At 43.1% G+C, this 71,723-nt stretch overlaps 5 protein-coding genes and 1 long non-coding RNA gene across 8 annotated transcripts; 2 read left to right on the top strand and 4 right to left on the bottom strand.

Moving 5' to 3' along the window:
• Window positions 1–8,753: 8,753 nt before the first annotated feature.
• blvrb (biliverdin reductase B) lies at window positions 8,754–12,363 on the top strand. Its single transcript, XM_083680923.1, has 5 exons — window positions 8,754–8,959; window positions 10,085–10,246; window positions 10,558–10,647; window positions 10,747–10,878; window positions 11,768–12,363. The coding sequence occupies exons 1-5, from the start codon at window positions 8,875–8,877 to the stop codon at window positions 11,920–11,922; spliced, it is 624 nt and encodes a 207-aa protein (XP_083537049.1). The 5' UTR covers window positions 8,754–8,874; the 3' UTR covers window positions 11,923–12,363.
• Window positions 12,364–14,243: 1,880 nt separating this feature from the next.
• sertad3 (SERTA domain containing 3) lies at window positions 14,244–16,819 on the top strand (the record flags this gene model as incomplete). The annotated part of the gene is made up of 1 exon (XM_083681192.1): window positions 14,244–16,819. The coding sequence occupies one exon, from the start codon at window positions 14,244–14,246 to the stop codon at window positions 15,054–15,056; it is 813 nt and encodes a 270-aa protein (XP_083537318.1). The 3' UTR covers window positions 15,057–16,819.
• A 414-nt stretch (window positions 16,820–17,233) lies between these two features.
• kcnk6 (potassium channel, subfamily K, member 6) lies at window positions 17,234–25,231 on the bottom strand. Its single transcript, XM_083680744.1, has 3 exons — window positions 24,832–25,231; window positions 21,109–21,504; window positions 17,234–18,539 (listed from the first exon to the last, which is right to left on the bottom strand). Exons 1-3 carry the CDS (start codon window positions 25,142–25,144, stop codon window positions 18,307–18,309), a joined length of 942 nt encoding a protein of 313 aa, XP_083536870.1. The 5' UTR covers window positions 25,145–25,231; the 3' UTR covers window positions 17,234–18,306.
• A 1,589-nt stretch (window positions 25,232–26,820) lies between these two features.
• On the bottom strand, window positions 26,821–30,643 carry LOC310811897 (uncharacterized protein). The gene is made up of 5 exons (XM_083680239.1): window positions 30,361–30,643; window positions 29,245–29,429; window positions 28,841–28,965; window positions 28,055–28,169; window positions 26,821–27,733 (listed from the first exon to the last, which is right to left on the bottom strand). Exons 1-5 carry the CDS (start codon window positions 30,635–30,637, stop codon window positions 27,602–27,604), a joined length of 834 nt encoding a protein of 277 aa, XP_083536365.1. The 5' UTR covers window positions 30,638–30,643; the 3' UTR covers window positions 26,821–27,601.
• A 4,176-nt stretch (window positions 30,644–34,819) lies between these two features.
• Window positions 34,820–49,731, bottom strand: prx (periaxin; the record flags this gene model as incomplete). Its single annotated transcript, XM_083681191.1, has 6 exons — window positions 34,820–46,379; window positions 46,764–46,957; window positions 47,777–47,936; window positions 48,145–48,267; window positions 49,453–49,560; window positions 49,663–49,731. 6 exons carry the CDS (start codon window positions 49,729–49,731, stop codon window positions 35,979–35,981), a joined length of 11,055 nt encoding a protein of 3,684 aa, XP_083537317.1. The 3' UTR covers window positions 34,820–35,978.
• A 10,990-nt stretch (window positions 49,732–60,721) lies between these two features.
• On the bottom strand, window positions 60,722–65,992 carry LOC310811677. Of its 3 annotated transcripts, none has more exons than XR_014554480.1 (5): window positions 65,797–65,992; window positions 65,139–65,220; window positions 63,871–63,980; window positions 63,326–63,439; window positions 60,722–62,618 (listed from the first exon to the last, which is right to left on the bottom strand). It is a non-coding gene; the product is annotated as an uncharacterized lncRNA (long non-coding RNA). The 3 variants fall into 3 exon arrangements; XR_014554481.1 differs by having other exon boundaries at window positions 63,894–63,980; XR_014554479.1 differs by having other exon boundaries at window positions 63,326–63,980.
• Between the last annotated feature and the right edge of the window lie 5,731 nt (window positions 65,993–71,723).

Raw genomic sequence — 71,723 nt, 5'->3', positions numbered from 1 at the left:
GGCCCTTCCTTTCCTCAACCCACCACCTGGTCTCTTTTCACAAGACAGTCTTCTAGCTTAAGGAAGCGACTGACATGTGATGTGGCTCTCTTCCTGGTAAACAAATAAACACAGCTGTCAGCAGGCTCAATGTGCCAGAGGGCCCTCTCTCAAAGCACAGAGACGTTCTACACACACACACGCGTTCTAAACAGACTCTAAACACACACACACACACACACACACACACACACACACACACGAAACCTGCACTGTTGCTCTTCAGCAATCATGACAGAGAGATCAATTCAGCTACTCTTGGCGTAGCAGAATGATGTATATATATCGAAAAATGATGTCTTAACTGTTAAAAACCGCATTTTGGCTATAAAAGTCTTCATCGCGGTTGATGTGGTGCCTCGGCGGGCATAGCTGTGAGGTAGCGACAGATTTTCTTCTCATCTCTAGCAGCCATCCAGCGTCACACATGCTGTGGGGACAACTTGAGGGTCCCCGTTGCCACTGATGGCTAACCTGGGTGCCCGACAGTTTCTGCAATCCAACAACACTACACAGTACGTACATCGTCATGACTACAGCAGAAACAAGCAGGCACCCAAGCTCACGCTCAACAGAGGCTTCAATGACAACCAGACAGAAATATGTACCATGGTAAAAAATACATTGATTTTACAGCCGGTACTTACTAAGAAAGCACTGGTAAGCGTTATTACCTGATGATTGGACATTTATTATGCTTGCTGGTTCTTTTAGATTCACTGACTCAAATACGACTAAGTGCCATTTAGTAACAGGTAGGCTATTGTACTTACCAACTGAGGTTAGTACTAGATACAGTGGGGGAAATAATTATTTGATCCCCTGCTGATTTTGTTAGTTTGCCCGATTACAAAGAAATGAGCGGTCTATAATTTTTATGGTACTTTTAGTTTAACAAATAGAGACAGAATATCAACAAAGAAGTCCAGAAAAAACACGTTATATAAAGTTATAAATTAATTTGCATTTGATCGAAGGAAATAAGTATTTGATCCCCTACAAACCAACAAGAATTCTGGCTCATACAGACCGGTTATATGCCCATGAGGCACACAGATTAGTCCTGTCACTTTAGGAAAAGTACTCCTAATCTCTGCTTGTTATGGGTATAAAAGACACCTGTCAATAGAATCAATCTCTTCCATTCCAACCTCTCCACCACCATGGGCAAGACCAAAGAACATTCAAAGGACATCAGGGTAAGAGTTGTAGACCTGCACAAGGCTGGAATGGGCTACAAGACCATCAGCAAGAAGCTTGGTGAGAAGGAGACAACTGTTGGTGCAATTATTAGAAAATGGAAGAAATACAAAATAACCATCAATCGCCCTCGGCCTGGAGCTCCATGCAAGATCTTGCCTCGTGGGGTAAGGATGATCATGAGAAGGGTGAGGGATCAGCCCAGAACTACACGGGAGGAGCTTGGTAATGATCTCAAGGCAGCTGGGACCACAGTCACCAAGAAAACCATTGGTAACACACTACACCGTAACGGATTGAAATCCTGCAGTGCCCGCAAGGTCCCCCTGCTCAAGAAGGCACATGTACAGGCCCATCTGAAGTTTGCCAATGAACACCTAAATGATTCAGAGAAGGCTTGGGAGAAGGTGATGTGGTCAGATGAGACCAAAATTGAACTCTTTGGCATAAATTCGATTCTTCGTGTTTGGAGGGAGAGAAATGCTGAATGCTACAATCCCAAGAACACCATCCCCACCGTCAAACACGGAGGTGGAAACATTATGCTTTGGGGTTGTTTCTCTGCTAAGGGTACAGGACGACTTCACTGCATTGAGGGGCCAATGGACGGGGCCATGTACCATAAGATCTTGGACGAGAACCTCCTTCCCTCAGCCAGAGCACTGAGGATGGGTCGTGGATGGGTCTTCCAGCATGACAATGACCCAAAACATACAGCCAAGGCAACAAAGGAGTGGCTCAAGAAGAAGCACACTAAGGTCATGGAGTGGCCTAGCTAGTCTCCAGACCTTAATCCTATCGAAAATTTGTGGAGGGAGCTGAAGCTTCGAGTTGCCAAGCAAAAGCCTTGAAACCTTCAGGATTTGGAGAGGATCTGTAAAGAGGAGTGGACCAAAATCCCTCCTGAGATGTGTGCAAACCTGGTGACCAACTATAAGAAACGTCTGACTTTTGTGCTTGCCAGCAAGGGTTTCTCCACCAAGTACTAAGTCATGTTTTGCTTGGGGATCAAACACTTATTTCCTTCGATCAAATGCAAATTAATTTATAACTTTATATAATGTGTTTTTTCTGGACTTCTTTGTTGATATTCTGTCTCTATTTGTTGAAATAAAAGTACCATAAAAATTATAGACCGCTCATTTCTTTGTAATCGGGCAAACTAACAAAATCAGCAGGGGATCAAATAATTATTTCCCCCACTGTAGTACCTCATGTTACCACATAGTTACCACATAAATAAATAGCAAACACTGGTTAAATACCAATGAGCTGAAACAAGGCTGTGAAAATTGATTTTTGCTACTAAAACAGTGTGCTAGCCCAAGACCAGCTGAGTTCCTACACATAGTCTAGGATACGTCACGCTCTGAGAGATCAAACAGGACAACATGTCTAATCCCTCTGATGCTAGTAAAAGGTCAGTGTGTGTCAACACTGTACCTTTGAAAACACTATCGTGGGGAGGGTGCAACCACATTGACCTACTGCATCACATCATGTGTGTACACTACAAGGCTGGAGAAACCCTCCTGTGACCACCATTCAATCAGACCACAAGAGTCTGAACATGCCCCCATGTTCCCCCCCCAACATATCCAAGTATGGCCCTGTTGTCGTTAAACAAAAAGCATCCATAGCTTGGTCATCTTAGATCTGTTTGTGCTTTAGCCAACTCCTATATTAAACATGATTGGCATGACAACAGATGAGTTTGCTAAAGCACAAACAGATCTGGAGGCAGGCTAGTGCATTCACACACACACACACACACACACACACACACACACACACACACACACAAAGGGACAATTATAGAAATCCACTAGGTGATATACAGTATAGTGAATTTGAAAAGAGACTCTAGGTTCAGAGAAGCCATCTTTGTTTTCATCCTTTTGCCTCAATGGTTTCTGGCCCTTGTTCAGCATTCTCCTCCAAAGCACTCAACATTATTATTGCTCTTTGGCTACACTGTCACCAGCTTCCACTATAAATCTCCAGCTTGCTGGGCGGACACGGCATGAAACTTAAGCTGGAACCCTGACACACACTCCCCTCTCTTCCCACTGACCCAAGCATGTTTCCGGAAAGCATGGCTCTGTTACGGTCATTCACAATACCTGCATCAGCCTAACACCTCTGCAACCTAACCGTGGGTCAAATCATTCCAGATATTACTCCAATGCGCTGCACCATTGCAGGGCCACACAACTGTCTCTAAATCAACAAAATCCATGTATATATTCAAATATACAAATACTTTGAAGCCACACACTCATACACACACACACACCTAAAAGATATGATAGTAATTGTCACTAAACATTCAAAAACAGAACACAACACATCCCCGAAAAAATCTTCAAACAATGTCTTGATGATCATCAAAGCGAGGCAGCTGTTTTTTTTTTGTTTTTTTTATGTCAATGAAAAAAGATGTTCACTGTTCCAGGAATAGCAATGAGAGTGACACCCAGACCCTGAGCTCTTCTTCTCTGTTGAAGTAGTTGAGAAAAGAAAAGGCAGTATGTAGGAGAAGAAGAAGGAGAAGAACCTCCCCTAAGGATAGACAGATGCCACAACACGTTAGAATGAGGACCTTCAATACTGTCACCCTCAAGCTTGGGGACTGGTCCCTTCTCCTTATTGCCCCCAATGTTCACTCTGTTTTTAGTCCATGTTTTACGTAGATTGCCACATCAGAGGACGTTTCACTTTGACCTTTACTTTCGAGACAGCATCGCGGTCTATGAGGAGCAGAATGGGATGAATGGGAATTATCCTCTTTTGTCGCTCATCTTCTGAAGGCACCACTTCACCATGGCAAGAGAGACCAGGCTTTTATTGTGTTCAGGCTAAGATAATGGGTCGTGTGTGTGGGATCACAGAGGAACACACAGACACCAGCGCTAGTATCATTAAGCACTCTACCTGAAATAAATAACCTAACCATCAGCCTTTACACTGCTTAAAAAGGGTAATTCAGCAGGGTCTGTAATCTGTGATCATCGAACGATTAGTCCAATAAGTCGTTTGTGTGTGTCAACGTAGGCACATGTAGCAGTTGGGTGATCTTCTTGAGTGTTGGTGGGCACCTCAGCAACTTTGAGATGTTCCATGTAAAGTGCTTTAAAAAATCAAACATATTATTATTATCATTATACGGAGAGAGGAAAATAGGATTTAGACAAGTGTGCTCAAATGAATTGTTATGAAGCGGCCTGAACATGTATGGAAGTGATCCCATAGTGTTTAGACAAGACCAATGGATCACAGACTAAGCCAGGAATTGGGATACTGAATTGTCAGGCTATTGTCAAAGTTATGCAGTACTGTGCAACAACAATTGATCTATGATCTACTCCATGTACAGCCTTCCATACACTGTATGGATTGAATAAATCCTAAACTTCTCATTTGCATTCGGAATTGGGTGGTGTTTGAAATCGACTCTTTGTTCCACAAACTTTGGTGCAAAAAGTAGCCTTCACATTTGCCATAGGCCTACTACCCCACAACAAAGCGGTACCATGGACAGCGGTAGTAGCGTGACGTCACAGCACACCAACGCGTTGAAGCTGACGGCTTGTCATTTCTGAATTTAAACATCTGTGACCAACACTGACATCCCTAGCAGGCTACGCCCAGCATGCTGGACAAAAGTCTTTCGCAAACAAAAATGGTACAGTGAAAACAGAATAAAACCGACATGGTCTGGTACATCCATATAGCTTACATCAAGACAGCTAATATCGAACCCTACATAGTTATGTGTCACATAGGCCTACCGACTATCCACGATGGTAGTGAAAATGTAAAGGATACTACATACAGTGTTTAACCAATCCATAACTGAAGTCGCCGCAGTTGTCTTTACGCTAAAGGTCGATATGTTTGAGCAAATCGAGAGAGAGAGAGAGCAATTATATGTTTCACGGTTGAATAGGGCTATGAGAGGCATATATCTACATGATCTGAGGGTCCTTAAGTCATTATTGTGTGATCGCTTTTTAACCTTAAAATGACACATGCGACCTGCATCCCCTCCGCAGCCCTCACCTTAGTCCTCCTACCGCATAAAGTCTGTGTAGTGTACCGCTGACTGTCCCCTGCGCCATATGAAGTGCGGGTGCTTTTCTTTCGATTTAGACTTTTAATGAAGCACACGACTAAATAAAAAAAAGAGAAATACAATGCCAGACATAGTGTACTGTAAGATCATGTGCCAAGTGTCAATAATTTGGGTACGTAGGCCTACTTTCACTGCAGCTACGGTCAAATAAATTAGGGTAGGCTACTAGAATAGTCCATGTTCACGCAAGTTCTTAGGTCCTCTTATTTCTTACAGGAATAAAGCGTGACAATAGGCCTATATGACCCGAGTAGGCTTAAGTCGTTATAATTACAAGCAGATGTATGACTAATAGGCTACAGGAGGTGCGTAAAATGATCAGGTATGATAATAACATGCATCGACCGATAGCCTACAAAATCATTGCACATTTTGTAACAGGCCTATATCCTAACCTTTCCACGTTTGCCATGCAAGCCCAGTGCGCAAAAAGTAACTACTGTGTTTGGCAGACACACTTGAGCAAACAAAGGCATATGTCTCACCAGAAAAGGAAAAAAGACAGCATAAAATACGGCCCCAGAATCACTGCAGTAGCCTTGTAGCCAATGCAGGCCGGTGTCACTGCATCTCCCACGAAAACACCTCTAATGTTCAATGATATTTGGAATGGCATCCAAAAACCCTTACCTTCAACCCCAATTCCAGATATGGGTTTGTTTTTTCACCGAAACAGACGTAGTTAGAATCAGTCGATGAGGTGTCAATGAACCAGTGAGCGAATTATGAACCGATCCTCTCAGTTGCACCGCTATGTTTCTTCGCTGGCATAGTTAACCGATGTATCCTCAATAGGACTCACTGACAAGTAGGATCAGTAGATATCTGGCTAATAATGACAGTTAATGCGGTACCATTCACGTTAATTCTCTATCGTGGCTAACGGGACTGCCGGGACCACGCGAATGTCATATCTCGCAGTTTGCCAGAGATGCTTGATCAAATAATCCAAGCCGGTGGGCTCGGATATCCTGTCCACCTGATACGCTCTCTCCCTCTCCGTACACTCACTCGTGCTAGAGAGAACTCGGCATCAGTGCGGCGGAGGAACCCACCTCGGTTAGAGGAGGGGGGGAGGAAGGAGGGAGGAGGGGGGGGGGTACCTCTACGAGCTGTGCGGTCCTAAATTGTTCCATAATTAGTAGTAGGCTTGCTTCAGCAAATCCAACTATTGTTCTTGCTCATATTGTAATCGTTGAGATGATTCGTTTTTAAAAAAAAATATTTGTAGGGGTCCAAGCCCCGAAGGTCTATGTGTCTACGTACACAAATACCATCAAATAAAAGCTGAGAACCTCATAGTAGTCGTTTGTTTTCAAATGCAAACTTTTGGAGTATAGAGCCAAATGCTTCACTTTCCCATTATGTACACAGGGCACTGTATATCTAACCTCATCTCTCATCTATCTGGCTATCCTACCCTCTGACCATCTTTTATCCATCTCTATATCTTTTATCCTACTATCTCACTTTCTTTCAACTACCTAGCCATCATCCTTTCTTCCTATCACCAGTCACAACTGCTATATCTATCTATCTTACTGTATAACCTGATCATCTTTTATCTTTACCTATCTGTCCATCCTACTATCTCACTTTCTTTCAGCTACTCAGCCATCATGACCGGAACCTTTTGCCGGATGGAAGTCTCTAGAAGAGGTTGTGACCAGGATGGGAAGGATCAGCGATGATCTTTCCTGCTCTCTTACTGGTCCTGGAGTGGAACAGGTCCAAGAGAGATGGCAGGTTGCAGCCGATGACCTTCTCGGCTGACCGAATGATCCGCTGCAGTCTGCAGTCTGATTCTACTATCTCACTTTCTTTCAGCTACTCAGCCATCATCCTTTCTTCCTATTGCCAGTCACTACTGCTTTCTCAGTATAACTCATACTTATGAAACTCTTAATTGTATTGATCTATATATCCCTCCCCTCTTTCATATATAAATCCCCTTTTTCATCTATCTATCTATCTATCTATCTATCTATCTATCTATCTATCTATCCATCCATCCATCCATCCATCCGAGTTGAGTTGTGGGCTGTTCATAAAGCTACTAAGGCATGGTTGAGAAATGCCTGAGACATAAATAGAGCATTCTACATGGAACCAAAAAGGGTTCTGTACATTAAACCATTTTGTCGCAATAGCAGAACCCTCTGAAAAAGTGTCCACATAGCACCCTTTCAGGTAAGGTTCTGTGATTAAATTGTTATATCTAAGAGTGCAACAATGGCTGGAAAAAACCATTTTCATATAACACAAGGCGAGCCATGTGAGCCAACGTTAACCTGTTGGCATCAACTGGCAAAGCTTGCATAGCAGAATACATTCTCCAATATTATCTGGACTGTAAAGGAGAATTATTGCAATCCATCATGCGCAACACAACACTGGAAGGGACAAGGCGATAGATGGCCCATTCATTCACCAACACACCAGCTATACAAACTGCTAATGGTGATTAGTGGAATGGGAACCATAGACTTTTGGTGGGAAGATGGTGTAGGGAGATGTTGTGTGGCACAGCTGGAGCTTCACTGAGTTTCTTGTTGGAATGACATGAGCCTTTGTAACAATGTCCTCTAGGGGTATATCTGCGTAGCAACACACATTCATTCAATAATTTTTTTTTGCTTTATAATAAGGAATTGGTTTGCCTACAAAGAAGCTATAAAATCTATTTCCCATCCAATGACATGCAGAAATAATTTAAACGAAAACAATATTGCTTGCCCTTCATTTCTTTATTCACTTCACTTGTTTCTTCAATTTAGTTTGTAAACTAAAGTATTGAACTCTGTGCTTAAATAAGGAGCATGCAGCAAAAGTGAAAGATTAAGTTAAAGTTGTGGTTGAGGGGGGTCCCACCACCCAGTGATTTGAAACGTCTACTAGAGGGCAGAAAGAGGCGATGAGAAGGGTGGGTGGAGTCTCTGGTGAAAGGGGGTGTAGACGTTCTATACTGTACAGTGAATCGTCACACCACCCCGGACAACCCCACACAACACATTCTAGAGTTCAGGTAAATTGCATCATAACATGTGGTTACTCCCGCGGTGGAGTCCTCCTTTAAACATATCTCAAAGCTGTTTTGTTTACAAATACATTGTTTACAACCACTGTAAAACAACCTTATATTGAGTTATGCTAAGGTAGGACAGTACAAAGCTCATTAGCATGTAAGTCATATTATTCTAGAATCAATAGCCTTCATGAATTTAAATGACCAGATTGTGCCTTAAACCAAAAACAGAGTCCGTTGTCCTTTAATCGATAGGGTTGGGAGGAGTCTGTTACGGAAGCAAGAATTTTTTGTTATCTAAAAAGGGGGCGTTTCTTCTACGAGAAGCGTCAAATCAGATCAATGTAAATGTGAGCGGTTGATATTATACGACACGCCACTTCTCGGGTACAAAGTTGCATGTGATCAACGAAGCGGAATGCTGCCACTCTGTTGCAAGGCTCTATGAACAGTGACTGTCTTTTATTCTGCAATTATGTCAGACACGATCAAGAATGTTGCGATCTTTGGTGCTACAGGAATGACAGGACTGGTGACCTTACCACAGGCTGTTGCAGCAGGTGAGGCGGCTCCCATTCAAACTTTTAGGGCCGGTTTCACAGACAAGGCTTAAGCCCAGTCCTAGACTAAAAAGCATCCTTGTCTGTGAAACCGGCCCTTAGTGTTACAAAATCAAACCGTTGCCTAACATGCCTAGGCTGATACTGTATATTATAGATGTTTATAATATCACAAAATTATTAGTTCATAATGAATTCAAAGTTCATAATGCAATCATGCATTATGAACTTTGGCTCATTTTGAAGTAGACAAGACATCTCATGTGCTGTCTGTCAAATCTATTTAATCGTCATCATATTCAAATCATTTATTTATTTATTTGACAGGTCAGTAGCCTGTGCCATGTTGGCTATGGTAAAGTTGGTATAGGTCTACACACTACTACATCTGGAAAAATGTGCAAAGGTGTCAAAGCATTTTCGTTTCGTTGTGCGGTGATCACGGGACATAAACTGCTGAGTCATGCAAGTCGTACTTTTCTGCTGAGTCATGATTGTGATGGAAGCGTGTATTGCAGTACCCGATAGGCGATACACTTGACTGTCTGTTTATCGCGCTTAAACAGAGAGGGTGGTCTCAGTTCAGATAAGCTAAATTTGATATCTGGTTTCAAATATCAGTTGTACCTCTAAAACAGGTCGAGGTTATGTTTCAAGTCACTCACTTCTAGGGCATGAACTGACGTGCATTGAAATGAATTAATTCGTTTCATCCTCAGCGTGTATTTAACTGACCATAATCTTCTAAAACTTTAAATGAGTATAAGCGTTTAATTGATTATCATATGTCCATTAATCATTGTCCACTAGGCCTACTGTCAACTGCGTAGAAGTCAATCTTCAAATGGTTTCAGTGAGATCTTCAAATGGTTTTTCAACAATAGATGATTCAAGGGCTATAGTGGTTCCTCTCCTCGTCCCTTTTCCTTGATCTACACTAGTGATACAGAACTGTATAGATCATGGAAAACACTTAGTCTATTTTTTCAGATCAGTGGAAATTAGGAAAATAAGCCCCTTTTAAATATTGTGATGTAGCCACAGAAGCTATCCTATACTCAAAACTGTTTAATCGTAATGAAACTATGTGTTTAATGATTAAACTAAAGTGTTTCATGATGTAAGGTTACAATGTGACCGTGCTGGTGAGGGATCCTGGCAGACTGCCTGCGGACCACAAGGCCTCCAGGGTGGTGGTGGGAGACGTCCAGAATAAGGAGGACGTGAAAAAGACCATGGAGGGTCAGGACGCTGTTATCATCGTCCTGGGCACCAGGAGTGACCTCAGTGAGTTTTTGAACAGTTATACGTAGGCCTATGTCAGCACATACACTTCACTTGCATCTAAGCCTTGCATGTATGTATGCAAGTGTATAAGAATGCACAAACCCAAAATGTAATACAGCATTTTATGCAAGCTGAAATTAATTTCAAAGAATCAGAATGAAAGTATTTCTGAGTCCGAAGCATATGTGTTTTCTCCACTGACAAGACATCCACAAGGGGTCGCTTAAGTCCACATTTTACCTTCTATTGCCCAGGTTCAGAGCATTAACTCAGAGAAGTCATTGTGATCAAGATAAGCTTGCACTTCCCAGGTCCGACAACAATGATGTCAGAGGGAACAAGGAACATCCTAGAGGCCATGAAAGCTCGCGGGATTCGCAAAGTCGTCGGCTGCATGTCAGGTACATTGGAATCTTGGAAAAAGTCTTCCTGACTTTCGGAAAATCTTCCCAGTCTTTCCTGAATCTTGAAAGGTTACATTTTCTCTCTCTGCTTACCAGCATTCCTCCTGTGGGACCGATCCAAAGTACCGCCCAGGCTCCAGGCTCTCACAGAAGACCATGACAGGATGCACATGATACTGAAGGAGTCAGGACTGGACTATGTGGCTGTCATGCCACCTCACATCGCTGGTGAGTAGTAGGCTTAACAATCAAAAGTGCTTATTTCTAACAGTAATTCTGAGAGGTTAAAGAGGCATTTCACCACTTTTCTAACCTCATATTCATTGTCTTCAGCACCATATCAGTGTCTACATAAATTTCACGGTGTCTATGCGGTTTTCTACGTCCACATGTCAAAAAGCTTTTGTTTTTTACTTTTCTTCTCGTCTTTTTGATTACATAACAGAAAAACACAGTTTTCACATGTAGTCATTGGTATTGTCACTGGTGATGAATGAACATGAGGTTCAAAAGTGGTGAAATGCCACTTCATGGGATTAAAATACAAACAACCAAGATTTTGTGCAAAAGAATCGATTAACCTTGGGATAAAACACATTTGGGGTGGTCTCCTGGACAATCCTGGACGAAATCACACTTTCAATGAAGACAAGTCCTGTGTGGCTCAGTTGGTAGAGCATGGCGCTAACAACGCTTAGGTTGTGGGTTTGATTCCTGCTGGGACCACAGTACCATTTTATCCGAAGCGACTTACAGTACCAGTCAAAAGTTTGGACACACCTTCTCATTCAGTGGTTTTTCTTTATTTTTATTATTTTCTACATTGTAGATTAATATTGAAGACATCAAAACTATGAAGGAACACATATGGAATTATGTAGTAAACAAAAAAGTGTTAAACAAACCAGAATATGTTTTATATTTTAGATTCTTCAAAGTAGCCACCTTTTGCTTTGATGACAGCTTTGCACACTCTTGGCAAGGTGTGTCCAAACTTTTGACTGGTACTCCTATACTGAAATGTTTGCACTCACTGCAATGTGATAAAAGTGTCAGCTAAATGGCATATATACATTATATACAAGTCCATTCATCACACTTACCATTCTCCCCACAGACAACCATCCTTTGACAGAGAAGTACACAGTGACAGAAAACATGCTGAAAGGACGGGCCATCTCCAAATATGATCTGGGACACTTCTTCGTCAAGTGCCTATCCACCTCTGACTGGGATGGGAAGACTGTTGGGGTGTGTGGGGAATATAGCTAAGCTGGAACAAATAAAGTCATCCTCTCTCCCCTGTATTTTTATAGTATATCATTGAGCTTATATTATCAAAAGCCATTTTTTATGGCTATGGCCGATTATGCTTTTTTTATTTTTTTAAATAGACACCGAATAATATAATATTTAGTTTCAAAGTAGGATACATTTTAATTTGTTAATGGACAATGCAATGTGCTAGTAGTACGTTTTAATGTTTTTACAATTAATGCATTTCAAGTTGCTAAGTATGCTGCAAGGCACTTTGACCACTTTGCAAAGAGCTTCTAACAATTACAGCCAACAGCAATTGAATGTTAATGTTGACAAATTGAGTAATTATAGCCTACTTTTGCTGTGCCAACAAATGTCATATATAGTTTTCATAAGGACATTTTGCTGTCATGATTTTTATATCCATAAATAAAGTTTTCTAATACAAATACACTTACCGACCACCTTATTAGGAACACTAATACTGGGTAGGGCCTCCCTTCGCTCTCACAGCAGCCTCAATTCTTCGTGGCATTGATTCCACAAGATGTTAGAAACATTCCTTTGAGATTCTGGTCCATGATGACATGATTGCATCACGCAATAACTGCAGATTTTTCAGGTGCACTTTCAAGCTGTGAATCTCCCGTTCTACCACATCCCAAAGGTGTTCCATTGGATTCAGATCCGGTGACTGGGAAGGCCACTGAAGACCACTGAACTCATTGTCATGTTTATGAAACCAGTTTGAGACTTTTTATCATGCTGGAAGAAGCCATTAGAAGATGGGTAAATTGTGGCCAAGAAGGGATGCACATGGTCAGCAACAATACTCGATAGGCTGTGGCATTCAAGCGATGAGTGATGGGTATTAACGGGCCCAACGTGTGCCAAGAAAACATTCCCCATACCATTACACCACCTCCACCATGAGAAGGTGTACAGGTGTTTCTAATTAAGTGCTCGGTGAGTGTAGAGCTACAGTGTGTCAGGTTGTGTGTCGCGATATAACTTCAGTCGGCGAACCGCAAAATAAACGCCTATCCCAAGCCTACTATGTTTGCTGTCCACGAAAATGCAGTTTTCAATGAATGAATACATGTTCGTGTTTGTAGCCTGCTTGTCTAATATTGTCCGATATTCAGTGTGGCAATTTCGACGTGACAGTCTTTAAAATATAATCACTGGCCAAACGTTGTTGTTAAACCTTCTGTTACAAAAACATATCAAACCATCTTTAAAATCTTTCCACAACCAAAATAAGTCTGTGCCAGCCCACGAAGTTTCTTCTGGAACTTATTTTTGTTTTTGTAGTTGTATCAATGGCAAGGTGAAACGTCCACTGAAACGTCAAGTCCCATAATGCCACTGTACTCCAGCGTCAGCTCTAATCAAATTCTCAGGCGGGAAGCCGTTTAGACTTCTTTTGCCGGGGAGTTTAAAACATAATTGTACTTGTGCCAGCGGAGCTCCGTCGAACTAGTCGACGTTTTAAGTAAAATTATTAATTTAACCTTTGATCCACGGGATTAGTTCCTATCTGAATAAGATAAACCGACGGCGTCCGAGGACTGGCGAACACGATAGGTTTGTTGTTTCTCTTCACAGTCTGACTTTATGCAAGCTAGCTACCTATATCCTACGAGCCATTGACTGATCTAGGGGTCCTAGCTACACTGTCGAGTTAGCTACACTGATTAGCTATTTTTTCTGGAAAATTTACGTTTTATAGTTGGATTAACATAATACATGATGTTTACCTAGCTAACTTTGTCAACACCACTAGCCCATATAATATGGATAGCCAGGGCCCAGTATTTCAAAAACGTTTAAACTAAATTGGAATGATCCGGATTCTTTTTTGCGATCCAGGCAGGGTCGGATCTATGGCAGATTTTGAGTAGTAAAGGGGAAATTGGCCAGCTCGATCTGATCCTGGATCGCAAAAAAGAATCCGGATCATTCTGATCTGGATTTAGGGCCGATTTCACAGACAAGGTTTAAGCCTTAGTCCTAAACTAAAAAGCATCCTCACTGGCAGTTTGCCATTGAAAGTGTGAATTAGTCCAGGACTAGGCTTAAGCCTTGTCTGTGAAAACGACCCCCAAAGTTTTGAAATGCAGGGCTCAGGTGGTATGACTAAGAATGGAAGGCGTTCTCAATCTGACTTCATTATGTTTTAGTCCAGAACGCATTATCTTCTCAGTCATACACGTTAGGGCCAACGTTTTATATTATTTACTTATTTATTATATTCCTCCCACCTTGGGAAAAGCTTAGTGTGGAGCCCTGTCGGACCATTTAAATATTGTTTTGTTTTTCCAGATCAAAGGATGATAGGCAAGGGGCAGAAGCGCAAACTCCAGGAGGACGATGCCATGGGTGACCGTTGGGCATGGGAGAGGCAGCGGCAGTCAGTGCTGGATATCTCCCTCGAAAAGTACCAGCACGGACAGGAGCTGTTGGAACCCAGTTTGCGGCGCTCCGTGTTGATAACCAACACGCTGCACCAGATACAGCTAGAAATCAAGCCTCCAATTGGGTCAGACAGTATGGCTGCTGCAATGCTACCCACTGCACCATCACACAGGGATCCTCCCCCTGCCAAGACCAGTGTAGCAAACTGCCTCCCAGGTGTAGCTTCAGAGGACACAGAGGATGACTGGGTGTCCTCTGAGACGGACTTCTGCCTGTCAACTGCCATCTCCTCCATCCTGAAAGAACTCGACATGGCCATCGATGGCGGGTCGGGTCCTCAGGCCCCTCAGCGGACGGTTTTCAGGTCCATTGAGAACCTTCCCGGAGACCTGAGCCTCAAACATGCAGATCGGCAGGCTGAGGGGTGCAGAGGAGCCTTAGCCGCAGAGGTGGTGACACTTGGGAGTGTTGAGGTCATGCGTTCCAGCTACCTGCAGGACGTCACCCTCGATGACCTTTTCCAAGACATCGACACATCTGTGATTGAGAGGGAGATGGGGACGCCAGGGGTTCGAGCCCTCTCTGCTGCAGCCAGTGATGAGCTGCTCAAGTATCTACCCTCTCTGTCCTTTCATCCCTCTGCTGCGCCCCCCCCGATCTCCCTTAACCAGCACTTGAGGGACCTGAATGAGCTGGAACACATTATGGAGATACTGGTTGAGGCTTGATGCTGAGACTTTGAGAATATTATGACTTTCTATGAGCTACAGAGAACATGACATTTAAATTAAGTAGTGTTCATACTGTTCTGCATAGTGTTGTAATTATTGAAATTAGCAGTTTTTTTTATACAGAAAATAACAGGTTGGACAAGGCTTGTTCCAACACCGTATTTGTACAGATTTATTTTAACCTTTTCTAGTAGCGATGTATGAAATAATTGTAGTTTTACAATTCCTATATCAAGATATTTAATCTTTACTATTTTTTTATACTAATAGAAATGCTGTAAATTTGAAAGAGTGGAAATATTTAGAGCTAAAGAGCCCGTCTCATGTGCCGTGGACAGTTGGGGTTAGTGCAAGCGTGTCACTTATCATTGAAGTTTGACCTGTTGCACCGGACCTCACATCGAGTGAAAGGGCTCTAAGTGAAGTATTCTAGTTGGTAGAATTGACTCAAATAATTTTGAAATACCTTCCACTGTTGGGGGGGGATTTGTTGTTGTTATCTTATGTTTAAAAGGGGAACGTTGAAGTTACATTGATAATTGTTTAGAAACTCTTACCTATGGGGAAATGTCTTCTGTGAAGAATTCTCCTTCACCTGTACCCTAGTGAGGGGATCACAACACATGTATGTTGTCCTCCATTATCTCACACACAAGTTCTGAACTGCTGTAAGGCTGCAGTGTATTAGTTCTGTACAAGTTCTGTTGTAGGTACTGTATCGCTACAGTAGGGGGGCCTATTTTCTTGTAATTTGTTTGTGCTGTGCCAGTAGCTAACTGATGATTTAAAGTGTCAGGAAATACAAATGTACCTCAATGTTAGGTTACTGACAGTGATTTTATGGTGCTTTACCACAATAACATGTATTTACCTCAGGATAAAGGCCTGCATATGTACACGCCATTTTATTCGAAGCGACTTACAGTACCAGTCACAAGTTTGGACACACCTTCTCATTCAATGGTTTTTCTTTATTTTTTTTAATTATTTTCTACATTGTGGATTAATATTGAAGACATCAAAACTATGAGTAGTAGTAAACAAAAAAGTGTTAAACAAACCAGGATATGTTTTATATTTTAGATTCTTCAAAGTAGCCACCTTTTGCTTTGATGACAGCTTTGCACACTCTTGGCAAGGTGTGTCCAAACTTTTGACTGGTACTGTACATTGCAGTGAGTGCATACATTTTTCAGTATATATGGTCCCAGCGGGAATCGATCCCACTAGCGTTGTTAGCGCCATGCTCTACCGACGGAGCCACAGAGTCTTCTACATGTCTTCTACCAGTACATGTGAGGAATGATTCAACATTCTCGAACTGGCCTTATTTTAGAAGGATGTGTAGCCGAATAGACTTGGCAGTATAGATTATGGGCCTCAAATGACTTTGAAACCAACCATTGGTGACAGCAGAATCATTTTTTTTCCCTTTGATCTTGCATGTGCAAATACTTCAAAAGTGAGGCATATGTTGTATAAATGCAGTAAAACTACATTGAAACACATTGTTTTTAATTCTGTGACCGCTGTATCCCCCTACAAAACTAGTTATATTTCTTTCTGATACATTTATAGTTTTTGAATTATGTATTATTGGTATATAACTTGCCACCTGGGTTACACCACTGAATTGTGCAATTGCACTGTTCTGCAACAAGGTTTTATTCAATATCACTGTCAGTGTGTGTTCAAGTACCAGATACAGGGGCGATGCTTGTTTCATAAAACACAGGCTACCTTTGAGGTGTTACTGTAATTTACTGTTTACATGGGGGGGGGGGGGAGAGTTATTTTGCCAAGAACTGTCAACTCTTAAAGAGATCTATTGCAGTCTCACAGAACGGTTTTGAAAGGATTTATTTATGGTAAATACATGAATACTTTTCACTGTTTTGCTTGTCTTGTTCATATTAAGTATTCTATTAAGTAATGTTTTTTATAATGGGAGAGCACGTAGGTTCTCATGTCTATGCAAACACCTATGGTCTTTGTCTTTCATATTGTTTATTTAATAAATTCAGAACAAAATCTTGCCTGTTTTGTCATTCTGTATTTCCAAACTAATAATTTGATCATTTCTGAAGTTTTCAACTATCACAAAAAAAGTCTTCAACTTTCCCAGTAGCATAGCATATCCATGACGTCTTAATAAACTTTATCAAATCAGCAAAAACAGATAACAAAGCAATTTTATTTTTTGCTGTGAGTACATTCTACAAATGTAGCTACATTTCACCCTTTTTGTTTTCTACCCTACAGACTGTGACAAATGACAGCTATTACAGTACCATGATACATTTGGCTCACAAGAACGCTATCGGAAAAGCACCTGTGAAAAAATAAAAAGTGACCTGTGTTCTGAATGATGGAGGTCTCTTAAGAAAGACGGTGTTAAGTAATTTAAGTGCATGTAAAATGTGTCATACATCCTTCGAGATGGACGGAATTTGTCTGGAATACACTCAGCTTTCACAATGACAGAATATATTGCACAATACTATGATAACACACAGGTACTGGCAATTAGTTTCATGATGAGCTATACTGTCTCATGGATTGCATAAATTAAAAAAAACAACCACATTTCATCCCTCTATTTTCACCCTTTGGATTCCTATCATTTCTGTGTTGTGACGAACATGTTACAGTACAGGCAAAGACTGCAAGCAGAAGCTTAATCAGTAACATCTGTACTCACTTTGGAGTTACTGGGAGCGGTGAAGCCCTCTCTCAAAAGTGAACAATCAATTTAGTGTTGAGCATTGAATTTAGCTAAATACCTAACTGACGCAAAAGCTAAATGACACTCAACCACAAAGGGTGACATGAAAATGCACACACAAGACAAGTTTGGTTTCTGATGAACATTGATAGACATATATAACTTGATATATATTTGGACAAGAAACAAAAGTGTTAAAGAATGATAGTCCTCAGTCCCAACCACGTGCTCCATTGCAGGCTCTGGAACAAAACAGCCGTATCCCATGTAAAAGACCAACCCGTGCCAAGTCTCCATCGGGTGCACCGGTGCATTTGAAGATTTTGGTTGTGTTCCTTTTTGTTTGACTTGGGCTGCCGTAGCAGGACAGTCAGACACAACACGTACAGCGAGTTGCCTCGCAAGTAAATGATTGTTTTCTTTTTTTTCCCATTTTAAGCATATCTCTGTGTTGGAGTAGAACAGGCAACTGCTGGACCACACTGGTATAAAGGAGGAAAGGACCAGCTGAGAGTGGAGTCCTTATCGTGTGATGGAGTTATAGGAGACCTGGGAGCGGGGGTCAAGGTGCTTGGTCATAGCCTTCTCTGCCTCTTGCTGGTCCTCACAGGCCTCCACGATGGGCTCCTTGTCCTCCTCCAAGTCCTCATCACAGTGAGGGAGCTGGAAGAAGGCGGTGAGGCCATGCAGGTCAGCCATCTTGTGGAAGGCCCGCAGGACCAGGTACATCATCATCAGCCCCACAAATAGGTACACTGCAGAGGACAGAAAATACACAGTCAGTTTAACATCAGCTCCATGGACGACGAACATGTACACTGTGGGTGTAATTAAAAATACATGAACACATTAATCTCTTTCTCTCACACCCTCTAATCCCACATAATGGTCCCCTAAAATGGACAAGTATGCTCAAATATTACAATAAAGTTATGTATAGTACAGTAAAGTTACCTATCTCATTTGCCATTTGGATCAGTATTTGTCTCAGTGCCAGTCAGTACGCAGACTGAGACCACACTTGTTTGAATATTCAGAAACACTAAATACTTGATGGAAACCTGAGTCAAGCCATGTTGTGAGTAAGCACGCTTCCCAGATGTTATTGTTTACGCCCATGTTCAGTCATTTTTGGGGGGAGGGGGTTAAAGAAAGTACTGAAACTCCAGCTAAACACCCTGTTTAACGGCTAATCCTCCTCGGAAACAAGAATGACCAATCAGGTTAATCTGAGGGGATGTGGCCTACATAGTGCCTGAAACACCCAGACTTTGGTCAAATGTATTGCTGCTTGATTAAGTTTGCGTGGTACAACAGAAACAGAGTACAAAAAGAGCAAACTCCAAGCACACCTCAAAATGTGTTAGAGTATCATTTTAACATGTATTTAAACACCACAAGGCAATGAGGAGCCCACAACGCGCGCGCGCACACACACACACACACACACACAACCAAGGTCAACACAGTGAGGCTATTTTCAGAGAGAATTAAGGGTCATTCTAAACTAAACTCAATTAGACCTCAGAGACAAAGAGCATGATTCTGATCAATTTAAAAAAAAAAAAAACATCATGTGGCAGCAAATGCTCCCCCATTTGGTGGTGCAACAAGTGACAATAGACAGTGGCTATTCTAGTTACTTCCACAAGCTGAGAGCTTTCCTATACTAATCTTCCTCATATAGCAAGGACAGGATACAAGAGGTGGAGGAAAGGCAGTGCCGTGACGCCTTTTACCTCAGAAAGCCACAAGAGGGCCTCATTTGACCTCCATTAATACATTAAACAGCCAAATATTATACAGATAACCACAATACTTTGCAGCGGTATCAGAATCACACATGTAGAGTAACACGTATGGGTTGAGAGTGCAACAATGTTCTGTCATTTGCTCATCAACATGTGTGTACCCCAACCACATGTAGACAGTCTAGCACCAGTTGAGGGGGTCTAGTTGCCTCCTTTAACCCTAACATGTTGAGGATTGTTTTAAGTCTTCAACAGAACAAGCAGTTACACAGCAGGTAATGTACATAGTTCTTGAAGCACCTCCAACATTATTAACACTTCGACCCGGCCTCACGACGCTGTGAGAGGCAAAAACTCAGATGTGCTATTTCTCACATCAGGTGTGAACGTCTCTGCTGTGTCACATTTAGAACTTTGGGTTACGGTATGTCACCCTGGTTCTTTGAAGGAGATGAGTGAGGCATCTCACAAAGGGATAAACAACCTTGCATACCCTATTTGTGAAAACCTGGAACAGGCCAGGAGCGCTTTACATGGATGACCCCGCCCCAGCCCAGCCTATTGGCTACTGCCCCACACATCTATTTTATTCTGCTAACTACCTCTTCACAAGGCCGTAAAAGAAGGGTGAGACTCCTTCAGAGAACCAGGGTTACATACCATAACCCAAAGTTCTCTTTCAGCCGACTCAGCTCCAAAGTCCACTTTGGGACATTTGTACAATGCCCCGATTGCCGTAGCCAGGCGTGATTGGATAGGGTTTCAGCAAATAGGTTACGAAAGGGTGCATATCCCATGAGTGAGATGGCTCCCTCATCTCCTTCAGAGAACCAGGGTGACCTACCATAACCCAAAGTAACATAAGTTACTTTTCTAGGTTACGAAAGGCTGCATATCCGCCACAGATTGAAGACCCATCTCTTCAGGCTACATCTTAACTGTCCCTCTTCATCCTCACTACCCCCCTGTAAATAAATTACAACTTCCTTTCTTCTAGCATTGTGACTGTCAATGGCCCCTGGTCCTAGCATAAATTATTTTTTCTTATGATGACTGATAGATGATTCACTTACTTAGTCAAATGTATTTATTGTAAGTCGCTTTGGATAAAGGCGTCTTACATGCTAAATGCCATGAATGTAAATGTAAATATCCCATAAGTGAGATGTCGAAACGAGTTGACTGAAAGACAAATAATATTCCACCAGAGGGCCTGTCTCTGGGCTGGCGGTCACCCCACATGCTGTGTTTCGGCTAATGAGAGATAGATGTTCGTCCTAACACTGACACTTCACTCAAGTGTCTGCATTCTGTCAAAACTCTATTTAACATGTGTGTGACAAAAACTCCACCCAAATCACTCAGCCACAGTTTACACTATACATCATCTTGTTGTCTAATTGAGGGGAAAGCGAAACTATGAGTCGACTGAGAAGAAGGCGAGGATAGAGGATGTGAGAAAGCAAGGAAAGACTTTCGAGACTCGACCAAGGTATACAACATGTCTGTTCCTTGTTATCACACAATGAGTCACACCCTGTTATCAAACATAGCGACACACGGTATGACTCACCCATAACAGAGATCTTATAGAGCGGTCTCAGCTTCTGGCCAGGTTGCTCCCCGGGCACGTAGTCTCCCAGGCCGATGGTGCACAGAGAGATGAAACAGAAATAGATAGCATCCAGGAAGGACCAGCTCTCCTCGATGGCGCTGAACACCACGGCGGGCACCACGAAGAAGCCTAGCACCACCAGAAGCAGCAGTACGGCAAAGTGGACACCGGTGGCGGTGCGCGGCTCAAGGCCAATCCGCCGTTGGCACATGCCGATGGGCCAATAGGTCAGCAGGTGCATGAGTCTTTGGACACAGGCAGTCAGTACCAGCATGGTGAAGGGGACACCCAGGAGGGCGTAGAAGATAGAGAAGGCCTTGCCTGCATCTGTCAGGGGCGTGGTGTGGCCATATCCTAGACGGAGGGAGGAAGAGAGGGAGGGAGAGAGAATGACAGAGAAAGAGATATTTTTAGGACCCCCCCCAATACATGAATTATTAAACAGTATTTATTTCGATGGCCTGTGGCCTGGGCACCACATTAATAAAATCATCATTAATTTATGAATTCATCACAGTAGACTGAGCTCTGTAAACAATAGACTGAGAACATGGTATTCTGATGACTGATTGAGGGGTATAGTCTACAGTCCTTAAAACATACAAAATACATGTCACCATGATATGGCTTATTTACTTATAATGTCTAAGAAAGTGATGGGAACAAGAGAATACTTTTATGCAAGTCAACAATCCTTGACAGCGTCAGTAAACAGTAAAAATGGTCGACCAGTCTAACAACAGGAAGTAACAACAGGAAACAAAGTTATCAAAACATGTATCTGTTTGAGCATCAACAGCCTCCAAACAAATGTTATATTAAATTCACACTAAAACAGATAAATATTTTGGAAGCCATTTTAGATTCTCCTCGTTTATGAAATCCAAAGGTGGAGGGACAGCAACTATATCTACTGATGCTCAGAGTTGCCGGGGCGACACTGCTCGCACGTGTCTTTGGTCTTCCTTTTTACCATTTTGCAACCAAAAGGGCAGAAAATAACAAGAAATTGATCACCTGGGACTGAGCCTTATTGAGGACTTAAGACACCACTGTGGAAGGGGAGGTTTTAATCACTCATTATTGATAAATGATTCGCCACAATCAGGAGCCCCCAAAAACACGTCCTCACACGTTGCTGCTCACCAGCGCCCCCTTGACTCGCTGTCTCTCTAACTTTCTTTTCTGCATTTATTTATTTAATTATTATTCTCTGTGAAGCGTACTGTGTTGCCTCTGTGTATGAAATGTGCTACATCAATAAAGTTTGATTTGAAAAGTGAAATTGGAGTGAGAGTGATGAACACAGCTATTGCATCTCCCTTTTTAATAAAAAAAAGAGACAAGCTGTTTTGTGAAAGGGAATTGCAATAACACCTGCAAACATGAGAGGCCCTCTTCCACTAGGTCTAACTGAGAGTGAGGCCTATACGACGAGAACAAAGCTGTCTCTGTGTTGCAGCTCTAAAGGTAATGAACAGTCATTTTAGTTTAGGGAACCTATTATATGTGGCTGAATATAGCTTCCTGACTAGTTCACGAGTTCTACAATTGTTGTCAAGTAGAGCATTGTTCAGTGATCACTGCTGAACAAACCTCTCCTCAACAAATCCTTACAGAGACTGTACAGTATGTGTGACCAAATTGCCTTTCCCATCACTCTATAGCATTCAACTAACATTGTTTTAAAATGACTTGATACATGATTAGTGACTTTGATACATGATTAGTGACTTTGATACATGATTAGTGACATGATTAGTAGGAGTTCACGAGTCTCGAATATGTATCCTCTGTATCGCCAACATGCGTGACCGTCACAGAAATACCTGATTTTAACCAGCTATGCGACCGAAAAACTAGAGCAAAGAAATGCTCTACAATGCAATACCATGGTCAAACAACACATGAAGACAAACATGTCACTGAATGCAGTGAGATGAACAGCTGAGGTCATAATGCAAATATATTACAGATATGGACTCCAACCTGGTCACATGAGCCTACAGTTAGCAGGGCAAGCAGCTCTCTCACTGCTGGCTCCAAGGTACAAATAACTAACAGACATGGTAGTAAACATAATTAACCCAAGATTAGCATACAGAAAGACAAAGTTGAACAACTATATGAAGTATCAAAGAAAATGTTTTGCTCCTGCATGTTGGAATAAAAAAAAAGAAAAGATAAGCAAATTAAGTCTGATGAAATGTTCATGTAGCACTCTTGTTTGTGTGTGGAGGCTGGCATCTTTACACAAGTTCACCACTGGAGTGAAAATACCCTTATCTACACTTGCAGTCCCTCATACTCTAGAGGAACCAGATATGTGCCTTAACCTGTGGCCTTTCCCGCACACTAGTGTCAAGTCAACATTTGTTGTTAATGCATCCCTCTGCCCTGAGGTCGAAAGTATTGAGCACTGACACTAGTATGAAGTAAAAAACAACACTTATCTTGAGGGAAACTTTGCCCTGATATCTGCCACTTGTGCATTTGCCTGACTCTGCTTAAGGTAGTTTATAATTTGCCTGCATATGTAACAGGCCACCTCAAACAGTATTGCTTCCTTGCACTCCAAGTTCACGAGTCTCGAACATGCGTCCTCTGTATTGCCAACATACGTGACAGTCACGGAAATACCTGATTTTAACCAGCTACGCCACTGAAAAGCTAGCAATTTGGTGGTGTGGGTAGGGGCATTTGAACTTGAGGAGTGAGTTTATCATATCAACTCAGTTACAGTCACCCCTCTAAACTCATGACAGCCAAGAGACCCCAGCCGTTGAGCTGAGCGCAACTGCAGATCCAGGTCACAGCACCAATGTAACGTGCGCCACACTACCCCAAACAGTATTGCTTCCTCGCACTCCGAGCCTTGAACCTGTGTCCTCAGTATAGCCAACACACATGACTGTCACCGAAATACCCAATGTTAACCAGCTACACCACCGAAAAGCTAGCAATTCGATGGCACAGGTGGGGGTATTTCAACTTGACAAGTGAGTTTGCCATCTCATCTCTGTATATATGATGACAATGACACGTTTGAGCTGTTGTATCTTTAGGTGATCATGCTCACTATGTGTGACCCTTAGTAAAAGACAGCTTAAGTGCTACATTACTTTTCAACCAAGCAGGTTGTTCTTTCATTATAGACCTACTAGCTGAGACAAGAGGACAAACTAACTTGCCCAGGCCTACCTCAATGTAAATGTAAAAACCTATACTTAGATAAAAGGTCAAGCAACCATGGACTTTTCCAGAAGCAACCCCTAGCAAACTGCTTGTATGAGCAAGATGGTACTAGTACCATCTTGCTCAAGCAGTTTGCTAGGGGTTGATACGCTCTGATACGCTGGGTGAAATCTTTGTCATCTTCCTCACAACTTTCCAATCTTCTCATATCCAAGTGTTTCTGGAGTAGGGGCAAGGTGTGTTTTTTTTTTTAGGTCAGGGCGTGTTTAGACGTGGCATGTTTTGATCGCCGGTACATTTATATTAAAAAAAAAAAAAAAAAAAAAAAAAAAGCCACAGCTGCAACTGAGAATGTAATTGTTGTATCAAAAATCTTTTAATCGCACATTTTCGCTGTTTCAATTATGATTTTAACTTGTAGGTCGTGACTACATCTTGGTCAAAACAACAAGGAAACAGATGTTTTAACAAATAAGTTATACTTACCGACTGTCGTGACCAAAGTGTTGGCAAAAAACAAAGAGGAAGCCAAGTCCCAGTTTGAACTCACGGAGGAATTCCGAAGGATAGACACACCATACGTGTTGGCCTGCAAAACTTTCACTAAAAACGTTTCGAGTGATGTTGCATCCACGCAGCTTTGATTGAGAAACTGTTGTTTCAGAACCTGTATGTCCCTTTTTAGTTGGTCCTCCACCGGCCGCTCAATGCTGGAAAAAACTAGCGCTCCGAGCAATAGATATGTGATATAAAAAAGTATGAAACCTGCAAGCAGAATCCAAGATTTGTACACGGCCATCTCTCGTTTTCTGTTCGCACTGTCATCAGTCAAACTAATGCTTTATTTTTCCTTCTGCCTCCGTTTTACTGTAGCTGTTTGGGCAGTCCTAATTGAACCCCACCTTCTCATCACCCTCCACCCACTCTTACCAGGGGGTGTGTTTAGAGTCAAATAGTGATACACTCAGGAACGTTGCAGGATCGGCTCTAGCTGCTTTACTGTGCAAAACAATTTGTATTTCTTTCTGCAACGTTTTAAATGTTTCATTTAAATCTCATGAACAGTCCCAAATAGGTGCGTTCCAGATGAGATGATCAGACGTTATGTCATGTCATTGATGTGGTTTCAGCAATATGAACGGTACTGCCTAGCTTGCGCAGAAATTGACTTGCATTGATGCACCTGAGCAAGGTGAAGTCACCATGTTCCTGACCTATCCGGTCCTCTTCTGGGGATGGGGTCAAGGGGCGCAAGACTAGGCGCAGAAGTGGAACCCGGCCATATTGCCTCTCAGTTTAAAAGGTCAATCTGGGACTCACACAATAACAAAGCATTCTCTCCACCACTTTATTTGGTAAACAGCTGAGGGATGGGGCTGTAGAAATGTAACCCCTCTCCAATACATAGATGGAGCTATTGATGCAGGGACTGACCATCAATGAGTTAAAAATGGTAATTAACCATGTGTTGAAGCAACAGTATACAGTGTTTGTTTACAATTACATTGTTTACAACAATGGAGTAAAACAAGCGTATATTTTGGATTCTGTTGGGGTAAGACAGTTGAACTAAGCTCAGGAGGCATTTATAAGTTACATTTGTTAATAATTATATATATCAATCATTTAAAATCCAAAAATGGATGTACCAAAAATAGATTGCCCCTTTACGTCTTCTGTTCTCCCCAGAGCCTGGGCTTATACTGTATGAATATTACATGTGATCAAAGGAGAGACCAGATCACATGGTAAGCAGGAAAAACAAATTTGTTGTATTTGTATGAGCCATGCGACATCAGTGTGGTGGGATGATTGTTGTTAATCGTTATGCAAACATGCTGTTTACTTTATTTAGTGGCTTACTGAGGGGTCATTGAGGGCCACCGGAGGGCAACATTTCCACATGAACACAATCCTCTGTTATCTGGTGGGACAGACGCTCTGACTCAGCAATTTACCATTAACCAATTCAGCACCACAGATCAGCATCCTGAGCAACCAAAAACCCCTCATATTATAACTATTGAGGCTTGCTGTAGGCCTACATACCATCATACTTTCACATTCATTAGGTAATAAAAGCAGGGGACATACGTGACCAATGGGTTAGCATATGCTATGAATAGTATGAAGTATTCATTTGAAGGCCCACTTTGCACAGTCCTGTGAAGTGTTCAGGCTGGCAGTGTGGTAATTCAAAGTATGCCATTTGTAGGTGTTGCATTTCCAGTGTATGACCCATGGAACTCTGTCACTCCACTGCAGTGTCACGGACCAACAGGTCTAGTCCATACTAACTGAACATTCTGAGAGAAACAATCTTTAAACAAACCATTTTGGATGTGAATTTGCTTTTCTCACAGGTTTTTTGTGTCAGACTCCCAAGCAAGCTGATAATTCAGGTACTTGATGGAGCACATACAACTGGTGCGAAAGGGGGAAAATCGGTGAGGATGAAAAATCACACAGTATCATTTTATTACACCAATCAACAAGTTGACAATCTCTTTTTTCACTTCAGCAACTCAGAAAATATTCATAATTTTAACTAACCCATATTGTACAAATCTCAGGCATCCACTTATTATTATTATTTTCTAACTACTAAGTTTGCCCACAAACAAGGAAACCAGAGAGAAACAAACTAAATCTTAGTATGTGATGATTGTTTTTCATGGTCTGACTCTAACACAAAATTTGCTTAAATTTTCCCATTGTCAGCACTGACAAAGTATCATTCTGACCAGCGGTCAGACACACCTAAGTTAAACATAATGTAACATTTGCAGCAGTGTCTTAAATATCCCAATCATGTGTAATCATAACAAGAGAAGGTTTCATGCTTCTCAATGTTTACTCATCTGAATCTGCTCCATGGGTTGTCATAACACACTGTTGTGATTGACATCACATGACGCATAGTGTATATTTGTTTTTTTGCAGTTTGTGGGAGAAGGGAAAGGGAGAGGGACATGGGAAGGAGGGTACAAACGTCCACTTTTCAAACTGCCCATGTCTTTAATATTTCCTTGCATGAAAACACTTCCAGTTTAATCTCGGTCTCTGCTACGCATATTTGTTGGACAAAAAAGCCAAAATAACACTAAAAAAATAGGGCATTGAAGGTGGTGATCAGGTGGTCCACAAACAGAGTAAGTAAAAGCCAGAGTAGTACTCGCTTTAGGTCCTACGTTATGTGAAAAAAATGTGTTATTCCACTACATTTGTTCACAGTCAGGCAAGGAGGGAATCTGGGTTATTCCCTGATGTTTTTGTTGAGGTCATAAGATAACCGTCTCTTTCCAGTGCCCTGTGCATGCTGATTGGACGAGGAGAAGCCAGACGGACTAGGTTGTTGATAGGCTGTCCGGGGCCCAGTCACATTGTCCTGGACACAGAAGGAGATACATAATGATTCAATAACATTTAGTCACACAGTCATTTGCTTGCTATCTGAGCAACAGTGCAGTTAACAGTCAACATACCATGTCAACCTACAGTACATACTGGTTTATGATAACGTATTAAGTACATACTGTTTTATGATAACGTATGAATATGTGTAGATAAATCTGTGTAACAGGCATGTGGCATAGTATAGACTTTTGATTAAAATGGCTGTAGCATTTCTGCCTCATGACATGGCTAGATCTAGGCCTATTATAATTGTTTACAGTCCATTAAATTAACAGTAAAATTAAATACCCACTGTGTAACTCTGGTCCAAATGTAGCGATTGCAGAAGATGTTCACGGGAAACAACATTGGCCCTCTTGTATTTCAAGCCAATCATCTTGTTTAGGTCACTGTATCCATCAAGTAAGCTACAAGACAAAGGAACCAAACACAACTGTTTAAGTGAATGTATGAAAATATCACCACAGTTCTGAATCATTTACACACAATTCAACCACCATGCCCTTTTCATTCATTGCGAATCTGCCATGGTCTCATAAAACCAATACTGAGTAATTGGATGAAACATTCACTGAAATGCAGATTATTTTTGGCCATGGGCTCGAACTAACTCTTACCGAGTGAACATGAGAAGTGAACTTCACTCGGGGAATCCCCAAAAAGCCCGGATGAGGCACGCCCCTATCGCGAAGTTCATTTCGCTTTTCGTGCGTGACGTGCAGTTCGTGTTGCTATATGCCCTCCCCCATTGTAAATTACTGATGTAGCCGCTTCATTGCTATGACGAAGTCTGAATAGTGGTGGCGGATGAGACTTGATTATATGTGTTGTGGTATTGTGGCTCCGCATGGTTTCCACTAGATGGCGACATAATCAAAGATGCCTCACAAAACTACTCGTCATTGCAACGGCACACACTGTCAAAGCTTCTACTTTAGGCAAACTTACTTTACATTAAATCGGAAAGCAAACCAATTCTGTGCACTTTCTGTTGATACAAAAACAAAACTCAGATCATTCCCTGGCCTGAGCTGGTGTAGATAACAAAAAGTATGTTATGAAATCTTGGCCCACTTACCCATGAACCTCTGCAGAGCTTCCCTGATCCAGGACCCCCCTCAGGAGCTGAGTGAGTGTGGAGACAGCATTAGACTCACACGATGGAGTAGACAGTGAGGGAAAGGCCTCCAGAAACACATTATCCTGAGAAGAGGGAAATGAAAATGAGGAGGTATAATGGTTTATTCTTTACAACCAATTCCCTTGGACTGTCCTATTTAATTGGGAAGTGCACCCTGCTGTTGTTTATTTTCGATGTGAAGTTCCTGTTGGTTGTCACCAGTTATGTAAGTAATAAGTAATATCTCAGCATGCATCTGTTTTAAATGATTGCATTTGCATCGCCTTAGGCTGCTAGTTGACAGAGCATTATACTGCAGTCATATCTTTGATAAACTACTGTGGAAACATTGAAATCCCTACCACATTTTGCCCAGTAGAACGACTCGTGTCCTCCACAGCATTTGTGGGCCACCACTGTCCTGTTGTCTCCTGTTCCTCCTCCACTAGATCATTTGAGAAGGCTGTCCAGGTGTCTTCTGGTTGATGGAATGAGCTGTCCGTCCAACCTGACGTCCAGTCCTTTGTGATGGAATGGTTTGCAGGTGCTGCATGGACAACAAGAAGGCCTGTATTCATTTGTATTCCTTGATATGATATTTCATGCACCATGCAGATCTGCCTGAAGTGTAGGGTATGCTACAAATAGATAAAAAAAATTCAATTCAAATGATTCATCATTCAAATGACCTGAATGGACAACAAAAAAGTACCTTGTAATGGTTAATTGGCTTGTTTTTTGAGCTTTGGGTCTTGTCTGCATTTAAGCATGATGATATAGCCCTCATCATCATTATTATTATTATTATCAACAGCATCATCATTGTCACCATCAACAACAACAACAACCATTATTGAGGCCTTGTATTAACACTATACTGTACATTGATATTTGGGCACTTTATAAACTATAGGGTATAGGTACAGTATAGTCACACGGAAGTACTAAATGTTTATGCTGCAATCCTCCATGCTGCTCTCTCGCCATCCCTGTGGAGCTGACCGGGTCTCTGTCCCTTTAACACTGAGCCCCATGTCCTGACGCTAACACGGCTTACATCCCAAAGCCTTCAGCACCGGCACTAACATTCCAGACAGCGCTTTAAATCATTAATACTGTACCTTCACATGAGTTTGGAAGGGGAGAGGGCGTTCAAGCCTTCTAGTCAGTTCAGACTAGACTAACTAATTAGCCGTGGGAACAATGAGACCTACATGCTCTGGCCGCTTTGTGCGTACCAAAACAAGAGAGCTGCTACTGCAGTCTCCCAGCAGAGCCTTCATCTCGAATGTTCAAAACCTTTTCAGACTGATTGTTGTTGCTGTTGCTCTAATTCTGGATTCTACTTTGCATAATCATCCGGCCACAGCATTTGATATTCATAAGAATGTTCTATTTTTAAAATGTTTGTAGTTTCTGGGCTGTAACTTTAAGAGTTATCCAGTCACATGTCGGAACAGTGCAGTAGGGGGACTTACCGACACTCTCACTTTTCCCACAAGGCACTTGGGTTGATGCAGTAAAGCCGGCGTCCCAGGGCGGCTGCTCCCCTGCCTGCATGAAAAGCCCAAAATCATCCTCCTTCTCCCCCTTCTGCCCCCCGTCCAGCAACCCCTTGTTGGCGGCCACCTTGCTGCCCTCGTCCGGGCCCCTCTCCTGCTCCTGCTCCTCTGGGCTAGCTAGCAGCACCGGCGCCCCACCTCCCCCGGCGTCTGTCTGCCCCCACTCCCGAGCTGCCGGGAGGCCTGTTGCCATGGCTCCCAGAGGGGCTGGATTAGGTGGTGACTGTGTGACAGAAGCAGCAGGGCCGGCAGCAATGACAAGGCCTCGTGAGGGGGAATTATCGGTCTGCCCAGCCTCTGCCTCCCTCCATCCTCCTCCTTCTCCCTCCTCTGTCAGGGCAGCTGGTAGGGCAGAAATACACCTCTCCTCTGACCTATACTTCTCCTCTGACTCATGCTCCTCCATTGCTTCCACCAGTCTGGCCTCAGACAGTGTCTCTTCATGCTCCTCACAAGGGTCCCTTGCCTTGGGTGTTGTGGACTGGAACTCTTCCCCACACAGCTCACTCACAAATTCATTTGACTCCTCCTGACCCACAGCCAAAGGGTCTTCCTCCACTGGCAGGTCTTTCTTATGACGCTCATTATCGTACTCACCATGTTCTTGTTTTTTCTGATGATTGCAGCTGGTCTTAACGTCAGCTGTAGAAATGCTGCCCCCTGCTGGACTGGGTGGTAGAGTGGCTGAGTAGAATGGCAGGCAGCCCTTCTCAGAGCAACAATGTCTGTCTGGGGATTTACCTTGTATCCACCTGTTGGGCACATTAGCCTCCACTATCCCCTTGTTTCCCTCTAGCCAATCTAATTCTACCTTTGTAGACTTCATATGATCCACAAACCCATTTATACCACCCACGTCCAAGTCTTCTGCATGTCTCATGATGACACTGTTGGCTACATCTTTGTCCCCAGTATGGGTGTTTGTGTCCTCTAGTTTGTCCAGAAAGTAGTCTCTGTCGTGAGAGGTTTCTCGATTCGTCCCTCTTTGTACTTCGGTACTGTCTAGCTGTCCCCCGGTCCGAGCGTCGCCACCACTGCTGCTTTGGTTTTCTGGGTCAGCTGGAGGTAGACAGGAATCGCAGAGCTTTAACCGGGTGAGAGTACTCCTATCCTCCTCCTCCTTCTCTTTAATCCCCTCCACACCTTCACTTGAGTGATCTTGTACCCCCACAGCAGCACCCTTCTGACTGCCACCACCGCCGCCGCTCCCCTGCCCTCCTCTCCTTCTTTGACACTGCATGCAGGTCTTGGTCAGAGCGTGACAGCATTTGGGGGTTTTGGTAATCCCTCTGTCCTGTTTCCCACTCTGGCTGATATGATCGGTGTTCGGAAACCCTGCTTTGTCCCCATTTTCCTGCCCCCCCTCCAGAGTGTCCACTCCAGCATCCTCCCCGCTCTGGTGAGTCCTCTCCTGGATATGAATTGCAGGCTTGCAGGATGTTCTCCACTTCCGGACAGGCCTCGGTTTGACCCTGGGCACCCAAGGGACCCCTCCCATGTCTCCTGCCCCCATTTTCCCAGTTGAAGAGTCCCTGATGCCGCCACCCACCTTATCCCTCAGCCAACTTCCCACCAGAGCTGAGGGGGACTGAGGAACCAAGCCCAAAGTGCAGGCCTTGGGGCTGCCTGTAGAGTAGAGGCACCTCCCCCCCTCAGTCTTGAGGAAGAGACAGCGAGTCTGAGTCTGACCGCCCCCCTCTGAGGCCTTAAGTGTGGCCACAGTGACCAATGCCCCCAGACCTCCCTGTCTGGTGTTGGAGGCGTAGTTGGAGTCCATGGGTAGACCCAGCCCGTAGCCCAGCCTGCCCCACTGTCCAACTGGGTAGACGTCCGCGGGCCTGGGGCAGAACCCTGGGGCCCTGGGGGACGGGGCGGCCCTCCTCCGGTTTTTGGAGCACACGGCCCAGGCCCGAAGGCCTTTGACCAGGGGCATGTCCCCGAGCTCCAGGCGGCTCGTGAAGGGTAGATTGCTTTTCTGGCACTTCTGAAGGACCTCCCTTGGGGTGCCAGACATCTCCAGGCATGGGTAGTTATTGTTGTTGTTCTGTTGGAGCATTATTGTAGGCTTCACAGGAGTCGGATGGCAGGAAAAGATACAAGCTAATGTGTGATCACAAAACCATATCTATCAATGATATTAGAGGTCAAAATCGGAAGAAATTATGCTCAAAATAATAATGTACTGTGTATATCTGAGTGATCTTTAGTGACTGTGGGGTCAGCATCATTCTTCGTCCAGTTGTGGTGCTTCAGAGCATCTATGTTTGAGGGTATCACTCATGTGTACCATTCAATGAACAACCTAGAGGTGAAACAAAAATGAAATCACAGATAGGCTATACAGTACACAGATACAAAACAGAATTCAATACTGCGTTTCACTTTTGCTGTGGAACTCAAATCAAATAAAGCAACAGATCAATTGTGCAAGAGAGATCGGTTAGCTGGCATAGTGTGTGAACCAATAGAACAATATCCTCTCACACAAAGACGTCTTAACTTCACACTTTGATTTGACATTTTGGGGATTTATTTTATTTGGCTAATGTTCTAGTCTTTTTTTTTTTTTTTTTTTTTAATTCAAAGGTGTTGTTTTTTCAGGATGCATTCATCATTATTTTGTTAATAATACATCACAAAGAGTATGGACTACTATTTGCATTGATGTAGATCACTACCCACAGAGGACGTTATAGGTTCGTGATCATACAAACACTATAAGGGAACAAAACAGACTATTCACTGCCTATTCGACTTCAATGTAGGCCGACAGTATCGATGGTGCTGTATAAACATCCCCAAAAACAGTTTGCGCAAAAGGGAATAGTAGGCTACATGTACAAACAGACGGATTAAATGTAGTCTAGCCGACTATATGTTTCCAGTATGAAAAGGTGGCTATTCAGACAATAGGCTACCATTATAATCTCAAGGTACTGTATATAGCAATATGATTTTGTCCTAAAAAGGACGCATCCAAATTACTACCACCACTGCCCTATGAATTTATCATTCGCTTGGTTTTCTTACCTGATCATACTGCGAAGTCTTTCCGAGCTGGATAATATCATGCATTGTTGTCGATGCGTGTTGATATCTCAAACCTTAATATATTAGCCTTCTTCTTATTTTATTCGCAGCGGGCTTCTTATTGTCGGACACGGCACCCCCAAACACGACCTCCTCAGTGTCGGCCTACAGCACTAGCGTCGGTCAGTATTATCAATAGATTTACAGGTGGAAAAGGTCCCTTTTGGCCGCAACGACGTCAAAACCTTGTTGGAAATAAAAACATATTTTCCCGTGACCATTCACCCTATGTTCAGCCCATCCAAAGCTCCAAGCAGACGCATTCTTACCGCAGCAGCCTACAGTGCGTGCGCTCGTCGCCTAGAATGTCGGCAAGCTATTTAGCATCCCACTCACCCACATACGCAGCACCGCATCACTGTACTCGTGAGTAAAAAGATCGAGTAGACTCACACAATAGAAAGACGTGCGGGTTGCATCGCACCCACCAATGATCGCACCTGCATGAATAGGCCTATCTAACGGCACACCAACAGAGGTCTTGTCAAATCTCACAGCTTCAGAATGTATGTATGTATGTATGTACAGTATGCACTCAATCATATGATAGTAGGTGACATATTTTGGGTAAAATCATCATCACTAGGATTGTGCCTGATTAGGAAACTACTGTATGAAGAGAATTGATAATGACACCTCAGCAATCTGTAAATTGCAAAGGGGCACTTAAGTTTCTCTCTCTCTCTTCGCAGTGTAGGCCACACAACATTGTAATTGAAATTGAAAATAAGATATCTCAAGTGTAGCCGTTCACAATATGACACAGTGCTCTAGATTGTATAGGCTAACTAGCACATAAAAATCCATTCATGTATCCATTTCTCAGCTTGAGAAAACGTTGTAGTGAATACTGATGACATTACCTTGCTATGAGTCACGATATGGTGTAGTATAGGGGAAAGCATTGTAATTCTATGATTTCATTGTGTCAGATGTACAGTAGGCTATTTGACAGAAGAGGGTGCTGTTTGCCATAATTGAGCTTAATATGGAATATGGTCTTTGTGCATTGTCACCAAACTTTTCCTAGACGTCTTTTGAAAGTACTTACAAGGGTGACAGCCCTCAATAATAATAATAATTTTAAAAGATATATAACGGGACGCACTCCAGAACAAATTGAGTATTCTTTAGATTTAATTATAATATAAGACAAACAAGCTCTAATAATTGTACCATATTTGTGCTGAAATGTGTCGAGTTCACTTGATGTGGATATTTGAAAAAGAGGGACCAGAAGTAAGTCAATGAAAGAAAAACACAAAACACTATATTTTTATTTTTATTAGGAATATTATAGTTTATTAATATGATCTCTTTAACAATATCCTATCTAATGCCATTTGTATAACACCTTGCTCTGAAAACTGCTAAATGTAAAGCCTGAAAAAAGGTTTGACAAGTATTTGTAAAAAATCTCTATAAATACTGTTCAACTGTGTTATCTGATCAAGTGCATGTTCTCCTTGTCATGAACTATTCTAAATGGTTATAACAAATTTTCACCTCCAACATAGGCGTTAAATATGGTTAATGAAAACTTTGTAAACTTGTTTGACAGAGGATTGCTGAGACTCTTCCCATGCAGTTAGGCACACCTTTGTTCATTCTATCTAACTCACCCAAAAAAAAAAAAAAAAAAAAACTTAATGTCTCAATGGATGTGGTAGAAAGGTCTAGAAGAGAAATAGTTTTGTCCAAAATAGTTTGCATTGATTTCTTAACATTTCAATAGTGAGGACACACTCTTGTTTCTTTAGACCATGGCTTTATATGAAATGGTTTCCTAATTCGCTAGGTATTGCCAAGTTATCTGGATTCTCATAGAGAGTGTTGAAATACATAGCATTGTAGCAGTCTTTAATCTTACAGTTCTATGTATGGTGTAATTACAAAAAAACAAAACAAACGTATATGATATATTAAAAAAGAGAAAAGTCAATAATAAAACCATTAAGCTCACACCATCCTTAAAGCCTCACAGACATGGGCATAGATCACAAGTGTCCTTATTTCTATTCCTATTGTCAGTAATATGAAAATAATTACATGTTCAATAAAGGGCTACTTAGTGTAAACAGCCAAATATGTAAATGTATTTACAAAAATATTGCTTTGGTGTTAATTGTTTTGAATGTACTATACTTTGAGTGTAATACCGATAAAATCATGCCCAACGCTATGTTGATAAATCAAATAGGAAGGCATTGAAAATTGTTCAAATCAAAAAGTGGTATTTTTTAGGAAAACAAATATCAACAATAAATAATCAATTGACAATGTGTACATTCAGATTGAAACCAGTAAAACCATCAAAGATGATAACTAAATAGAAAAAAACAACATGGAAGAACAGTAACAAAAACAGTGGTCACATATAAATGAAAAAAAGGACAGGGGGGAAAATATATTACTTTCTCAGGCCCGCCGACTTTGTGATGGAATCAGTAATTCCATTGTGATGTGGAAGTATGGGCTTTACCAGTCCTGGTCTCCGTTACTGTGTGCTTCGTCGTCTTTGTCACCACAGTAACAGCTCCTTCCTTGGACGTGGTGATGTGTTCCTCAGACACCTCCTGGGTGGATAACCCTAAACTTGGCATCTGGAGGCGGAAGGTACCGGAGGCCTCGTCTTCAAACTGTTGCTGAAGCGAGGATCTGCTGGCACGGGGAGAACCTTCTGGAGTAATGTGGAGGATTCCTGTTGAGTGGGGTTTCAGGTTGAACTTGGGAACCTTGAACCAGGTTGACTGCTCCTTGTCTTCATTTTCCAGCTTACTGGTTTCAGCTTCGCCCTGCCCCTTAGACTTCCCTGAGACAAAGCCAAGAGAGAACCCAGGCGTTGGCGATTCTGAACTATCCCGGTCTAGCATTTCTGTCCTGGCCTTGGAGGACACCACATGTCCTTGAGTTTCCTCTTCACCCTTTGCTGTCTTCTTCTTAAAACCAGGGAAGGATATTTTTCCTGATTTCACCTTTATCACCTTGCTTTCTTCCTCATTTCCTGATGACTCCTTGACAAGCTTGGCACTCATGTCTGTGTCTTCCTCTCCACTGCTGATTTTTGAATATGGTGAGGAGAACTCTACTTTTGGCAGTTTGATCTTACCAAACTTAGTTTTATCCTCCTTAGACCCATTCTGGAATGTTGGATCTTCGTCACCATTGAAACTGGACCTTGACCCTTCACCTTTTAGGGTTACATCAAACGAGCCTGTCTTGCCTGGGGAGAAGGTGACTTTGGGCATTTTAAGCTTTCCTCCCCTTGACTTCTCATCTCCTTCAACATCTCCCTCTATGCTCAGAGCAGTGCCCCTTTCTTTAGAGACAGATTTTCCAAATGTTGGCTTAATTTTGATCTTTGGCATCTTGATTTTGGCCTCTCCAGACTCCACACTTGCTTCACCCTCTGAGAAACTGGTCGACATGGTAGACTGGTCTGTTTGGGGGTTCACCAAAACAAATACAGCTTTCTTTACTTTGGGCATTCTAGGACCTTCATATTCGACCTCTGAGTCCTTGGTGTGTATTCTAGCTTCAGGTGAAGAGATAGAGGGCAAAGCCACCCCAAACTTCGGTATTTTGATTTTCTGGCTCTTACTCGTGACCACGTCCTCATCCTCATACTGGGTCATTCCGATATCAAAGTCTAATTCTGGGATTTTGGGGGCTTTGATTTCATGACTACGTAATGTGATGTCTTCTGGATGTTTGCTGTTAATGTTGGCTTCACCTTGGCCTGTTATTGAAGGACCTGAGATCTCCACATTGGGGAGTTTGAATTTAGGCAGTTTGGCACTTATCTCTGGGCCATGTAATTCATCCTCTTGGTTATCAGAAGCTCCTTTAGATACTGAGAAGCCTACATCTGGTAGGGAGATATGAGGCAACACTGAACCACTAGCCTCTGCATCTGGGAGGTCGATAGCACCTTTGCCAAGCTTTGTCTTCTTGATTTTGAATCGACCACTCACCCCCTCATTCTCTTTGACAGGTTTCTTGGTGTCTGCATCTAATACTTGATCTCCAGAATTCTTCATTTTTGGCATTCCAATTTTGAATTTGGTGCCTTTGATTTTTGGCCCCTTGACTTTGCTACCAGAGGTATTGAGGTCTAAGTCAGGCAATTCTATTATTTTTCTATCCTTCTTTCCCTCCCCTTTGTGTAAACCTATATCCAACTCCAGATCTCCTTTTGGGCCCTTAATGTCTATTGTTGGCATAGCCCAATGGTGTCCCTCTGCATGTGAGCCACTTTTCTCTGCACTGTTTTTAGGTTTTCCAACAGTCATGTCCAGGTCAAGATCCGGAGTTGTAAACTTTGGCAAACCAATGGAGGGCATTTTGAGCTTTGCTTCTCCCTCAGTGCTTAGTTGTTTGATTTCAACATCATTACCACCAGACCTTCCTGTTGGCATTGATATATCCACCTTTGGCAGCTTGATTTCTGGCATCGTAAATCGACTTCCCTCTCGTTCAATTTCCATTTCTGGTGCAACAATATCTCCACCTCTTCCTTTTGGAAGTGATATATCAACATTTGGCAATTTTATTTGAGGCATCTTCAACTTTCCTCCCTCTCCATCAATTTCCATATCGGGTGTATCAATATTTCCAGATTTGCCTTTTGGCAATGACATGTCTACCTTTGGTATTTTGAAACCTGGCATTTTGAATTTGCCACCATCTCCTTTAATTTCCATTTCTGGTCCTTCAATCTCTCCACCTCTTCCTTTTGGAAGTGATATATCAATATCTGGCATTTTGATGTTTGGCATCTTGAATTTTCCCCCCTCTCCCTCCAATTCCATTTCTGGCGCACTGATTTCTCCAGATTGTCTTTTTGGAAGTGATATATCTACCCTTGGCATTTTGAATCTCCCTCCCTCTCCTTCAAGTTCCATCTCTGGTCCATCAAATTCTCCAGATTTTCCTTTTGGAAGTGAAATGTCAACATTTGGCATTTTAAGATGTGGCATCTTGAATTTTCCTCCCTTTCCATCAATCTCCATATCTGGTGCATCAATATTTCCAGATTTGCCTTTTGGTAATGACATGTCTACCTTTGGCATTTTGAAACCTGGCATCTTGAATTTGCCACCCTCTCCTTTAATTTCCATTTCTGGTCCTTCAATCTCTCCACCTCTTCCTTTTGGGAGTGATATATCAATATTTGGCATTTTGATGTTTGGCATCTTGAATTTTCCTCCCTCCCCCTCCATTTCCATTTCTGGCGCACTGATTTCTCCAGATTGTCCTTTTGGAAGTGATATGTCTACCCTTGGCATTTTGAATCTCCCTCCCTCTCCTTCAAGTTCCATCTCTGGTCCATCAAATTCTCCAGATTTTCCTTTTGGAAATGAAATGTCAACATTTGGCATTTTAAGATGTGGCATCTTGATTTTTCCTCCCTTTCCATCAATCTCCATATCTGGTGCATCAATATTTCCAGATTTGCCTTTTGGCAATGACATGTCTACCTTTGGCATTTTGAAACCTGGCATCTTGAATTTACCACCCTCTCCTTTAATTTGCATTTCTGGTCCATCAATCTCTCCACCTCTTCCTTTTGGAAGTGATATATCAACATTTGGCAATTTCATATGAGGCATCTTAAATTTTCCTCCCTCTCCGTCAAACTCCATATCCGGTGTATCAATATTTCCAGATTTTCCTTTTGGCAATGACATATCTACCTTTGGCATTTTGAAACCTGGCATTTTGAATTTACCACCCTCTCCTTTAATTTCCATCTCTGGTCCTTCAGTCTCTCCACCTCTTCCTTTTGGAAGTGATATATCAACATTTGGCATTTTGATGTTTGGCATCTTGAATTTTCCTCCCTCTCCCTCCATTTCCATTTCTAGTGCACTGATTTCTCCAGATTGTCCTTTTGGAAGTGATATGTCTACCCTTGGCATTTTGAATCTCCCTCCCTCTCCTTCAAGTTCCATCTCTGGCCCATCAAATTCTCCAGATTTTCCTTTTGGAAGTGAAATGTCAACATTTGGCATTTTAAGATGTGGCATCTTGAATTTTCCTCCCTTTCCATCAATCTCCATATCTGGTGCATCAATATTTCCAGATTTGCCTTTTGGCAATGACATGTCTACCTTTGGCATTTTGAAACCTGGCATCTTGAATTTTCCTCCCTTTCCATCAATCTCCATATCTGGTGCATCAATACTTCCAGATTTTCCTTTTGGTAATGACATGTCTACTTTTGGCATTTTGAAACCTGGCATCTTGAATTTTCCTCCCTCCCCCTCCATTTCCATTTCTGGCGCACTGATTTCTCCAGATTGTCCTTTTGGAAGTGATATGTCTACCCTTGGCATTTTGAATCTCCCTCCCTCTCCTTCAAGTTCCATCTCTGGTCCATCAAATTCTCCAGATTTTCCTTTTGGAAGTGAAATGTCAATATCTGGCATTTTAAGATGTGGCATCTTGAATTTTCCTCCCTTTCCATCAATCTCCATATCTGGTGCATCAATACTTCCAGATTTTCCTTTTGGTAATGACATGTCTACTTTTGGCATTTTGAAACCTGGCATTTTGAATTTGCCACCCTCTCCTTTCATTTCCATTTCTGGTCCATCAATCTCTCCACCTCTTCCTTTTGGAAGTGATATATCAACATTTGGCATTTTGATGTTTGGCATCTTGAATTTTCCTCCCTCTCCCTCCATTTCCATTTCTGGCGCACTGATTTCTCCAGATTGTCCTTTTGGAAGTGATATGTCTACCCTTGGCATTTTGAATCTCCCTCCCTCTCCTTCAAGTTCCATCTCTGGTCCATCAAATTCTCCAGATTTTCCTTTTGGAAGTGAAATGTCAATATCTGGCATTTTAAGATGTGGCATCTTGAATTTTCCTCCCTTTCCATCAATCTCCATATCTGGTGCATCAATACTTCCAGATTTTCCTTTTGGTAATGACATGTCTACTTTTGGCATTTTGAAACCTGGCATTTTGAATTTCCCACCCTCTCCTTTCATTTCCATTTCTGGTCCATCAATCTCTCCACCTCTTCCTTTTGGTAGTGATATATCAACGTCTGGCATTTTGATTTTTGGCATTTTAAATTTGCCTCCCGCCCCCTCCATGTGCAATTCAGGTGCATCAACATCACCAATTCTTCCTTTTGGTAGTGATATATCAACATCTGGCATTTTGATATTTGGCATTTTGAATTTGCCTCCCTCCCCCTCAATTCTTGTTTCCTGTTTAACTTTTGGCAGAGCTATATCAATACCTATTTTTGGTGCTGATATGTCAATACTTGGCATTTTGGGGATCTTCAGGTTTCCTTCATAACCTCTTATATCAGCCTCAGATACATCAACCTCAGCTTTAGGGAGTAACACTTCCCGCTCTGGTATCTTGGCACCAGACAATGAGATCTCCACTGATGGCATTTTGACCTTCCCTTTGGCATCTAGATCAGCATTGATGTCTGTGTCCTTTGACCCAAGCCCTGGCATGGAGAACTTGGGCATTTTGATTGTGACATCCGGTGCATGAAAGCTACTTTTTCCTTTTATTCCACTATCCAAGGACGCATCTATCTCGCCCTCTGGTAATTTACCTTTAGAAGGAGACATTTTAAACTTGGGGAATTTAAGCTTATATTTCGCTTTGTCTTCAGGACTTTCTATGCTAATACCTGGCTTTGAGATGTCCACTTTCCCCTTTTTTGTTTTGATGTCGATGTCTTTTGATAGATCTGCATCTTTTTTAGATAGTCCAAAAGTGGGCATTTTCATTTTGGGCTTTTTAAGCTTGCCTTTTACTTTTACACCATCTATTTCAACTGATGGTGCTCTGCCCTCACCTTCCACTTGCGGTGGACTGATTTTTATATCTGGTTGTGGGATATCTCCCTCTAGTTCAATGCCTCCACTCTTAGACTTTCCACCAAATTTAGGGAGAGAAAATTTGGGCATTTTGAGAGAGACATCTGGTAATTCAAAACTTGCTCCAGAGGATGGCCTCCCACCCTCTGCTTTCAGTAGCTCCATCTCTTCCCTGTCATCTCCTTTAGCTTTGGACAGACCAAAGTCCAAGTCCACCTTCGGGGCAGATATGTCCACTGTTGGTAGTTTAACAGTAGGTAACTTGATGGTACCACTCATACCTTCTTGTCGACATGCTTCAACATCCACACTCTGAGCTTTCAATTTTGGTTTTGTGATACCGCCTTTGAGGCTAATGTCAGTGTCCATGTTATCTTTACCTTTAATCTCAAATTTTGGCATGGTGGGCATTTTCAAATGGACACCAGGCATGTCGAAGCCTGCAGATGAGTCAGGACTACTAATATTTAGTCCCTTTGTGGAGCTTGCGTCTTTATGGCCACCAGGTAGGCTTAAATCAAGGTCAAATGTTGGTATGTTAATGTCAAGAGATGGCATGTGTAGCCTACCGCCTTTTTTGCCAGATGTATCCACCTCCATTTCACCATGTCCCATTTCAAACCTTCCACCTTTGACCTCAGGGCCTTCTGCTTCAACATCACCCTTGTTCAGCTTCATTTTTGGTAATGACATGTCAATCGTGGGCAGTTGAAACTTTCCTCCTTTGACCTCGGGTCCCTCAATGTCGACTTCACCCTCTTTTGACTTCATTTTTGGAAGAGAGATATCAATTGAGGGCATATGAAACTTAGCCCCTTTGCTGCCATGCCCCTCAGCTTCAAAATTACCCTCTATTTTCCCTTTTGGAAGCGAGATATCAACAGAAGGCATATTCATTTTTCCGCCTTTCACTTCTGGTCCCTCCACTTCTAAATCACCCTCAGGGAACTTCATTTTTGGTAGCGATACATCAAATGTGGGCATGTGAAACTTCCCTCCTTTTCCAGAATGTCCTTCAATGTCCACCCCTCCCTCAGTTTTTATTTTGGGAAGTGAGAGGTCAATCTTTGGCATTTCAAACTTTCCACCTTTGACTTCAGGGCCCTCGGCTTCACCCTTGAAGAGCTTCATTTTTGGTAATGACACGTCAAATTTTGGCATTTGAAACTTCCCCCCTGCTCCTGCATCTCCTTCAGCATTGATATCACCCTCCACTTTTCCTTTCGGGAGGGAAATGTCAATCGTGGGCATATGAAACTTTCCTCCCTTGACCTCGGGTCCCTCTATGTCGACTTCACCCTCTTTTGACTTCAGTTTTGGTAAGGATACATCAAACCTGGGCATTTGAAACTTTCCACCTCCTTTTCCAGAATGTCCTTCTATTTCAATTCCCCCCGCTGTTTTTCCTTTTGGAAGTGAAATATCAATATTTGGCATTTCAAACTTTCCACCTTTGGTTTCAGGACCTTCTACCTCGACTTCACCCTCTGGTAACTTAATTTTTGGAAGGGAAAAGTCAATAGTGGGCATATGAAATTTGCCTCCTGCTCCTGCATCGCCTTCAACATTGATATCACCTGCTGCTTTTCCTTTAGGGAGGGAAATATCAAGTGAGGGCATATGAAACTTGCCTCCTTTGCTAGTATGTCCCTTAGCTTCAACATCTGCTTCCATTTTTCCTTTTGGAAGAGAAATATCCATCGTTGGCAGGTGAAATTTCCCCCCTTTCACTTCAGGACCTTCTAGACTGGCTTCACCCTCTGGTATCTTCATTTTTGGTAGTGATATATCGAATGCTGGCATTTGGAATTTGCCTGCTTTTCCAGCATGTCCTTCAGTTTCAATTTGACCCTTTCCTTTAGGAAGGGAAATGTCAATTGTTGGCATGTGAAACGTCCCCCCTTTCACTTCAGGTCCCTCAATATCGACTTCTGCTCCTGATGACCTCATTTTTGGTAGAGATATGTCAGATTTGGGTATTTGAAACTTGTGTGTTTCTCCTGCATCTCCGTCAACATTGAAACCACCCTCTGTGTTTCCTTTAGGGAGGGAAATCGTGCCCATATGAGACTTCCCCCCTTTCACATCAGGTCCTTCAATGTTAATTTCCCCCTCTGTTTTTGCCTTTGGAAGTGAAATACCAATCTTTGGCATTTCAAACGTTCCACCTTTGACTTCAGGTGCCTCTATGTTGACTTCACCTTCAGGGAGTTTCATTTTTGGAAGAGCAATATCAAGTGAGGGCATGTGAAACTTGCCTCCTTTGCTGGTATGTCCTTTAACTTCAGCACCTCCTTCCATTTTTCCTTTTGGAAGAGAAATATCCATCTTGGGCAAGTGAAACTTTCCACCTTTGACCTCAGGCCCCTCTATGTTCACTTCAGCCTGTGGTGACTTCTTCTTTGGTCGAGAGATGTCGAACTTGGGCATCTTAAACTTCCCTCCCTTACTGCCATGGCCCTCGTTGTTGATATCTCCCTCTAGTTTCCCTTTTGGAAGTGAGATATCAATCTTGGGCATATCAAACTTTCCGCCTTTAATTTCACAGCTTTCCACTTTTAATTTACCCTCTGGTAACTTTACTTTTGGGGGAGAAATATCAATTGTGGGCGTATGAAATTTGCCGCCTTTCAAATCAGGTCCTTCTAATTCTATGTCACTTTCTGGTGACTTCATTTTGGGAAGAGAGATATCAAATTTTGGCATTTGAAACTTTCCCCCTTTTCCAGACATTCCCTCAGTATCAATCTCACCTTTTCCTTTGGGAAGTGAAATGTCTATTTGTGGCATGTGGAAATTTCCCCCTTTGACTTCAGGTCCCTCTATCTCGACTTCTGCTCCTGACGACCTCATTTTTGGAAGAGAAAAGTCGATAGTGGGCATGTGAAACTTCCCTCCTGCTCCTGCATCACCTTCAACATTGATATCACCTTCTGCTTTTCCTTTAGGGAGGGAAATGTCAATTGTGGGCATATGAAACTTTCCTCCCTTGACCTCGGGTCCCTCTATGTCGACTTCCCCTCCTGGTGTCTTCATTTTAGGAAGAGACATGTCAATTGAGGGCAATTTGAATTTGCCTCCTTTTCCAGAATGTCCATCAATTTCAATACCCCCCTCTGCTTTTCCTTTTGGCAGAGATATATCAAGACTTGGCATTTGAATTTTACCACCCTTTATTTCAGGTCCCTCTATATTGATGTCACCTTCTGGATGCTTCATTTTTGGTAAGGAAATGTCAAGTGCAGGCATTTTAAATTTGCCTCCTTTCCCAGAATGCCCCTCAATAACTGTTTCTCCTTCAATTTTTCCTTTTGGTAATGAAATATCGATTTGGGGCATTTCAAATTTTCCGCCTTTAATTTCAGGTCCCTGCAAATTAACATCACCATCAGTTGTCTTCATTTTTGGGAGAGAAATATCAAATGTCGGCATGTGGAACTTGCCTCCTTTACTGGCATCTGCTTCAATGTCAATATCTCCCTCTGTTTTACCTTTTGGAAGTGAAATGTCTACCTTTGGCATGTGGAACCCGCCTTTGACTTCAGGTCCTTCTAGAGTCATGTCACCCTCTGGCGACTTGATTTTTGGAAGAGAAATGTTGAAAGCTGGCATTTTAAACTTCCCCCCTTCCCCCATATCCGGACCTTCAACATCCACGTCAGATGATCCAATGTTTGGTAATGAGATGTCAAGTTTTGGCATGGAGATGTTCGGCCCCCTAAAACAGGGTCCCTCCACCTCGTCTGGCACTCGCCTTGTGTCCAGTTGCAAATCGATGTCAGGCACAGATATGTCAATGGCTGGCATTTTACTTCCAGACAGTCCTGTTTTCCCCCCGGGGAGCGAGACATCCGCTGAACCTTTTCCTTTTGGTAAAGAAATGTCATCAGATGGCCCTCTAATCTTTGGACCTTTCCCTGAGGCTTCTATCCCCTCTATGTTTCTCTCTACCTTAGGGCCGGTGATGCCCAGCTTAGGAAGAGATATATCTATGCCACCCTTCAGGCCCTCCCCATGTTTGATCTTTGCTTCTGGTGCCTTAATCTCACCCTCAACGCCTCCCTTCCCCATTGGCAGAATTAAGTCTAAATCTACATTTGGAGCTGTTATGTCAATAGATGGCATTTTCAGCCCGCTCTTCTCACAACCTTCAGTAACCTTCATATCACCATCAATTTCGTCAGAGTGACGGGAAAGTCTGACTTTTGGTAATTTCAGCTTTGGCATCCTTATCCTAGTGTCTCCACTGTCAGCATCAAATTCACTATCAACTTTGGGACCATCAAAGCCAATATTTGGAATCTTAACTTTAATACCACCCTCTCCTTTCCCTTCAACATTGGGCAAAGTTGCATCAACTCTCGCTGAGGGCATTCCTAATGAAAACTCAACATCAGGGGGCTTAAACCTCGTCCCCTCCTTCTCTTTCACTTCCAGTTGCTGTAAGTCAACATCCTTGTTTCCAGATAGCAAACTGAATTCCACTGAGGGTGGCCTGAATTTGACATCAGGTGGTTTGAGCTCCATGGATCCTACTGACAAGGCCGGATCTGATTTTGTCTTTTTTGTTTTGGGGAAATTAAATCCAAACTTGGGGCCTTTTCCTTTGGCTTTGACTTTAGCTCCAGACACATCCGGCAGGGACACATTTGCCTGTCCCTCTTGCTTTGTTGAGTCGACTGCCCCTGTAGCTGCTGCAGTACCCTTCGCTCTCATCCTAGGAAACCTGATCCTCGTTTTCTTCCTCCCTGCTGTGACCACTCCTCCATGCTGTCCAGCTCCCTCTATGGAGGCCTTCCCATCCTTCCTCAGCTTGAATTTGGGGAGGGCAAACTCCACGTCAACGGGGCTGAGCTCTAGCCTGGAAGGCGATCCCTCAATCTCCAAGTCCGCTCCAGCTCTCCCTTTCTTGTTCTCCTTCAGCCTCTTCAGTCCAAAACGTCCTCCTCTCTTTTTCTTCACCTTGAAAGGTTTGATGCTCTTGACACTCTGCAACACAGATTCAAACAAAGACAAAGACTGTTTATTGGCCATGCAATCAATTCTCATCAATTGTGGAATATGGTCATTTTTGCACCCCCCCCCCTGAGACAACACACACGCACTGCGCACCCCCCCTCCGAGACAACATGTGCACACCCCCAAGGGAGAAGAGAGCTCTGGGCACAGGGTCAGCCATATTCCGGCGCCCCTGGAGCAGTTAGGGGTTAAGTGCCTTGCTCAAGGGCACAACGGCAGTGGTAGGCACCTGGATATGATGCCAGTAACTCTCCAGTCACCAGCTCACAATGTGCCATATTCATATTCAGGTTCAGATTCCACTGTCAAATTGGCAGTTATGTAGGGCACAAATACTGTCATAGCCTAATGTACCATTTTTTGCATCTTGGCTTTGGGTCCTTTCAGTTCTAAGCGGGCATCTCCTGGATGTGTGGTGACATCAGTGCCAGGTACCGTCCTCTTCAAGAAGAAGGAGACTTTGTAAGGCTCTGCACATTGCAAGATCTTCAGGGCATCCTCATACTTCACATTGTCAAAGTAGACTCTTGCACTGAGCAACTGATCTCCTGTAAGAACACCAATCAGCCAAACACAAGTTAATAGGCACAGCACAACTTAAATATAGAACAGGATGAAAATATCAAAGGCTCAGAGTAGTGATTCTCATTTTGGAATTGAAAGGACAGATATGAAAAGGGCATGAAAGTATTTCGATGATTATATTTTTTATTGGCACATAATTCATAGGTACAGCAGACCAATGACCATGATAGGTAGATGGAATTACAAAAAATGAAACCATGCTATGGATCTGCAATCTTACTGCTATAGTCACATGGACTGAGAGAAGAAGCGGGAGGGGGAAGGAGGGAGAGGCTTAAAGGGATATTCCACTCCAAATACAATTTCACAACATTGTCAACAGTGTTCTCGAATAATTTTATTAAAAATATACTTTTTCAAACATTCAGTGTCACCTTTCTCTTCACCTTTCTCTCCTTCTCAAACAAGAGGAGTTCAGAATTAATGTAGCCGATGGCAATACTGTCAAGATGGCTATGGTATACAGTATACTGTATCAGTAAGGGAACTGCATCTTAAAAACTGTCAACTACAGCCAAGGTAAGCGGAAAATCATGTAAAATTGTATTTTGAGGGGAATACCCTTTGAAGAATAATAGGCCCTGTAAAGATGGATACTAATGTAATACAGATACAGTTGGAAGAAAGGAGCCATAATAAGTTATAAGTTATGTGCAATTTGGAATGGATTCTTACGGAAGTACAGTTTACCATCCTCCTCTCTCCCATTTCTTTTGAAATAAACACCCACAAACACCCAGCAACTTAAAATTCTTCCAACTCTAATGTCTCCTTCCAGTTACCTTGCTGGAGGCTGAGATGCTTGGCTGCTGGGGAGTCTTTAAGCACATCCTTCACGAAGATGCCTCGCTCCCCTCCACCTGTCACACTGTAGCCACTAGCTCCAGCCTCAGCCTCTGTCTCCACCACCACCTCCACCAGCTCTGAGGCAGTGTTCTCCTCCTGTACAGCGAAGACCAGGGAAGAGTATCACATCACATACTGTAAGTCTCATATCTCCAATAAAGAGATCTCATGATCTCAGTGTCATCATGCTGGCATGAAATACTGTGCTGTTATTTTCCACTAGGGATGCTCGTCATTGGACAGAAAAGGGCAAGGGTTTATTTATTAATGTGTTATTGATTATTAGTTGTTTCTTGACTCTTACCGCTACCTGGCCTTCTGCTGAGGAGTCCATCTCTGCTTGGGCCAATTGGCACGTTTCTTTCAAATGGCTTCTCTTCAGACTCAGCACTTGCTTCAGCTCTGCGTGGAGTTTCTCCTTCTGAACCTGAAACCAAGAGGAAGAATAGTAGTTATGTAGTCTCTGTATTCCCAGTGGTTCAGATGAAATTGGCTGGCAATACCAAGGTTGTGGGTTCAATTTCAGCTTGAGCCACATACTGAATATGTATATTAAGTCTAATTTTTGGATAATAATGTTAACGATCAAGTTATTAAGAGGGATTGTGCACCCCAAATGAAGAAGATACTGTGTGTGTGTGTGTGTGTGTGTGTGTGTGTGTGTGTGTGTGTGTGTGTGTGTGTGTGTGTGTGTGTGTGTGTGCGTGCGTGTGCATGTATGTGTATGTGTATGTGTATGTGTATGTGTGCGTGTGTGTGCATGTGTGTGCGTGTATGTGTATGTGTATATGTGTGTGTGTGTGTGTGTGTGTGTGTGTGTGTGTGTGTGTGTGTGTGTGTGTGTGTGTGTGTGTGCGCACACGTGTGTGTGCGTGTGTGTGTGTGTGTGTCAGTCAACTGATTTGTGTGCTAGCAGCAGCCATCCCTGACCCAAGCCCTACAGACTAAAGCACAATGACAAAGCTTAACCCTGCTGCTGAGGTCATCTTTCCTTAGTCTTTTCTCAACACATAAACATTCATTCATATTTGCCCGATCTCAGCAGGGATGCCTCTGTTTTCATACAATGAGGAACGCAACAATTGACCTCTCTTCTGGGCTCTTCTGAAACTATGTGCAGGTGCTTGGAACTAGCACAGGTTGTAAACACTGGTCCAATGCATGGGACTGTTAGGGGGAGGGTAAGGGGGAACATGTCTCAATGCAAAAATGTGACTTAAATATCTGTGCACTGCTTCCATTTCCACCCCCCCCATATATCCATATGAAATGTCAATATGAGTGATACATTTTTAAATATATATTTTTTAGCATATAGTATTTTAAAACCAGCTATTAGAAGTGTGTTAATAATGTGTCACTAGCATATTTCTGTGAAGTACACTTCACAGTGACAATAAAGTATACTTTTTGTAAGTACAATTTAACATGAATATATCTTAAGTATATTATTCATACTTTTAATCTGTATTTCCAATACACTTAAGCATACTTTTGTTTCGCTTGGGTAGCTAATTAAGAGAGGACCTATACAGTTTGATGTTTGTTTCCTTTAGTGATTTGAGGATTTTTTTTTTCTAAATAATCTGGGGGATAAGCAGCATCCACTCACCACTCTTTCTGGGCTCTCCTGCTCATCAGACGAGGCGCTGTGGTGAGGGTTGGTGTGGGGGGCGGTGGGAGGCCTGTCTGAGGAGGGCGACCGCCTTTTGTCTTTTACCTGTCCCAACAAGTCAGATGCCAGTTTAGCAGGTTAGTCAATACCACTGCCAGACACTCAGATTGTGTTTCTAGATTTCTAGTAAAAATGGTGGCTACTCACAGCTGGTTCTCTGGCCTGGGTAAAAACATGACTTTCGTCCAATTCTCTGTCAGAGTCTGAAAACAGCATAAGGTTATGTCATTGACTTATTATGTGCTTGTCATAAGACAGACAGACATAATTCAACATTATCATCAGTGTCACACATAAATTGACCCACCACTACTGCATTGTAATCATATAATAACATGTGACTGTTACACCATTTAAACTGTGCAGAAATATAACTATACAACGATAATAACGTTTATGAAGAGAAAATGGTCTCAGATAATTATCAGTAGCTTATACACAAGGATTACCAACCAGCTGATTTACTGACGAGGCTGTCAGACATGGATGCATTGGAATGACACTCTTGGAATTCTTTCCATGATCTTAAATGCCCCCAACCCACCCAATCCCTCAACAACCATGCTATACAATCCTGGCTCTTGATCAGTCTTGGTGTGTGTGTGTGTGTGTGTGTGTACATGTGTCCACATGTGTCCACGTGTGTGTATGTCTGTGTGTGTGTGTGTGTGTGTACATGTGTCCACGTGTGTCCACGTTTGTGTATGTCCATGTGTATGTGTGTATGTGTGTGTGTGTGTGTGTGTGTGTGTGTGTGTGTGTGTGTGTGTGTGTGTGTGTGTGTGTGTGTGTGTGTGTGAGAGTGTGGAGGTATACAGTATTCAGTGTCAGCGTAGCTCTCATGCCTGTACGGGCAGTGTCAGGTGTCTGGAATCTCAGCAGGTCACGAGAACACATTACTGAGATTCAGGGCACTCCTTCACAGGATGGTTAAACTTTATGACAACATGGACACATACATCGAATAACACGCTTAATGTTTTGAAAATATTGCAATAATGATATTGGGCAGTATCTGATCAATGCTGAGCGGCATATTATGGTATACCCATGAGTTTAAGACCAAAAGACTATTAAAAAACTAAATTAATCAAGCAAACTCAATACTAAATATTAGTGAATACAGCCCATCCTACTAAAGCAGAGGATGACTGTTGCGATCCAGACGTGTGAGTGAAAGAGGCAGCTGCCTTCCAGCGCTCCCTGCCCTGTGCAGAGGAGGGGAGGGAGTGCAGATGCTCCACATAGCTCAGTGACCTGTCTTTATATAGAGCCCACTCTGACCCACATCTGCATGCTTACTACTGACCTATAAGGCAAGGGTCCCTCTGTTTTATTTCACATGTCAATTTTAAGATTAAGATGATTGTTCTGGACAGGGTGAACTGTTTCTGCATGTTTGAGCTTATGACAAGTTTGCTATTTTAAGGTCAGCTTTCCTCATGGCGCTTAAAACACTCTTTGATCCAACCGTGAACATGAACCAGCCCATGTAAACCTAATTTGGCTAACATGTTACCATTATTAGGTTTTGTCTCCATTAGATTATAGTTAAGTTATAGGGAAGTTCAGTCGGGACACTCAAGTCAGTTTAACCATTTAGTGCATGAAAATGGTAATACATTTAAGACGACCACACAAAATGTACTCTCATAGCCAGTGCAGCTGTGTCACAACTGTTGAATGCTACGGAGGAGTGTAAACCTGGCTGCTTTTAAGCCTCTGTCCCGTGAACATGTGATGTTTTTTTTGGATACGTGTGAACCAGCTGTCCTGTCACCTGACGGACAGCTACACCGTTTGACTTAGCGTGCCTGCCTGAACTAACGCGAGCTCCATTTAACACACAATAAAGTAGTAACTCACCATCTCATGTCATGTCATGTCATTTCATTTTATCTCATCTCATCTCATCTCATCTCAGCCATAGCACAATATCAGACACACGCCAGGTGGTAAAGTGTGGGGCACTGGGCACTGGTTAGGAATGGGATCTGGTGATAACCCTAACCCTTTGTTGTTATGTGCCAACATGAACTCCAGAGTTCTGAAACGGATATGAGTCATCTAATCCCATATCAAAACATTTATAATCCAATTAGAATGGAAAATGTTTATGGTTTGATCTTCTTCGGACTGGTGCCTCAGACATTTACATTTACATTTACATTTATGGAATTTAGCAGATGCCTTTATTCAAAGTGACGTACAACAAATACATTTGTTTAAGTAAGTGAATCATCTATCCAACAGTCAGACAAAGTGTTGCATTGCCTTCAGAGACATATTGTAAACTTTGAAATACACTTGATATGACATCTAAGCATAGACTACACCTATCCTTTAAAATTGTAGGGTGCTTGATACTATAATTATATATTTCTGACGAAATGTACATGTATGTTAAAGTGCGAGGTAAACTAGTAACTACTAGCAAGTGTAACACATTCATATGGAAAGGTGTCAAAGACATGCTTTTAGCAGGGCTGGTTCTCTCAGGATATCAACAAAGACACAGTGAGTATGTTTACATGCACACAATACTCTAGGATTATTACCCTTACTCCGAATAAGACAACATTCAGATTAAGCTGTTTGCATGATAAAATAATGAATAAATATTCCCTAATATCTCTGTTTACATTCCCCTGGTGCTTGCACAGATTAGTAGGTAAAGAAGTGAAATTGGTTACATCTCCCACATACTTTTCATCAAAGTTTTTAGTGTCCAAAGACTGCTTTCAAGGTTAGGAAACAAACAACTTATTTGTCAATTTGGGTGAACTACCACTTCAAGGATATGCTTACTCCAAAGTGGCAGGGAAATCAATCTTGCTCGGGCTTGAAACACAGGAGATAAATCTACAGTTGCCATCGTATTGACATGCTTTTAAGTTACTGTAACTCGTGACATAGAGCCTAGTCATAGTCAGACACACTGGACAGTTACAGATCTGCAGCGTGGATAATGTTAACCTCGTTGGTGCTAATTCAATGAGTGTCACAAGACCCAGGATAGGGAAAACCCGTTGTGAATGCTGCTAATCTAGCCCATTGTGAATGATGCTATTACGGTTATAAATTACACAAATTGATGTGCTCCTACAGTATATCATCAAATAGCATCAACATTTATAGAGAAAAAGAGGTTAACATTTGTACATCCAAGGGATAAAATTCACTCAAGTTAATAGGCTATATTGGTGGAATGGTTTATACAAACATGACTATTTAGTATGTCTGAACAAATCATAAACAAGTCAAACACAACTTTTCTGCTATAAACATTAAAGTTACCATTCGTGTCTACGGGCCTCCATTTGTTGCTCTAAACCAGGGGAGGCTGGTGGAGGTATAAATCAGAGGAGGGGCTCATTGTAATGCATGGAATAGAGTGATAAATGGTATCAAACACCTCCATCAGCCTCCCCTGCTCTGAACATGGGCATGATGATGGACCAGTGCCTTTACACAAACAGGGTAAAGACCATCAGGAACAACCCAAACCAGCCTCGGGTCCCAATGAGAGAAACAAATAAATCCTAAAAGGAAATAATGTTTTCTAGCGACTGTGCTCAAAACAAACTGCTCAAAACAAACCCACGTTAGACACTGCGAAAAGGTCAAAGCTGGATTTTTTTTGATCAATTCCCTGTTTATCAGAGGACAATGAGGGGAAAGCCCTCTTCTGCATAGCTGGCATTCCCAAAGAAGGTCTACGATTTAGCACAACCAGTGTTGTTGCTGTTATTCCACAAGGCTCACATAGGCCTACTGTATACACCTCAGCTATAGCGTGGTCCCAGGTCTGTATGTGCTTTGGCCAACTCATCTGACTGTCTGAGTTAGCTAAAATAAGCACGTGTACATCTTAGACCAGGCTACCTCACCTGCAGCATATTTTGTACCTGCAAGCATCATGAAACGGGAGACCTCAAATCCAGCAGCATTAATCCTAGTCAGTTCTATTCTTTACCAACAGTTGCCTTGGGCTCTGTTTATAAGAGCCACCATACAGAGACAATTAGGTTTTACTGTGATGCCTTTCTGCTTTAAATTGGAGGTCAATCAGCGTCTATCACCTTACTCTGATGACAGGCACAGTGCATGAGTGTTCAACCTGTAGCTGCAGTGCCCTGGAGATCAGGAAAGAATATGAGCTGGACACAGGTAATTATCCCACCATACAGGGAACTGATATGAGCTGTATGTTATATGTTTCCTGTCCTGGTCCTGGTCCTGCAATACCGCTCTAGGGTTGCACATTTTGGTTCCAGCCGAGCACTAATTCACCTGATTCAGCGAATGGCAGATGATGCATGGAGTAGTTGAATCAGATGTGCTAGTGCTGGGCTGGAATAGAAATGTGCAACCCTGGGGACTGGAGTTGAGAAATACTGGTGTATGGTATGATATACTGTCTGAGTCTTGGGAGACTGAGATCAAAGTCCTTGAATGTTTCACCCACAAATATGTTTATCTCTGGAGAGGAGCATGGGAACTTAAGTTCTGCACACAAGAGGGTCTTGTCCTTGGAAAACTCAGATGGAGGAATTAGTTACACCCCATGACGCAGGAAATGCCTCTTTGTAAACAGGAAACCAGGATATTTCGGTTAGATATGTATTCAACATGGAGGGGAAGACACAACTCTTCTCTGACATGATGATATATTGAAATGTCTCTCTGTTGAGTCATTCATGTAATTTATGGTACTTAAATCCAGTTTTTAACAAATCATACTCTCTGGTTGTCTGCCTGGTTTTGCATAAGAATATGTTTAGACCTATGTCAAACTCTGTTTGCTAGCGATTTTCCCTAGCTTCCTCCAAATCGGCCAACCACCTCTTGACCTTGACCTGCCCACAGTATCAAGAAACCTGTCGCCAGGAAGTTGTCATAATCATCCTTGTTCATTCATTCAACCATAACTAACTATGTTGTCATACGTATTCGGGATAGCGCCTCTGTGATACTACTGTATAGTATAGCCCAGACTTCCACGCTTTCTCTAGGTGAAAATACTCATGGCCACTTGCAACTTAGTCACATTTTGGTGACTAAATTGATAACTTCCTTGGGCTACACATTTCATAACAGCAGTGGAGTATAAACCCCTGCCCTAGTCGACAATCAATCCTACTTGCGATGAAGATAAGGCCTTGAGATGAGTTAACAGGAGTACGTTGGCCGTTTGCTGTCCGAGTAGAACTTGTTCGCATTGAACAAAGTTTGTAATGTGGCACATTTGTTTAGCACTCGAAAATGCCACTTTCTAACATCTCTGGGCATTTCAGATGTTTGGACTTGGCATGACGCAGTTAGTTCAACCAAGGTTATTAATCAATTAATTAAAATGTGGAACTGTTTTTTTGTTGTTCCCCAATCACTCCCATTGTTTTTTTGTTTGCAGTGGCTAAAGTTAGCTGAAGTTAGTCATGACTATTTAAGCAACTATTTAAACCGAGGCAACTTGAAGTTGCAACTGAGTTTCCACTTAATCTTGTCAGAACACACTGCCTTGGTAATAAACCAGGGAAGTAAGCACAATTCAGTTACTTAAATGTTATTTATACAGTCCAAATATCATCCAACTTTCAGGCCAAGTAGAATCCACAGCATTAAGGGGGTGTTCAGTTACAGACAGTCTCCCTATTTCAAGCCTCCAGCTGAATCTCGGGTGAGGGGTTATAACTGGTACACATTCTACTATGCAGTGGCATAAACATCTATGTATAGTCTATCAACAACATTCATTAAAAGTCAATATGAGTCCTGCGGTAGCAGACTGTCGTCGTGTCCCCCCCCCCCCCCCCCCCCCATGGTGGTGTCCCGTTAACATGTCTGACCCCTGAGGAACGGCAGAGGGATCACATACACACACATTACACACATGCCATTAGAGGGATGGGAGAGAGACGTCGCAACACAGCTACCACGCTTACTACACAAATAGGCATTACAGAACATCTGTTATGATGGGTCTCCCAGTTTCTATTTCTATAGAAAATAACTACATTTCTGAATATCAGGTTTATGCCTGCACATATTCTGCAAGCACACAGAGACTAACAGCTTAACACCAAATCGTCAAGACATCCGACATCCAGCTGTATCCAAGGCCCCAACTCTGCTTTAGAGCCAGAGTGGAGGAACAAGAACTTGAACCAATTCAGGCCAGCGTATTGTACATATGCTTACTCAATGCTTTTATGTGCCTGTTACCATCATTCCCAGTTCAAACAGGCTTTCAACCCTGACCCATGGTAGGTCTGGCTCTGTCTGGCAGGCATGCCATTCTACCCACTTCAGCATGGCATACCAAGCTCTTGGGCAAGCCACTGCATTAGGAGCGACACTCAGATCCTATGACCAACAGGTTGCAGCTGTTGCCCGTGTGTAAAATTACGACTAGGTGTTTGAAATAACTGGGTGCTGCTGCCCCTATAACAGATCAATGCAAGCAGAGACCAGCAATCTATGAACACCAAGTTCAATAATGTTGTATTGTGCCATAGAACCACCAGGTTGAAATCAACACAAATGGTATTTGTCCTTCGAGAACAGATAATTTCTATGTTCTAAAAATTCAGCAATGTGCATACAAGACTCTCACTGCTTGACAAATGGCAGAGAAAGCAGTCCAAATATTTATTAGAGAAAAACAAAATGGACATCATCGCTTTGTCATACAGCAAATACGACCAGGCAAGCAAATTGGCACAACATTAACACAATATAAATACAACATTAACACTCCACTGGTAATATTAAAGCCATGCCACTCTGGCAGAAATACAATTCTGCCACAATAACATCAGATTTATAGCGGAAGATCCCAAAAACTGTTCACTGCCACACTCAACCCCTGTCACATTATTAGATTCAAGGACCAACAATGAGTCAAATCTCAGTCTATTCCAAACATACCAAACAAACGTAGAAATGGTCCAAGCCTAGCTGAATGTGACATATGGCAGTGATAACATCAGACTCACCCTAGCTTTATGTCAGTCTTGGTATACTTCCTCCCTTGGAAGAGGTGAGCTATCCCCTCACCTGGCTGCAGAGCTGAAATCACAGACTGTTCTCCCTCAAAATGTCACTAACTCTCTCCTGATTTTCCCCCTGTTGCTAGCTTGCCTGTTCCCTCACTGGAACCTCAGTGGAGAAATCTGGACAAGCCCTATGGCATCTCTAGGTGGGGCGTAACGAGAGAGCCCATTGGACGAGGGCAAAGGGATGCCCCCATATTAGGAAGGTGAGGGGCAGGGCCATCAAGTTGGGAGGAGGAATAGGGGGAGGGGGTGGGGTGGGGTGGGGGGCTGAGGCCTAAGTGTTCTCCTGCTGTTGCTATCAGAATTGAGGGAACAGCTCGTCTTTAGTGACTGAACAAGTAACCTGCCGCACGCTGGAGACTGTTTCAATTCCCACAGGAGTTGAACAGAGTGGAAGAATAACAACAACCAAACGTCTGAGAATCCGGGAATAGTGGAACTGACGCATCTGGCCTATTTTTATCCCACAGAGCTCAAAATAAGCACAGGCCTTGGGTCTTAATTTAGAGAAAAGTGTGACTTTTTCTGGGGCACGCAGCTGCTGTTGTGAGCTTAACACTGCATTATTTTATTTTTTTGCCTCTCTTGCGAGTATTGAAGACCTCTCATAAAACTGCCTTGTCTGCAGACCTGAGGCAGTCAGAGAGCTGAGCTGTGGTGGTTGGTAACCACATTCATGCCTGGGTGAGTACATCCAAACACTGTTGCCAGCTGGAGACCCCCAAGTGCACCAGCCACACAGGTGGTCCCAACCGAGCCCCACACCGGGCCAGGGACACAAGCTGGCTGCCAGTGGCTGCCAGGGGGGGATCAGGACTCCTGCATTGTGTTGGCTAACGCCGCCATTGTTGCATTCCACCGGCAACACAAAACTGGGATTTAGACAAAGAGGGGGAGGGGGGGTCGGTTGCATAGGGGGACGAGGTGAGGCGGGCAGCTCGCTTGGCACGAGGCAGGGTGTCCCAGAAGCCCTGCTGCAATCCCCTCGTCAGCGGTTTGGTGTGCCAGGAAACCGGAGCAGGCTGGCTGTGGGGGGTATGTGGGGGGATGGGGGTATGTCGGGGGGGTGGGGGTATGGGGGGGGGGAGGAGGAGGAGGTGGGCATGGCGAGGAAAACAACCCCACATGATGTGTCTGGCCTTTGACACACCGCGTGTGGTGTGGTGTGGTGTGGTGTGGTGTGGTGTGGTGTGGTGTGGTGTGGTGTGGTGTGGTGTGGTGTGGTGTGGAGGAGTGGTGTGCTTGTTTTCCCATTATCTACAGATAACACAATGACAAATAAATATCTTTAAGAAATCGATCTGAGCTGTCAAGACTGCAGTACATCAAATAACACTATTCTATTGTTTGGGGGGGGGGGGGGGGTGGAACCTGCCCACATAGCATTGGCCTGATTCATATGAAAAACTACAATGACAACCAGGACACGTCCCTGATCCGCACTGAGCATCCCCGCAATGAGCTGTGGCTTCTCGACTTCTTTACCGGACAACGACAACATTCATGAACCCACGAAGATGCATGGAGGAAGCAGATCTAAGTCGATAAGTGCTACAGAGATCAGATAACACCAGGAACCTCTGCCAGATAGGGTTACACTAACTTGACACAAGTGTCAGTTAAACAATGCTCACATCCTTTTTCCCACTGTTCGTTGACATGCCACTCTGTCTACGGGGTATTTATAGGTCAAACAAAACAAAATAAATGACTTTCTTAGGAAACCCTCCTTTAACATAAATAATGAGAGTGAGAGATTGAACTTGTCTGTCTGTGACAAGGAGGAAGGTCAAGAGGGATGGGAGGGGTGGCTAGCCAACAACAGGACACAGTAGCAGTCAACGAGTGGGCTATAACTAGTTCATCTGTAGTTCAAATGTGTGACATGATATGAGGAAAATCTGAGGGAAGGCAACAACTACAAAAAAAAGGCCATTTTGAATTGGAGGGGGTTTGATATGCGAGTTTGATACGCCTGTCAAGAAAAACTATCATCATTTTAAAGAATTTGCAGTCAAATTCTATTACACATTATACCCAATGGGACAGAAATTGAGGCTTGTGATGCAACATCTAACAAAATACAATTCCGGTCAATCAAAAAATGACTGGTAGATACTACCTCAAACATAAACTGAACAACATTTATTGGATTGGCCAATGGAGCTAATTCAATACAGAATAACTAAATCATGTTGCTATTCTTCATCAGCACCAGAAACTTGACTCATGACTCAACTCCACAACTCTCCAAGAATCTTCACAGTAACTATAATGAAGCAAGCTAATTAACAGCAGATAGGCAGTCCCCCATCCAACCATCCATCCATCCATCCATTCACCCATCCATCCATCCATCCACCCATCCATCCCCACTAACCTGCATTGGAGGACGGTGTCCAGGTGACTCTGAATATCCCACGCAGACACTCACACATGGTCCAAAGAGACGTAAACACACAGAGCACATACACACAAACACACCCGACACACCGAGGAACCAACAAAGAAAGAGATGGTTGCAACTAGGTGGGCCCGTTTCTCTGAAGAGAGCACACACTGTCAATAGTAGGCTGATGTGCTGAAGACCTGGCCGTTGCCTGGTTCGCATGTAGAAAGAGGGTCCCGGGCTGGGAAAGAGAGAGAGAGAGAGGGAGAGAGGGACGGGGGGGGGGGGGGGGGCAAGAGAAAGAGAGAGAGGGGGGGTGATGGAGAGAGAGAGAGAGAGAGAGAGAGAGAAAGGAGAAAGAGAGAGAGAGGGGATGATGGAGAGAGAGAGAAAGAGAGAGAGAGAGAGAGAGAGAGAGGGAGAGGGGAGCGCCAGGGGCGAGACAGGATAGAATGGGGCCGCATTAGCTCAAGTTGACAGTCAGCAGTTTGAGTGCCCCCCTGGTAAAGCCCTGCTCTTTTGTTCGGTGGCGGGATGGGTTTAGCCACAGCCGAACAGGGCCTTGTTACCAGGCTTAGCGTGAACTGCCCGATGGACACCATGTCAGACAGAGCTCAGAATCAGCCACAATATAGTCAGAAGAAAAACACATTCCCTGGCCAGGCCCAACCGGTGTAAACAGGCCCAAGCAGGTAGACTATAAGACCCTCATACAGTCACACGCTGCTAATATTGTACAGCATTTGAGGGGTCGGAGTACAACCTGAAAACTTGGGCGACAGTTTAAAATGAAAAAATACACCAAATGTTTCCAAACACTTTTTTTTTTTATTTGATTTGTTTTATTACTGTTAATGCAATCTTGTACCAAATACATGTAGGCCTATTGAATCCTAGTAGTTCACTGCAGAGGAGCTGATAGCTGAGTCATTCTCTGCACAATTGTATACTAAGTTTGGCATTTAGACACATTCACATTCATTTCCCACCAATATTCAACAAGCATAAGTTGATGGAAACTTGATTCAACCTTGATGAGAGGACTGCTGCTGGACGCACAGACAGAGAGGTCGAACAGGGTTAGAAGATTGCAAACAAAGCAGCTTGGCATCCAAAGACACCCACTCAAGACATTTACAAAGAGGTAGAAACATCTCAGTGCTTTTACTTCCAAGATGGTAAGAATTACTCTGAGAGGGCTTTTTCACCTGGAACCCCCCTATTTCACACCTGATGAAATTAGTGCCACCCCTGTGAAGGAACAAAAAGTGTTTCGTATTTTCTATTTTCAATATTATATCATACATAGCCTGTTCACAATTGTAATGTCTTTCTTTGAAATCAAGTGACAGTGTCTTCATTTTGTTTCATTTCATGTCGTTTTACACCGCAGATATGAACGATTAGCATTAACCACACATAATTAGTTCCATAAGGCCAACACAACCAACGTCTGCAGTTGCATACAAATTCATAGTCAGTTTGAATCCACTCCGGCTAACCCGATTTGCTGTGGCTTGGGAAGCATGAGACTCCGTAATGCGATGGAATCTGAGTGTTACAGACCGTTTATAATCGTCAATGGCCAATCCAATTAGGTTTTGAAGTGGTTAGGGAAACGGCCTAATTCGAAGATGGCATTCAGAAGCACGAGGAGACGAGTCCAACAGCAGATGAGACAGAAATACTTTATTATCCACATCAGTGTAATAACATCAGTACATTGGCTCACAGAGCTCTATTTTCGGCCGGCGCAAAATGGACGTCACTGTGCTGTAGCGCTGTCTTACCTGCGCTCACCTCGGTGGAATAGCGGTAAGTAGAGGCGTGTTAATGATAATGAGCAGCTCAAGTGCTATCATGTGGGCTGAAACATCTGGCCTTGAAAATAGCACTTAGACTCAGACCGTGCCCTTGTTTGACTGGTTTTCACAATGTTAAAATATAGCACCAGTACAGTTTGTTTCATGCCACAAACCTTTTGGCACTTCCTTAAACAAGGCTAAAATCACAAACAAGAGTGATATATGTTTATCTCAAATAATTAATATGTATAGGGTCTGGTTGTCTTTTCACTTATGTGAACAACACGTGAACAACAGGGGAAATCTAGGATTCAAACAACAGCAAAGCGGTCATCCAGCCATTTGTTTTAAGTAAAGAGCTAAAGGATAGGGCTGGAGAAATTACACCACTCTCAAATTCATAGACGGAGCTATGGTGCAATGATTGACCTCCATGAGACCAATATGATAGTTTTAACCAGTTCACAGTTACATTCTTGACAATATATGGAGTACAACAAGTGTATATGTGGGGGTTTGATCGGGTAAAACAGTTCAACTAAACTCATGAGGCATTTCAAAGTTATATTCTTCAATAATCAATGGCTCTATATCATTCATTCAAAAGTCCCAAAATGGATGTACCAATCCCAGATTGCCCCTTTAACAGTGTTACTAGTATAGTTTTTTTTGTCATAAAAATGTACATGAACATAATTATACAAAACAAAATTACAAGAATGAACAGGAGACCAGAAGAGGTGAGTGTTGACTTTCATTACATGTGCTACGTACAGTTTATACATTGTAGGAATGAGCAGGATAAACCTATGGTACAAGGTGGGATTCATCAGTAGATGTAGTGGAGGTGATTTGGAATCACACTCTCATGATGATTAGCCCTGCCTGAAGCGTGTAAGCCCTCATACCACAAGGATGTCCTCTTGGTATAACAATACTGTATACGTCTGGGTCATCCATGTGAGAGGTCCCCGGTTTGAATTCGCTTGGTAACATAGACAAGGGCTTTGTTGACTCTGACATGCACGTCCAGCTCAACTGCAGGATATGCCATTTACATTTACATTTATGGCATTTAGCAGACGCCTTTATCCAAAGCGACTTATAACTAATACATTTGTTTAAGTAAGTGAATCATCTATCCATCAGTCATAATAAGATAAAGTAATCAATGCTCGGACCAGGGGCCATAGGCAGTCACAGGAGGAAAGAAAAAAAGAAAACAATATGTTAGATAGTTGTTTCTTTAATCAAGCCTTGCTAATGAAAACTCTCTCTCATTCTCTCTCTCTCTGTCTCTCTCCCTCTCTCTGAAAATGGGTATGGCATACCAGTGGGCAAAACCATGACCATATCAAAATACATAAAACCATCACCCATAATCTGGTAAACCACTGTGGCTACAGACACCAGGTCCTCCGGGGCCAATGCTGCCCACAATGTCTAAATGTGTGGAGATTAGAAATTATGTAGCTGACAGAGAACTGAGAAAGAGAGAGAGAGAGAGAGAAAGAACAGCGGTCCCTACACAGGGATCATATTCAATACATATTAAACTCTTATGAAATATGAAATATCTAATTAACGAAATAATACATGTTAAAATATTACATTAATTAACTAATCAAAATGTTCTTGTAAGTCTGTGGGTCCCTTGTGCACAGCCTGGGTCAGAGTGTCAGCATCAGTGTCAGGGGAGCCCACGTTGAGAGCCATCTGCTGCACCTCCAGGAGCCAAACAGAAACCACAGATGGTGCCCTGCTCTGTAGTTGGTCTTCTGCAGCACCAGCAGGGCAAAGCCAAGGTCCGGCAACACCAAGGCCCGGCAACAGTGGTCCAGTCTAGAGACACTGGATAGGGACAGTATTGGAGAGCAAGCATGATAGTGGAAGAGAGAGAGAGAGAGAGAGAGAGAGAGAGAGAGAGAGAGAGAGAGAAAATGAGAGAGAAAGAGAGAGGGAGAGAGAGAGAGAGAGAGAGTGAAAGAGAGACAGGGAGAGAGAAAGAGAGAGAGATTTCACATGTGTAGGTGTAGGCATGATGATTGCTGATAAACATGAGAGGACATTCAACTTTCAATGTTAAAAAGAGAGACACCTATGGTTGTGGTGGAGTCCCCCGGACCCTAAATCCAGTTTGGGGAGATAGGGCGGGTGGGGGACATCCATGATTACTGTATGCACCCTCGTCAACACACCTGCCCACTGGCACGGCAGGGTGGTAATTAAAGTGCAAGGTTGGGATCAATTGCCTTCAATTTCTGTTGTGGTCCTCTGTGGCTCTGTTGGTAGAGTGTGGTGCTAACAATGCTTAGGTTGTGGGTTAGTTTCCCGCTGGGACCATATATACGGAAAAATGTATGCCCTCACTGCAATGTAAGTTGCTTTGGGTAAAAGCGTCAGCTAAATGGCATATATTAGTATATATAATTTCAAAATAGGAAATCCATAGACATTGCAATATGATATTTGAAAACAAATTACATTGCTTTTGTGATATACAAGAAGCTTTTTTGATTTTCAAAATGTTTTATTTATTAAAATGGTCATTTTCGTACCTATAGCACATACATAGTCCCCTCTGCCTTGGTGTCAGATAGGGTCACTTTCCCAGTCATTCTGAAGTGACTTCTGCATCACAGAGAGTCCAGCAACATCAGCAGCAGGCCTACCTGTGTGGGAAGTAGATGACAAATGAGTGAGTCATAAATTGAATGCACATTTACGGCAACAACACAAATACAGGTACATTTCATCATCCTGATGAATTCAGAGAAAGAAGTCAATAAAGGCGAGATTTGAAAAGAGCTCATCCCAGAACCCCCAACCCAAGCCTATTGTCCTCGCCCCTGGGGGAATGGTGCCACACAAGCGGGCCACACCTATGGTTTTGGTGGAGTCCCCCGGGCCCTGAATCCAATTTGGGGAGATACGGTGGGTGGGGGACATCCATGATTACTGGATGCCCCCTAGTCAACACGCCTGCCCGCTGGCACGGCAGGGCGGTAATTAAAGTGCAAGGTATCTTGTGTGGCAGAGTTGGGGTCAATTGCATTCAATTTCAATGTAGGAAATACAGTACATAGAAATTACAATATGTTACTTTGTGAATATAATAAGCTTTACTGTATCCTCCGCCTTGGTATCAGGTAGGGCCATTCTGAGGTGACTTCTGCATCACAGAGAGTCCAACAACATCAGCAGTAGGCCTACCTGTGTGGGAGATAGATGACAGATTGATAGATTGAGGAGTCATCGATGGGATGCCCATTTACAGCAACAACACTAATACAGGTGATTATTGCCACAACACAAATACAGGTATTTACAGCAACAACACAGGTACTCGATCATATTTCATACGACAGAGGGCATGGGAATGAAGAATTCTTGCCCCTAAGCTAAGTGAACCCCATGGGGAAGGGCAGAGAGAGGGGAGGGTGGGCTGAATGGATGCCTCAGTGACCAGGGGTGAGGGTGGGCGGCGGTCGGTGGGTGGTGGGCCCTGGGTGGTGCTCAGAATGGCAGCTCCACAATAAACACAGGACATCCTCCTCACCCTGAGAGGGGCATCCTGTCCTGCTAGTCAGTGCCTGGTTCTGTGATTTTGACTGATAGGTTTCTGAGATTAGGTGGGGCGGTTGCTATAAAACCCACGCCTCTCTAATGGTATATTTACAGAGAGCTGGCAAAACAGAGCACATTGAGAGATAACTACCAAGCGAAGAGTAGTTGCTACAATTTCTTATAATGATACAAAACATAGCTGACAGCAGTTCATAACTACATAGTTTAACCCACGTAATGGGCTATGCCTACTGTTCAGCAATCAGGTTGTTATGAACAAAACAGCAAAAGTGTAGAGAAACATTAAACGGATGCATAGTCAACTAACTCACTTTACCACAAGCTGTGTCATATCAGTGGAGCAATGGAAACTCCATCAATGCTGCCCACAAGTGGTAGAAATCTGCTACTGCAATGTGCAAAAATAGTCTATTGAACGGGCTAAAATCCATGTTCAATTGTAAAAGTCATCAGAATCTATAACGCTGAATTTGCTGGTCAGATTGATTACTCCTAGTTCCACATGTTGACACCTCTGCACTCAAAGAACTAGCGATAAGGCTACGTTACATTTCCATTTTTAGGTCTAAACTGCCCTGCATACGATAAGTGACCATAATAGGCAAGGCATTGCACTACTGTTGGCACGGGGAACTGTCATCCACCGCAAGAACCTCAATAACACCATGGTCGAAGCTGACCCAAGGACATTGCTATACAGAGTAATATAGTTCTAATCTATGTGACCTTGAGAGGTTCAACATATTTGAGTGAGGAATGGTGAGGGAGAAAAAACAATCTTACCTTTCTGAGAGCAAACTCCGGTAGAGAGAGAAAGAAAAGCACTTTCTTTACTGAGAGCAACATAGCAGTCATGTTGGTTAGGCTGCAAGGAGAGCATTACAGAGATTACAAGGGGTTAGCCATATGGTAGTGAGCATATTAACACTTCAATTAATGAAATGTGACACTAATTCAACTACTCGCAATCTTCTTTTATATTTTGATGGCATAAACAACGGACACATGTCAAAGCTTCTTAAGGAAAATAGGAGACATTGCATTTTCAGTGATAGTGAAAGTGATTGTTTATATTATAATACTTAAAAATAGGGTTAGTATTTAAAATAGCTCCGTATTTAACGTGGAAAGGAAGGATATAGTCACTTACACGGTGTGTTTAACAATAGTGTGTTCTGCAAAGTCACCATGACCGGTCATACAATTGGCACATTTCTAGTAGTACAGTCAATATGAATCATCCATGGTGTCTATGCTGTATACAGACCATAAGTATACAATATGTATGTATTTTAGTTCAAGTTTAGATCTGGATATTAAAGTAAACTGATATTTTGATTCAAAATCTGAGTTTGAAGATGGCACATAGGCCCATTGTTCTTCGTTGCAAGGGTCGCTATTCAATTGAGGATTTTGATCTCAAATGTTTTTATTTACTTACCTCACATTGCCGTAGTTGGATGACTTGATATCGACGTTCGACAATCGATCTGTTGAAACATTGAAGCCTCACCCAAAAGGCTGAAGTTTGAGCACCAACCAACCGGCAGCATTAGAGCAAGCGGGCATGAGCAGCACATTTCTGTTGCCTCTAAAAAGCACTTTTCCAAAAGATATTATGCCATAATTGAGGAAATATCTTGTTTTTGGCCTATGTAGCACCATATTTTGCCTGGTTCCAAACGGCTATATATATATATATATATATAAGCTCCTCCTTGGTCCAAAGACAAGGAATACCCTTACTGGGGCATTGAATGTATGGAGGCATATACGCCCCTCCTTCGTCCGATGATGCGGGAAACCCCTACTGAGAGACATTGAGTGTATGCAGCCATTTATGCCTACATCGGAATTCTATTGCCTCGATGTAAAAGTAGAGCAACTGTTGCCAAACTCTGATTAACAGGAACTGTTCAGATTTTATGTGATTTATGTAAATGCGTAATTGCTCTTTTGCATCTGTAGATTAAAGGGTTTCTTCATGAGTAATGGTTATATAAACATGTCATATGGCGGTCTTCTGAGTCAACCCCCTCAAAATATCCCCAAAATAAATAAATGTTTAAAAAAAGGTTGTTGTTATTTTACTTAGTAATCAGAGGCCCTACAAACATAAACCACTACACGCTACATCATAGCCCTTTAAAGGTAGTGTGATTCAGTAGTGTGACATCATATACCAGTCACAGCGACTTTTACCATTAATATATTTTGGATAAGCGAAGGTGTGAACACCTGTGCATTCCGGGGTTCATGATCTCAGTTTTGAAATGATCACCGCAAGCATCGCCCCACTCTTGGAACATAATAGCTATTGACAAATATTTGACGGCAGATCTCTCCATGGCACATTTCAGTTCTCTTGTCAGCTCTAGCCAGGGTAGAATCATCCTGGAAACAACAAGCACAACCACCTGCCCCCTTGATCCTATCCCCTCCCCCTTTCACCAATCCATCTCCAAAGACCTCCTTCCGTTCCTTACCACCTTAATCAATTCCTCTCTATCCACAGGATCTGTTCCAGCTGCCTTCAAGACAGCCAGAGTCAAGCCTCTTCTCAAGAAACCAACTCTTGACCCGTCTGCTGTCCATAACTACAGACCGGTATCCCATCTCTCCTTCTTATCTAAAACCCTTGAACGTACTGTCTCTAACGAACTGTCTAACTACCTCCTTCAAAACAACTTCCTTGACCCTCACCAATCCGGCTTTAAATCTGGGCACTCTACTGAAACTGCTTTTGGTCCAAACACTTGTAATCTCTCGCCTTGACTACTGCAATGCACTCTTGGCCGGACTCCCCGCCTCCACCATCAGGCCTCTGCAGCTCATCCAGAACGCTGCTGCTCATCTGGTGTTCAATCTCCCCAAATTCTCCCATGTCACGCCCCTCCCCCGCACCCTCCACTGGCTCCCAGTAGCAGCTCGCATCAAATTCAAGACCCTGGTGCTTGCCTACCGGGCGGCAAAGGGAACAGCCCCTCCCTACTTGCAAGCAATGGTTAGCCCCCAAACCTCTGCAAGATCACTCCGCTCGTCCAGGACTGCAGAGTCACTTCCGATCTTCCGCCATGGATTGAAAACCCATCTCTTCAGGCTACATCTTAACAGTCCCTCCTAAAGACCACTTCACCCTCACTACCCCCCCTATACTAACCCTAACCCCAACCCGAGAGACCTCTTCACCCCCGCTACCCCCCCTGTACAAGTTCTCTCCTGCTAATAAAATAAATTAAAAAAAAAAAAAAAAAAGAAATAGCCTACTGGCATTACGACTGTCTATGGCCCCTGGTGTGAGCATTGATTACTTTGTCTTATGATGACTGTTGGATAGATGATTCACTTACTTAAACAAATGTATTGTTGCAAGTCGCTTTGGATAAAGGCATCTGCTAAATGCTATAAATGTAAATGCAAACCTCCAACATGTTGTGCAGAGCTCAGCGAGCATGGGACTATGGAAGGATAAAAAGTAAAACATACAAAAGTCCATCTGATTTAAGGAGTGAATGAGAGAGGCGGTGGGATATGAATGAATGTTTTATTTTATTTTTCTATGCTGAAATGTTTTGGGGGTTTTGATATGCAAAAACAATGGGGAGCCGTGAAATAGCTCCTTTGGGGAAAATGGCCTGTGAAAGAAACCAAAAAGTCATTTACATCACGGTTACTTCAGTCATGCTGTATGTTACTGTATCAAACACATTTCAAGTTCAAGAAATAATAATGAAATATATGTTTTGTGCATTACACAGAAAGCAGTAAACCATTGCAAAGGTGTAAAACTTGGCTAGATTGTCCAGAGACACACCTCAGAAAGGAAGACGGCCTGAGGCTGCTCTTTGGGGAACCTAAGGTTAATTAAAGGAGAAATTGTACTGTGAGGCAGTGTAAAAGCACTGTATTTCTGAGGATGTATTCTGAATAAAGATATTCAGGCTGGTTTTAAATCATGCATTAAGTAATGGTGGGCCAAGACTAAAGATGATCCTAAACTGTGAGATTATGGAAAAACTAATCATAACTACTTTAAATACATGGTATGCACAATCAGAGGAAGATCTTACCATGCTTGGACTTGGAGCTTTGATCAGCTTAACACTTAGTAGTAATTGAAAACTCATCAATTCATATGCACTAAAGGACAATTGTCTCCTGAATGGTCTCTACTTCAGAATGGCTGGGAGGGTCTTACCTGAACCGGCATCGCTCCCAGAGGACCACAGACAAACCTGACCTCAGGCTTCTCATAATTTTCAGTCGCTGCAAAGGAAATAAAAAACTTTTTTTTTTTTTTTTTTTTTTTTTTAAAACATTACTCACTTGCTGTTAAAAATGAAAAAAAGAGAGAAAACAAATCGCTCAAATGAATACTGACTCTTGAGTGGCTTGGGGATAGGTGCCATCATTATTGTGGGGTCCATTGGGTCCAGCAGCGGTCCAGGTCCCTGTCTTGGACCCGTGGAAGCCATTACACAGGGGTACAGAAGTTTGGGGTACCTACCCCCTGGACATACTGTTAGTAGGAAAAACATGATCAAATCGTCATCGTCATCGTCATCGTCATCGTCATCATCATTATCATAACAGTCATTGTTGACTGACAGGTTGTAAGGAGTTAAGTTACAGCAATAATTACCTGCTCTCCTGGAGTGTATATTGGTTGTTGGAGGAGCACTTGAATCCCCCAGACAGCCAGGCTTCACGAGGGTCTTAAGGTCAGTTGCCATTGGTGGAGCTGTCAGTGGTGGAGCCATCATTGGTGGAGGTGGTGGAAAGGGCTTTCTCTGTGGAAAAATATCAACAAAATGCTTCAATATTTTTCAAAAAATCAGCTCAATGACACTAACCCGAACAAGTTGGATAAAAAGCAATGCTTGTACATTTTAAATATGACTGCTGTAAAATGACACTAGGAGACTCCACCTCAGCCATCATGGGAGGTGTCCCCACCATGGAGAGGGCCTCCTGGAGGAGCTCCACCTTTGCAAGGCACGTTTCTGTTACAGCATCAAGTTGTTGTAGAGGCTCAACTTCCTGACAAACACCTTCCATCCAGGGTGGAGTGTTTTCCTCCACACCTGTAGACACCCCAACAGCACCCATCTCCAGGTCCCACTTTGAAGGGGGGTTGGTGTCAGGGAGGAGGTCCCCGTGGAGCTCTCCCTGGTCCCTCTGTTGGGGATTAAATGCCTTAAAGAAGGCAAATTGTGTTGAGGTCACAGTGTCCATTGGTTCTTCATCCCTCTCAGGAGGGATTTTGGCCACTGCCTTGGCCAGCGTGTCAATGTCCTGAAAGAGGACACTAGGAGACTCCACCTCAACCATCATGGGAGGGGAGAGAGCCACAGAGAGGGCCTCCTGGAGGAGCTCTGCCTTTGCAAGGCGTGTTTCTGTTACAGCATCAAGTTGTTGTAGAGCCTCAACTTCCTGACAAACAGCCTCCATCCAGGGTAGAGTGTTTTCCTGCACACCTGTAGACACCCCAACAGCACCCATTTCCAGGTCCCACTTTGAAGGGGGGTTGTTATCAGGGAGGAGGTCCCCCTGTTGGGGATTAAATGCCTTAAAGAAGGCAAATTGTGTTGAGGTCACAGTGTCCAGTGGTTTTTCATTCCTCTTAGGAGGGATTTTTGCCAGAGGGTTGACACTAGGCGACTCCACCTCGACCATCAGGGGAGGTGTCCCCACAATGGAGAGGGCCTCTGGAAGGAGCTCCATCTCTTCCCTCTGGGGAGGGGTAATACTTACCCCTTCCATCTGTGTAGGTGTTACAACCTCCAGTGCTGTGTTTACATCCCTCTGGGTAAAGAAGAGGACACTAGGAATCTCCACCTCTGGAAGGAGCTCCACCACATCCCTCTCTGGAGGGGCACACTGGGGCTCGTCGAGGTGGTCCTCACTGAGGTTGACACTAGGAGACTCCACCTCAGCCATCATGGGAGGTGTCCCCACCATGGAGAGGGCCTCCTGGAGGAGCTCCACCTTTGCAAGGCACGTTTCTGTTACAGCATCAAGTTGTTGTAGAGGCTCAACTTCCTGACAAACACCTTCCATCCAGGGTGGAGTGTTTTCCTCCACACCTGTAGACACCCCAACAGCACCCATCTCCAGGTCCCACTTTGAAGGGGGGTTGGTGTCAGGGAGGAGGTCCCCGTGGAGCTCTCCCTGGTCCCTCTGTTGGGGATTAAACACCTTAAAGAAGGCAAACTGTGTCAAGGTCACATTGTCCAGTGGTTCTTCATCCCTCTCAGGAGGGATTTTGGCCACTGCTTTGGCCAGTGTGTCAATGTCCTGAAAGAGGACACTAGGAGACTCCACCTCAACCATCATGGGAGGGGAGAGGGCCACAGAGAGGGCCTCCTGGAGGGGCTCTGCCTTTGCAAGGCGTGTTTCTGTTACAGCATCAAGTTGTTGTAGAGCCTCAACTTCCTGACAAACAGCCTCCATCCAGGGTGGAGTGTTTTCCTCCACACCTGTAAACACCCCAACAGCACCCATCTCCAGGTCCCACTTTGAAGGGTGGTTGTTGTCAGGGAGGAGGTCCCTGTGGAGCTCTCCCTGGTCCCTCTGTTGGGGATTAAATGCCTTAAAGAAGGCAAATTGTGTTGAGGTCACAGTGTCCAGTGGTTTTTCATTCCTCTCAGGAGGGATTTTTGCCAGAGGGTTGACACTAGGCGACTCCACCTCGACCATCAGGGGAGGTGTCCCCACAATGGAGAGGGCCTCTGGAAGGAGCTCCATCTCTTCCCTCTGGGGAGGGGTAATACTTACCCCTTCCATCTGTGTAGGTGTTACAACCTCCAGTGCTGTGTTTACATCCCTCTGGGTAAAGAAGAGGACACTAGGAATCTCCACCTCTGGAAGGAGCTCCACCACATCCCTCTCTGGAGGGGCACACTGGGGCTCGTCGAGGTGGTCCTCACTGAGGTTGACACTAGGAGACTCCACCTCAGCCATCATGGGAGGTGTCCCCACCATGGAGAGGGCCTCCTGGAAGAGCTCCACCTTTGCAAGGCACGTTTCTGTTACAGCATCAAGTTGTTGTAGAGGCTCAACTTCCTGACAAACACCTTCCATCCAGGGTGGAGTGTTTTCCTCCACACCTGTAGACACCCCAACAGCACCCATCTCCAGGTCCCACTTTGAAGGGGGGTTGGTGTCAGGGAGGAGGTCCCCGTGGAGCTCTCCCTGGTCCCTCTGTTGGGGATTAAATGCCTTAAAGAAGGCAAATTGTGTTGAGGTCACAGTGTCCAGTGGTTTTTCATTCCTCCCAGGAGGGATTTTTGCCAGAGGGTTGACACTAGGCGACTCCAGCTCAACCATCATGGGAGGTGTCCCCACCATGGACAGGGCCTCTGGAAG

This window comes from Argentina silus (genome assembly GCF_951799395.1).
Source record: "Argentina silus genome assembly, chromosome: 11".
Taxonomy (NCBI): domain Eukaryota; kingdom Metazoa; phylum Chordata; class Actinopteri; order Argentiniformes; family Argentinidae; genus Argentina; species Argentina silus.
The sequence above is the reverse complement of the archived record's forward strand: the minus strand, read 5'-3'. Positions and strand labels throughout refer to the sequence as shown.

Bases quoted from the DNA above. Each gene is read 5' to 3' on its own strand.
- kcnk6 (XM_083680744.1), bottom strand. From the start codon at position 25,144: ATGGCCGTGTACAAATCTTGGATTCTGCTTGCAGGTTTCATACTTTTT. The intron at 21,505-24,831 runs GTAAGTATAACT...CCCTCCGTCTAG, and splicing joins CACTTTGGTCACGACAGTCG to GATATGGCCACACCACGCCC. The intron at 18,540-21,108 runs GTGAGTCATACC...TGTCCTCTGCAG, and splicing joins CTATAAGATCTCTGTTATGG to TGTACCTATTTGTGGGGCTG.
- blvrb (XM_083680923.1), top strand. From the start codon at position 8,875: ATGTCAGACACGATCAAGAATGTTGCGATCTTTGGTGCTACAGGAATG. The intron at 10,648-10,746 runs GTACATTGGAAT...TCTGCTTACCAG, and splicing joins AGTCGTCGGCTGCATGTCAG to CATTCCTCCTGTGGGACCGA. The intron at 10,879-11,767 runs GTGAGTAGTAGG...TTCTCCCCACAG, and splicing joins CATGCCACCTCACATCGCTG to ACAACCATCCTTTGACAGAG.
- LOC310811897 (XM_083680239.1), bottom strand. From the start codon at position 30,637: ATGGCAACAGGCCTCCCGGCAGCTCGGGAGTGGGGGCAGACAGACGCC. The intron at 28,966-29,244 runs GTAGGGATTTCA...CCCTCTTCTCAG, and splicing joins GTTCTACTGGGCAAAATGTG to GATAATGTGTTTCTGGAGGC. The intron at 27,734-28,054 runs GTGGGTATTTAA...TTCTGTGTCCAG, and splicing joins ATTTGGACCAGAGTTACACA to GACAATGTGACTGGGCCCCG.